General features: G+C 35.0%; 2 protein-coding genes and 2 non-coding genes across 4 annotated transcripts; 2 read left to right on the forward strand and 2 right to left on the reverse strand.

The window, feature by feature from the left end:
* Nucleotides 1–9,757: 9,757 nt before the first annotated feature.
* On the forward strand, nucleotides 9,758–12,819 carry LOC115702280 (tyrosine-protein phosphatase RLPH2-like). Its single transcript, XM_061111653.1, has 4 exons — nucleotides 9,758–11,284; nucleotides 11,382–11,449; nucleotides 12,005–12,184; nucleotides 12,516–12,819. Exons 1-4 carry the CDS (start codon nucleotides 10,768–10,770, stop codon nucleotides 12,687–12,689), a joined length of 939 nt encoding a protein of 312 aa, XP_060967636.1. The 5' UTR covers nucleotides 9,758–10,767; the 3' UTR covers nucleotides 12,690–12,819.
* A 17,788-nt stretch (nucleotides 12,820–30,607) lies between these two features.
* On the reverse strand, nucleotides 30,608–30,714 carry LOC115711817 (small nucleolar RNA R71). The gene has a single exon (XR_004010687.2). It is a non-coding gene; the product is annotated as a small nucleolar RNA R71 (small nucleolar RNA).
* A 12,280-nt stretch (nucleotides 30,715–42,994) lies between these two features.
* On the forward strand, nucleotides 42,995–43,101 carry LOC133036416 (small nucleolar RNA R71). The gene has a single exon (XR_009687073.1). It is a non-coding gene; the product is annotated as a small nucleolar RNA R71 (small nucleolar RNA).
* A 27,414-nt stretch (nucleotides 43,102–70,515) lies between these two features.
* LOC133035910 (ethylene-responsive transcription factor ABI4-like) lies at nucleotides 70,516–71,016 on the reverse strand. Its single transcript, XM_061112352.1, has one exon. The coding sequence runs from the start codon at nucleotides 71,014–71,016 to the stop codon at nucleotides 70,516–70,518; it is 501 nt and encodes a 166-aa protein (XP_060968335.1).
* Between the last annotated feature and the right edge of the window lie 1,073 nt (nucleotides 71,017–72,089).

The raw sequence follows: 72,089 nt of genomic DNA on the forward strand, positions 1-72,089 counted from the left end.
TTGGTGATTTTGTAATTTAGGGGCTGTTAAGGTTTGATGTGTTTAGGATTCGAATTCTAGGGTTAGTTTGAGTTGATTGAAGTTCCTAGCAGCTGATTTTATTGCTTGATGTTGGTTTTAAGCAAGCTTGAGTTTTGAAACTCAAGCTTTGAGCTTTAATGGCATAAATTGAATTATTGGTTTGTTCTGTGATTTGTTGATTGGAAATGGATGTTTATACATTGTATAGGTATACTGGAGAGTTTGGTAAAGTTTGGGATTGAATTGAATCAAGGGGGATGATTTTTGGTTCCCAGCAGTAGAACCGAAATTCCGGTTCTGGGTGGTCTGTACCAACCGGTCGACCAGTTGGTGACCCAGAACCGGGATGCCGGTTGGGAACCGGTCTGCCTGTTAGGGGATTTTCTAGAATCCTAGTTTTGGCCAATTTTGAGATATTTAGGGTATTGTCATGAGGTTTATCGATAGGGAAACTTTTAGTTTCAAGTTTTAAATCCCGGAAAGTGATTTAGCGAGTCACTCATCTGTATTACTATTATTGTGATTAGGGCATCCATCTAGCACGTGAATTCCGTTCAGGTCGGCCAGCACACTTGAATTCGGAAAACAGGTAAGAACTGTGTATAACGCATGATGTGATTATCTGAATGTGTGTATATGTGTTTATATATGCATGCTTGAATTATGTTAAACACTACCAACACTTGTATGAATAAGTTATAGAGTGCATTGGTACAGTGATTGTTGTGATTATGAGTACGATACAGTGATACCAACACAAGCATGGAAAATGCTAAGGTGTGTGGTACATCACTCAGTGTTACTCAGTGATCGGGATAAACCCTACCAACACTCGTACAGTGAGGTACGATGTGTATGTGGTATAGTGGTTGTACCCTGGTAATGAACGTTCATACTCATTTGTTAAGCTCTGTAAATAGGTGTATGGGCGCCTATTTACAGGTCGGAAATTATATGGTATGTTATATGCATTTCTTACTGAGTCTGTTGACTCACAATTTCTGCTTCCATGTGTAGGTAAAGGAAAGGCGAAGGCTGAACAGGAATGAACCTGAGCTCGGTGAGATTGTACATGTCAAGCGGCGCGACCTGGAGTGTTCGGTCTCGGGACATCTGGGTGTTATATTTTGAAAGTCGCTGTGCGACCTGTGAATTATGTATTTTGAAATGTAAAGTTTAAAAAGTAAATTTTACGAAGTTTGAAATCGGGATCCCGGGGTTTGTAAATATTATATTATATTACAAAGTTTAATATCTAAAGCAAAAGTTTTAATTTGACACGTTTTTCGAGAAATTTCTTTGATTAGCAAAGATTGCACCATAATTGAAAAAGCACTGTAGCGTGCCTTAGCATTAGGGCGTTACAGTTTCAATCATTGAAGTTGTTTTGGATTATAAGAGGAGTTTTGATGTTTTCATGTTATATAATTACACATTGCAAACTACAATATTATTTATCATAATAGGATAGAAGAAATTATATGTTCACTATAATTATATGAATTAATAGGGATGAATTATATGTTTGGACCAAATTTTAGATTAATGATTTATACATAATTAATTAGAATAATGATTGATCATATATTTTATTTATTGAAAAAACCAATAAATTAAACAACTATTTGTACAAAATAATAGATCTATAAGGATTTGAAAAGGAAGAACAATACATATATTTTTTCATAACATATATATTTAATAAATTTTTTTAATAATATAACATATATCAATAACAATTGATGTATACATATAATATTTTTCTTTCTCACATATTATAGTAGAAAACATATGTTATTAATATTAAGAATAAATAGTAGCGTACTCAAAATTTTAAGTTTATAAAGATAAATAATAATTCATGTATATATATAATATTCCTCCTTTTCATATACTATCATATTATTAGGACACGTATTTTTAGATCATTGGGTCTAGACAGAAACATTTTTAAATTTTATTTTAATAAATTCAAAATGGAGTCTAACGAAAATTGAGGAAAATTACAATTTTATACATTTGATGTATACATATAATATTTCTCTTTCTCACATATTATATTATAGTAGAGAACATATGTTATTAAGGGTAAATAGCAGCGTACTTAAAGTTTTAAGTTTATAAAAATAAATAATAATTCATGTATACATATAATATTCCTCCTTTTCATATGCTCTCATATTATTAGGGCACGTATTTTTAGATCATTGGGTCTTGACAGAAACATTTTCAAATTTTATTTTAATAAATTCAAAATGGAGTCGAACAAAAATTGAGAAAAATTACTATTTTATACGTTAAATACTTATGCCGTTAAAAAATAAATATTAGATTTGTACTGCTTACAAACTTAAAATTTTAAATACATATAACGTTATTCATCTTTTTATTAATTGTAGTTTAGCAAAAGATCTATATTTATATAAAGCTTAGGTATAAGACGGCGACATAAAATCATAAAATTGTTTTAAATACATTTATCTATTCTTTCTTTAATTCTCTCATTTTTAAATTTTTTTATTAAGTTTATAAATATTAATTGATTAATTAATTAAAAAAATAAATAATTTAAAACAAAAATATCACTGATAACAATAATTTAGCCACACAATTTTTACATTTACGTACATTCTATTCAGACACAAACAATTCTTGTTTATCAGTTTTGTTGGTCACGACCTTTAAAATGTACACTATTTTTTTTATATAAAACTATATGAAAAATCAGTACGATTAAAATTTGATACAATTTATTACTTAATATCATTAAATAAAAATTATAATTTATATCAAATAATATTTTTTTGAATTAAATATATCATATATAATTTATAATTGGTTAAAAATAGTGGAAATTGGAGAAAACTATATTTTATATTTACCATATAACCAATTTTAAAAGAACTACTTCTTAATTATTATTTTATTGAATTAGTACCATGAGTTAAATAAACGATGTATTGAATTATATATGAATTGTTTATCTTAAGCTCATGGTAGTATAGTAAATACAATAAATTTCATAAAAATAAATAACAAAAATAAGAATTAATATTATTTTTGACGTGTTTGTCAAGAATATTTTGAAAGAATGTTTGAAGTACTATTCTTAATTTAATTATTTGATAAAACATACTAATTAATAATAAAAAAAAAATGAAAACTAACCTCTATAACAAAATTCAACGAAAACACAATACTATAATATATAAATATACTAATTTAAACCATATTTTCTACAGTATTACGATCTGACTTTGTAGAAACATCTGTACAAGTAACAATGTACACATTATTCACACGAAGACGACAAACTGAACATATTTTTTTTGATTCGAGTCCAATCATTAATGCAAGATAAGTGAAACAAATGTTTACACTTTTTCATGTCAACAACCACTTTATTATCTTCCAATAATCGTTCCAAACATATAACACATTCATCATCTTTGAGATTATCTCTTCTAACGTTATGTTTTCTAAAAAAACAGAACAGATTGATAATGCAAGATTGTTTCGCATGATCAACGACTATTATTGGTGGTTCTTCATCATCGCGGCGATGATCAACATTCATGCACATGCACACAAAAGCAAAACACACGGGTATTAGCTTGCCTATAACTAATAAAAGCGTAAGTATTATGTTCGCCGTATCAATCTCCATGTTAATTTTGTTGAACTCGATCGATGTTAAATAACAATAGTGTAAGATGATACTTAACTAAAAGAAACTCCAAAATTTTGTAAACTTAATTGTGTTGATGATGTAAATATATAGCCGGTGATATATTTATATATATTTCATTCCTAATGTTAATAAATTGATAATATGAGATTATTTCGCATGATCAATAACTATTATGAGAGGTTCTCCATCATCATGGGAATGATCATATAATTAATAAAGATGTAACAGCCTCCATATTAATGCTTAACTAATATAAACTCAAGTATGTAAATTTTGTAAACTAATAAGTACGTAATTAAAGTATTCTAAATTTCTAAAAGAATATTAAATAATTTAAATCAAAGTAATAGGTGTGGTGTATGATTATCCTTAATTAAAAGATTTAAGTTTTATAAGTTATAGTTAGTTGTTATTACAAATTGTAATCAATGTGGGAGTATTACTATTGTCACTATATATAACAACCATATTCACGTAATTATAATACGGCTAATAATTGTGCATCATTATATAGTAAGATCTTGACTTTTTAATTTTCATACTATGCTTTAAGGGCCCGTTTGGTATGCAGGATTGGACTGGATTGGACTGAAAAGATTGGATTGGACTGGACTGGACAAGATTGGATTATGCTGAAAGTAATCCTACGTTTGGTTTAAGAATAGACTGGACTATTTTATTTGTTTTCTTTTAGAAAAAGAAAAACTTAAATTAAAATAAAAATATATAATAATAAATTAAAATTAAAATATATAATAATAAATAATTTGTAGCAAAAAAATAAAAATAAAAAATAAATTAATTAGAAAATAAAATAAAATAATGTATCCTATATAATTAAATATATAATAAAATATTTTATTATATTTTTTATTTAATAAATAATTAAAATAGTAAAATAAAAATACTTGAATAATATAAAATTGTTTATCTTAACACTAATTTAACATAAATATTAATTTTTTAAAATATTTATATAAACTTTCCAATAATTTAAAAATAATATATAATTTTATTGTCATACTATTTTTCTTAGAATCAATTTAAGTAACTATTGTTTAATTAATAATATTTTAAAATTTTGAAAACTTATGTATAATAATTCAAAATTATACATTTTCACTAATTTTAATAAATAATTTTTTTTAAAAATTTATAAATAAATGTGTGATAATTATTTCATTTAAATTCTTTTTAAATTTAAAATATATTAATAAAATTAAAATTAAAAAAATGATAAAAAAAATCTCACCTGCATGGGATTATTTATCCCACCCTGCTGGATGGGATAAATAATCACAAACATATGAGGTTAGCTGGATTAGTTATCCAGACTTCTAACATGCCCAAACACTGGATTGGATAAATTAGTTTGTCTAATCCAATTCACTCCTGCGTACAGTTTTTGCTTAAGACACCCTCACATATTGTGAAAAACTATAAATGATTACATAAGAAAAATAACTTCAAGTCTCCAAAAGAACAAGTCATCACACTATATTTTGCATCAAAAACTCAAAAACATGCCAATTGTCAATCAAAAATGCCTATTGGGAGGAATAATCTATCAAGATTGGGAGCAAGATGTAGTTTGGAAGTGGATCTACCAAATTAATTAATGCTACTTTCATCTTAATCACACTCACTACAAAAAATCTTACTTAGTCATAACAAAACTTGTAACTAAAAGTAAAATTGTTGTGACTAATTATAAATCATCATTCTTATGTTGTGACTAAAATGTCTGTGGCTAAAAGTATTAGTCACAAAAATCACAATTTGTTGTGACTAAATGTATTTTTAGACACAATACGTGTTGTAACTAAAACTAAATTAGTGACAACTTGTATCTAAATACTATGTTTTAGTCACAAGTAATTTTTTGTTGTGACTAAAAGTCACATTTAGTCACAAAAAATTTATGTTGTGACTAAAAAATTATCACTAAAGGTTCCCATTTTTTTGTAGTGACTGAAGACCCTCTACATTTCTTTGCTCGATTTTGCTTTGCTATGTCCATGGCCAGCCTTTAGGTGATGCAGGCAATGCGTGCGCTTTAGACCCTAAGAGCCTCAAAATTATGAAAAACAATTTATTAATATATAGATAAAATATTTAATAATAAGAGAATATATTAAAATAGTATTTAGCATAGTGGTGTAGAGTGTTATTTTAAGGGATATTGGCGGCTAAACTACCTGAACTTTACGGTTTGTAATACTTAACCACAAAAACTGAATTTTTGGTGGCTAAACTACCTAAACCTTGATTCCGTTTTGCTCTGCACACTTTCGTCTAAAAATCACAGTTAAGTGCCACGACGGACTGTCCACGTGTACAAACTTGTACACGTGACAAATTTTTAGTGGTCCACGTAATATTAGTTTTAAAATATAATTATAAATATTTAAAAAATTAAAAATAAAAAAAAAATTATGTTTTTTTCTTTTTTATTTTTTTTAATTTAAAAAAATTAATTTTTTTTTTACTTTTTTTTTTCTTTTTCTTCTTCTTTCTTATTCTTCTTCTTTCTTCTTTCCTCTTCTTTTTCTGCAGAAACCCTCCCAGCCCAATAAACAAACCCTATTCCTTTAAAGAAAAAATTGACAAACTCTAATTCTCAGTTCTGTTCAACAAGATAAGGGATAACTGAACTCTAATTCCTTTAAATGTCCACTACTATTGTTTTTTATTTTATTATTCTTCTTTCTTTTTAGTATGAAATTTCTTGAGAAGTATTCATAAGATTGCTCTGATTTAAATACATTTATGATGACAGTTGTCTCCAACAACATCACATTTTGAGGCTTGTCAATTTGTAGTAGAGGACCATAAAGCACAGTTGTACTTACAGATTGTTCAATGACTTGAAGGTTTAGCCTCTAATACACTTGACTCAGATATCAATTTATGTAATTTTTTTTGTAAATTTAATTGTCTAATATGCTGATTTCTCTTTCATTTTGTTAGATCCTTGGTATAAACTATTCTTCTCTCTCTCTCTCTCTCTCTCTCTCTCTCTCTCTCTCTCTCTCTCTCTCTCTCTCTCTCTCTCTCTCTCTCTCTCTCTCTCTCTCTCTCTCTCTTGTATGGTTGCACAAAGATTTATTTTGCTGTAATATATTTACTAATTTCATTTTGTTACTTTTAATGCTTTTCGATCATATTATTTCATTTTTCTCCTCTTAGAAAATATTTGAAAACTTTTAATATATCACTAGAGTTTTGACTTGTAAGTATATCTGTACTTTTCGGGTGCAGAGATCATATATTGGTACATATATTCCAACTTCAGTAGTTGGCATCCGACTCAAAAGTATTTTAAAAAGTAGTTTCCAATTCAAGGACTTTACATCACTTAATTTTTGATGCTCTAACACGAGACCATGCTCATCAGGTATGTTATGAAGCAATTTTGTCCCACAAAACAACATCACCATTTGCCTCAATTATAAATTTTTGGTGTACATATTTCTATTTCTATTCAGTGGTTTTTTTCTTTATTACTATCTCTCTTTGGTTATCAATTCCTAATTACTAACTCTGTTTGGTTATCAATTCCCAATTACTATTTGATTTTGCGCTTCATTTTTTTGATGTCAATTTGGTTATTTAGTTGGATCTATAGATAAATAAATATAGGAAAAAATATATGTGTTCATATATATATTTATTTGCCACTATTTTTGAAGCTTAAACGTAGAAATTTGAGTGAAGATGTTTATTTGTCGGTTAATGAACATGTTGGTAGTGTCTAAGCTGTAACTGAGGGAAATGGTTAGATGAGAATACCAAACATGTTTATGATTTGCCAAATTCTTAACCAGACCGAAGCTATTTGAACTTCAAGCAATAGTTTGTGTGCTAGACCCCAGAGTTTTTATTTTCCTTTCTAATATTACGTGGCACTTAGAAAAAGGGATAAGTTGACTCATTTGATTTTTGAAAACATGTTGAGGTTATGAATAATTAGCATAAAATTTAGTATACGTGCCTCGCACGTAGCTTTTTGCTAATTTATCTATACATACGAATATAAGAATGGTGGAAAAGAGTAAATGGAATATTAAATGTATGAATAAAAATATCATATTTTCTATAAGAACTAATATATGACACAATATTAATTTAAAATAAAATAATTCCAATTGACTAAATAATGAAAATATCTTAAATATATCTATTTATATTTATTTCCAAAAAAGGTATCTACATATATTTATTTATGCCTTAAAATGCTCTAAACAACTTTATTTTTATTCTAAAATAAAATTTAACTATAATAATTTATTAATGTTCAATAATATCTATGAAATTCAATATTGTACAAAAGTATATCCATAATTAAATTATATTATAATATATTTTTTTTTTTAAAAAAAATATCTTATTATAATATTCATTTTACAAAAATCTTATTTTAATATTTTAATTTATTTTCAAAACAATGGGAAAAAACGGAAGAACAATACATATATTTTTTCATAACATATATATTTAATAACTTTTTTTTAAATAATATGGTGCCGTTTGGTAACACTTTTGTTTTTTAATTTTATAATCACAAAATGAAAGTAAAATTTTTTTTTTAAATTTTTTTTTTGAAAAATAAAAATACGTTCTGTAACAACTTTTGTTTTTCAATTTTAAAAACAGAAAACAAAAGTGTGTTCTGTAAAATTCATTTTTATTTTTATTTTTGATTTTATTTAAGTCGGGTCTAGGTCTGGGGTGGGATTCGGATTCAAGTTAAAAGTCGGGCTGTGGGGAGGGGATTTGGGTCCGAGTCTGGTCGTAATCCAAAAGATTGATTAAGAAAAAAAAAACTGTTTAAAAAAATATTGAAAGTAATTTTTTTTGTTTTTAAAATTTTGATTTCTAATTATAAAATTGAAAAGTAAAAACAGTTTTATAGAACATGTTTTTGAAAAAAAATTTCACTTTTCTACTTTTAAAAACAGAAAACTGATTAAAAAAGTGTTACCAAACGCCACCATAACATATATCAATAACAATTGTTGTATACGTATAATAATTTTTTTTTCTCACATATTATAGTAGAGAACATATGTTATTAAGAGTAAATAGCAGCGTACTCAAAGTTTTAAGTTTATAAAGATAAATAATAATTAATGTATACATATAATATTTCTTCTTTTCATATAGGGCACACATTTTTAGATCATTGAGTCTAGACAGAAACATTTTCAAATTTTGTTTTACTAAATTCAAAATGGAGTCTAACGAAAATTGAGAAAAGTTATAATTTTATACAATGAATACTTATGATGCTAAAAATAAATGTTAGATTTGTACTGCTTTCAAACTTAAAACTTTAAATATATATACTTATGACGTTATTTATCTGATTATTAATTGTAGTTTAGCAAAAGATCTATACATATATAAAAAGCTTAGGTATAAGACCGCGACATAACATCATAAAATTGTTTTAAATACATTTATCTATTCTTTCTTTAATTCTCTAATTTTAAATTTTTTTATTAAGTTTATAAATATTAATTGATTAATTAATTAAAAAAAATTAAAAATAAATAATTAAAAACAAAAATATCACTGATAACAATAACTTAGCCACATAATTTTCACATTTACGTACATTCTATTCAGCCACAAACAATTCTTGTTTATCGGCTTTGTTGGTCACGACCTTCAAATGTACACTATTTTTTTTGACATAAAATTATATGAAAAATCAGTACAATTAAAATTTGATACAATTTATTACTTAATATCATTAAATAAAAATTTTAATTTATATCATATATAATTTAAAATTGGTTAAACATGGTGGAAATTGGAGAAAACTATATTTAATATTTACCATAACTAATTTTAAAAGAACTACTTCTTAACAATTATTTTATTGAATTAGTAACATGAGTTAAATAAATGATGTATTAATTATATATGAATTGTTTATCTTAAGCTCATGTAGTAAATACAATAAATTTCATAAAACTAAATAACAACAATAAGAATTAATATTATTTTTGACGTGTTTGTCAAGAATATTTTGAAAGAATGCTTGAAGTACTATTCTTAATTTAATTATTTGAGAAAACATACTAATTAATAATAAAAAAAAAATGAAAACTAACCTCTATAGCAAAATTCAACTAAAACACAATACTATAATATATAAATATACTAATTTAAACCATATTTTCTACAGTATCACGATCTGACTTTGTAGAAACATCTGTACAAGTAACAATGTAGACAGTATTCACACGAAGACGGCAGACTGGACATATTTTATTGATTCGAGTCCAGTCATTAATGCAAGATAAGTGAAACAGATGTTTACACTTCTTCATCTCAACAACCACTTTATTATCTTCCAATAATGGTTCCAAACATATAACACATTCATCATCTTTGAAATTATCTCTTCTAACGTTATGTTTCCTAAAAAAACATAACAGATTGATAATGCAAGATTGTTTTGCATGATCAACGACTATTATTGGAGGTTCTTCATCATCGCGGCGATGATCAACCTTCATGCACATACACACAAAAGCAAAACACACGGGTATTAGCATGCCTATAATTAATAAAAGCGTAAGTATTATGTTCGACGTAGTAATTATGTCCATGTTAATTTTGTTGAACTCGATCGATGTTAAATAACAATAGTGTAAGATGATACTTAACTAAAAGAAACTCCAAAATTTTGTAAACTTAATTGTGTTGATGATGTAAGTCTATAGCGAATGATATATTTATAGGTATATTTTATTCCTAATGTTAATAGTATTAGTATAGAGTATCTTAAATTTCTATATGTATTATAAATCTGCAATAAAAAAGATAAAAATAAATGATATACATTTAAATGAAGATTTTTTTAAAAGATTATTAATTTATGGAGTACTGAATAATGCAGTTAACACGTAATTTTTTTTTTTTTAAATTATTAACAGAAGTAATTAATTATAAAAAATAATTTCTAACAAATCTAAATTTCAAAAAAAAAAAAGATAGAAGCAAAACTTAATACGATGTAGTTTTAATAAAAGCAATCAAAAATGGCAGAACCAACCAAACCAAGGTTGGTTTGTTGCATAGGCGATATCCATGGCTTCCCCACCAAGCTCCAAAATCTCTGGTCCAATCTCGAGTCCTCAATCGGCACAGCTGACTTTAACACAGCCCTTATCATCTTCTTGGGCGATTACTGCGACCGCGGCCCCAACACCCGCGAGGTCATTGATTTTCTCATCTCACTTCCTTCTAAGTACCCACATCAGACCCACGTCTTCCTCTCCGGAAACCACGATTTCGCCTTCGCTGCTTTCCTCGGCCTAGTCCCTCAGCCGCCCGACGGCTCGGAGTTCGCCGAGGCTTGGAAGGAGTACGAAGAAAATGAGGAGAGAGAAGGGTGGTACAAAGGAGAAGGGTATGAAAATATGCATTTGCAGGGAAGGAGATGGTCTGGGAAAATCAAGGCCAAGTTCAACGTAGCCAAAGGGATGGACTATAAAGGATCCATTTATGACGCTGCCCCAACTTTTGAATCTTATGGTGTTCCTCATGGCTCTGCTGGTAATCAAATTTCAACTTTTTTATTTATACACATTCATATTTGCGAATCTGTTTGTGAAATTTTTGAATTGAAACGAATGTAATATTTGGTGGGCAGATTTGGTTCGGGCAGTTCCTGATGAGCACAAGAAATTTCTTGCTGACATGGTTTGGGTTCATGAAGAGGTAAAATGGATTCTTGAGTTTCTATTTTAACCTCTTAGACACTTTTTGATTGTCTTTTTTCTTTCTTTTTTGAAATCAGTTCATGTAGTGTTATCTGAAAAATTCAATACCGGTTAAAATAAAGAAAACACACTTTAAAATCATAAAAAAAGGTATAAAAGAAGCAATGCCATGTTTGATCGAGTGGAATAAGAATAAGAATGTTATAGTCATTCCATTACACCTTTTGGTTCAATAGTTGACCAATTAATTCTTTAGGAATACAATTGTAAGTTCAATTCCTCTGGTAATTATGGTAACCTTTCTTCTTTTTTCTTTTGCCTTTCATAATATTACATAAAAATATATAAAGAATTTAAAAGTAATGACATATTTGTCAATAGCAACTATTATGCAACCACTGATTCTAAGTTTCAATCAAACAATAGATTTCCTTCACCTTCATATTCCCATTCTAAAATGTGTACTTTAGCTAATTTTCCATCTGTGAACTGTGATAAGAAAATTGTCCACTTATTTTTCCCATTCTTTTCTTTATAATGTGCATGCTTTCAGGATGATGTGTGTATTGAGACTGGAGATGGAATCAAACACTGTAAATTGATAGCAGTACATGCTGGTTTGGTGAGCAATCAAGATGTTAAAGAACAGTTGAAGTTTTTAAAAGCCAAAGATACCCGAGTGCCTAAGGTTGATAGTCTGAGTGGGAGAAAAAATGTGTGGGATATGCCAAAGGTACTGACTTTTTTTATCATGATCCAATGATGTGTGAACAATTAGTTTAGCTATGAATTTATGATAATGATGCCTAATGGTAATAATATATAAATACCAGAATATTCTGAAATGTACACTATCATAGAAAAAAAGAATTGGGTTACAATTTACTCATGTGCCAAAAACAGAAAAAGTTTGCACCGGTAACTCGAAAACAGGATTCCTACCATAGAAGCCTTGTGGCTGTTCTTTTGGCATATAATTCCCATTCATATGATTTACATTAGCGTTCTTCTAAGTCATTCAACTGAAGTTTAGACTTTTGTGTCTATTTGTCTCTCTTTCATAGGAACTAAGTGAGACTCCGACCATTGTGGTAAGTGGTCACCATGGAAAGCTTCACATTGAAGGTCTGAGGCTGGTTATCGATGAAGGTGGCGGCTACGAGCATAAGCCAGTGGCTGCAATTGTTCTCCCCTCAATGAAAATAGTACGTGATACAGATGATTCTCTTGCAACATAAGCTCAAGTTTTATGGTCTGTTGTCATAATGATGTATCTGAAATGAATTACACATGCAATCTAGCCCCAACTTCCTCTTTATCATTTGTGTAAACGACTCAGTTTGTGTTTATATATTATTTGGTTGTGCACATGATTATTATATATTATTTTAAAAAATTCAAATAAAATAATAATAATAATAATAATAATAATAATAATAATAAATTATATTTAATGTTAATTTTACATAAAATCAAAATAATTATTCGTGTAAAAAAATATATGTATTAAAAAAAGGCCAAATTGGTGTTTTGTCAATCAATATTGCACTAATACTTTTGATGCCCCTCATGTTCAACACATAGAGTACTCTCAGTCTGATCACCATGCCATTGCAGCCACCATCAAGCCAATAGCAATACCTTTTCAACAAAATTGAAGACGTACAAGATTCAAATTTGAAAAGCTTTGGTTGTCTCACCCTTAAAGCAAGGGTATCATAGCTCAAAGTTGGCTCCCTATAACTTCTAATGATCATATTGGTGTTGTGGTTCAAAATATAGAATCTTGTGTTATGAATCTACAACAATGGCATATTAGCAAGTATGGATAGATGCTAAAGGATTCACTCACGAAGAAGGAATTGACTATACGGAGACTTTTTCTCCTGTATCAAAGAAAGATTCCCTCAAAGTCATCTTGGCATTAGTTGCTCATTTTGATTTAGAGCTGGAGCAGATGGATGTAAAAACTGCTTTTCTAAATGATGATCTAGAGAAGGAGGTATACATGAAACAACCAGAAGGATTCTCCTCTAGTGAAGGTCAGGATTTGGTATGCAAGCTTAAGAAGTCCATCTATGGATTAAAACAAGCATCCTGCCAATGGTATTTAAAATTTCATGATGTCATCTCTTCCTTTGGATTTGAAGAGAATGTCATGGATCAATGCATAAACTTGAAGGAAAGTGGGAGTAAGATTTGTTTTCTTAGTGGACAATATTCTTCTTGCATCCAATGATAAAGGGTTGCTACGTGAAGTAAAACAATTTCTTTCAAAGAACTTTGAGATGAAAGACATGGGTGAAGCATCCTATGTCATAGCCATTAAGATTCATAGAGATAGATACCGAGGTATCTTAGGTTTATCTCAAGAAGCCTACATCAACAGAGTTTTAGAAAGATTTCATATGAGAGATTGTTCACCGAGCGTTGCTCCAATTGTGAAGGGTGATAAATTGAATTTGGGCCAGTGTCCAAAGAATGATTTTGAAAGAGAAGAAATGAAGAACATTCCTTATGCTTCTGCTGTCGGAAGCCTAATGTATGCTCAGGTGTGCACAAGACCCGACATTGCTTATTCTGTCGGAGTGTTAGGAAGATTTCAGAGTAACTCGTGGATAGACCACTGGAAAGCTGCGAAAAAGGTAATGAGGTATCTTCCGGGTACTAAGGATTACAAACTGATGTTTAAACGAACTGACAATCTAGAAGTAGTTGGCTACTCAGACTCAGATTTCGCTGGTTGTACTGATTCACGTAAATCTACATCTGGTTACGTGTTTATGTTTGCTGATGGAGCTGTGTCTTGGAGGAGTAACAAAAAAACTTTGACTGCTACTTCTAATATGGAGGCTGAGTTTATTTCTTATTTTGAGGCTACATCACATGGTGTATGGCTAAAGAGTTTCATTTCAGGCCTTAGAGTGGTTGATTCCATTGCAAGGCCGTTGAAGATGTTCTGTGACAATTCAGCTGCTATTTTCATGGCTAAGAAAAATAAAAGTCGAAGTCGAAGCAAGCACATCGACATTAAGTACTTAGCTATTAGAGAATGTGTTAAAGAAAATAAAGTGGTCATTCAACACATTAGCACTAAATTGATGATTGCTGACCCTATGACAGAAGGCTTGCCACCTCATAAATTCAAGGATCATGTAGAGAACATGGGACTTGGTTCCCTTATGTAATTTGTACAAATAAAGTTTGTAACGCCCTAATGCTAAGGCACGCTACAGTGTTTTTTCCAATTACAGTGCTGTCTTTGCTAATCAAAGAATTTTCTTAAAAAACGTGTCAAATTAAAACTTTTATATTAATTAATAAACTTTATAATATACAAAACTAGTTACAAGTTCTGGGATCCCGTTTTCAAACTTTTTAAACATAATACTCCAAAATACATAATATCTACGTCGCACAGCAACTACAAAATATAACCCCAGATATCCCGAGATCGAACACTCTGGGTCGTGCTGCCTCGACATGTATAATCCCATCCTAGCCAGGCTCACTCATGCTCAGCTTTCGCGTTTCCTTTACCTACACATGGAAGCAGAATTGTGAGTCAACAGACTCAGTAAGAAAATCATATAACATATCATATAATTCCGACTTCTATCTAGGCATCCATACACCTATTTACAAGGCTCAACAGATGAGTAAGAACGTTCCATACTAGGGTACAACCATTATACCACATACACTACGTACCACAGTGTATGCGTGTTGGTAGGGTTTGTTTCGTACCCTGAGTACCACTGAGTGATATACCACACACCCTTAGCACTTCCCCGTACTTGTGTTGGTATCACTGTACTGTACTCATAAACAATATTCACTATATCGATGCACTCTGTACCATAACTGTACAAGTATTGACAGTGTACTTAATATTTAAAGCATGCATAACACATAACATATACATACACTCAGATATTAATATCACACATTATATACAGTTCTTACCTTTTTCCAGATTCAAGTGTGCTGGCCGACCTGAATGGAAAGTCTGGTGCGAAATGGATGCCCTAATCACATAATTAAATCGGGTAAATGACACGATCGAAACCCTAATCGTGGGAAACCCGAACCTAAAACTCTAGGTTCTGCTATATTCTCTAGGGATTATACTAACTCAAGAAATACGGTAACACCCAACTACGACACTGAAATGGACGAGAATTGAGAAAATGGAGTATTCGGGGATTTTGCTTTAAACCAGCTAGCTGGTTCATACTATTAAAATAATTTATGAACAATACGCAAGTGCATGTAATCAAGTAGTAAACTCACACAGGTGAGGTCGAACCACAGGGAATTGGATTGAATACCACTAGACTAAATTTATGATTCTATTTGGCAAACCAATATTTTTCAAGATTAGAACAGAATAAAAATTCAAGAAGCTTAAGTAGACAAATAGAAATTAATCAAAATGACAAGATAGGGAAGAGAATCCTGTTGATATGTTTACCCAACTGTTAATGTCTAAATACTATCCCATTTCCTGTTGTGAATGACAGATTATACACATAAACCTAGCTCTTCTCAGATCTTCTAGGTTCTAAATCACATGCTCTCTAATTAATCTCTTAGTTAGAATCACATGAAATCAACATTAAGCAATAATCTAAATTGTCACATAAGTCATGCAAATACTTTCGTTTCACATAAACCTAGATTATCCAAATTTTAGCATTCTCATTTCTCACTTTTCAAATTTCGAATTGAGATCATAGAACATGCTAAAGGTGATCAAGCTTAAACATGGAAATAACACAAATAAGGATAATTTCACAACCAACATGAACAGGAATGGCAAATGACATTTTAAACAACATTCATCATCTTCCCTAAATGGGAGTTTAACTCATATTCAAATCCATAACCATTCCAAAATAAAATTCAACATAATGAAATTAGAAAGGAAGGAAGAAAGAAACTGTTGGTGGAATGAATCTGGGTCTCCACTTTGCTCCTCCAGCAACTCTTGACAGCTTTCTAGGTCTAAAAATCGCTTCCCCCTGGCCTCTATTCCCAGTTTTCTTTTTATCTCTCGTTCCAAGATTCAAAAGACAAATTTACCCTCACTTGTACGGAATCTCACCGCGGCCATGGGTTCCCTCGCCGCGGCGAGTGCTGACTTGGTCGCGGCGGTGGAGTAGCTCGCTGGGGCTACTGACTCCAGCTCGAAAGCAACCTCTCTGCCAAATCTTAGCCGTCGCCGTAAATAAATCCTCCGCGGCCATAAGTGAACCAAATCTTGATTTCTGTGTTTTTCTTGGCTCAACTTGTCTTTTGTTGCACTTTTGAAGCCTTGAACATCCAACAGTTGCAGGAAACCTGAAAACATAGAAAACAAGCGTAATTCTGTCCAAAATTATCGAAAAACGACTCGAATTGTGACATGATACATAGGCTAAAAGTAGCCTAACAAATTCCCCCAAACTGAACCTTTAATTGCCCTCGAGTAAAACTAAAACTTAAAACTGAAATAAAAATAAAATGACGCAATCAGATAACTGAGCCTCCAAATAGTTGAACTAACATACCACCTGTGCAACTTCAATCAAATGAATAACTAGAATTTCAATTCAATCACTCTAGGAATTAACTTGGATGCACAAGTTAGAAACAATCAATTCATATAGAAACAAAACACCTCTTTGGAAACTTATATCACAACCAATCTACACTTTCCAACATTCTGCCAACCAATGTTCAATATGCTTGCATGACATACCTCTCTCCACTAATGTCAACAACCCTTGCTCGGAATCAAAGGGTCTTTTTTGGTTGAAATGTGACAGCCTAGGTAAAAAAGGGTAGATGAAAAGTCATTTAGGCTACATTATACCATAAGCAGAACATACCAATCAAACACCCTCAATTATCCATATTTTTATCCCAAAGAAACTGGTAAGAGATTGCAAACTTCTTTTTTTTTTTTATGTGCCTACCACCATTTTTCCCTTTTCTTTGTTTTTTTTTTTCAAGAAGAATTATCAGATTTATTACTTTATTTTTTTTTCTTCTTTTTTTTTCTTTTCTATCGATGGTAAGACACTTCCCATAATTTTTCAATCTCTTCCAAAATATTACCCACTCAACACACTTCATCCCCCCCCCCCCCCCAAACTTAATTAAAAGCATATGGCATAATAAGGTACATTGAGAATGAAAGTAATTAAAGACAACACATTAGGCTCAATTAAGTGGGTAAAATTTTGAAACAGGCTAAAGCTCAACTTTGGGTATACTAATGACAAAATTTTACAGGTAAGCTTGAAAGGCTCAATCGGTCCAAAGAAAATTTCCTAAATCATTTTCCAAGCAACAAACATCAAGGATTTCGCTTCAAGAGAGTAATCGCACAAGTTCTATTCCATGTCAAGCAAACATTCCACAAACCCATGTAGAATAAAAGTGATACTATCCAAAAATCAATGCTTCACATCTATATGAAAAAAATTGTAACAAAATAATGTTTACAAGCCATCCAATTCAATTCAAAGAATTTATGAATCAAGCACACGGTTTAAATCTCAATCTATTGCACGAATAAACAACAGTAGTTCAAACAATATTTCGGCTCAGTTATCAACACATGAATCTAAAACAAAAACTAAACTAAACTAAAAAAAAAACATAAACTGAAAAATTTAAATCCCTCCCCCCAAACTAGAGATGCACATTGTCCCCAATATGAGATAAAATTTAGGAGAGAGAGACTTACATGAGCCCCATCAGAAGAGATTTGGTGGAGGCGGCTGGTCATAAGGATAAAAATGGGGTGGATTTGCCAAGTAATTAGGCTCGTCAATCCCAACATTCATCATTGTGATCAGCGAATTCAACTGTTGCACTTGGTTCTCGTCAAATACACTCCTCTGCACCATATAACTCTGCATGTGAATGTTTTGCTGAATAAGATAATTAAGCTGGTCATGCGTGTACTGCATGGCTGGGTCAAGAGGGCTAGCAAGATAGAATACATCTCTTCTTTAGCCACTCTTCTCCTTATTATCTGATCGGCGCAGTGCTTGTAAAGAATTGGCCCTTTCCAATAGTAATGTTTTACCTCTGAAAAGAACTTTTTCAATTGTTGACGAGACATCTCCGGAGGAGTCACATTGGCAGCAAAGAAATTGACACAATCAACAAACAAGGGTACCATCAATGTAATATCCGGAATTAAGAAATGGATTAGCAAAACCCTAACTAGATAATTACATATAATGGAGGAATTATATTATTATATAGTTCAATATATGTGATTTTATATGAATTTTAATATATTAAAGACCCCGTCGGTGAGCCAGGGCCATTTTGGTAATTATGATCCGAGAAGGGTAAAATGATGAAATTAATTCAATTACGTGCTTAATAGAACTATATTATTATATAGTATGCATGTGTTGTCTTTTCAAGTGTGTTCTGACAGGTTAGCGCGGTATAGTCACAACCGGGAATTTCGGGCCGAACTGGGTTCGGGCCCGAAATGTAAATTGCATTGATTATTTGGCATTTTATTTGATAAAGGATAATCTGAAATTTATTTGAAATTAATTGAGTATTGAATGACTATTTTACCCTTGTGAGGGTGTATGTGGGTATTTAAGCCCTAAGGGTATTTTGGTCATTTCACCCCTAATTATTATGTTTGATTAAAATTGATTTTTGATGAAATGAAATGTAATTTTCTGGTTTTGCTTTCCTCTTAGCCGACCCCCTCTCTCTCCCAAACCCTCTTGTTATTTCAAGCTGAATTTGAAGAAAATTGGTGTGAATTGGAGCTAATTTTTGGAGCTTGATTGTGGGGATTATTCTTGCTTTGTCTTGAGGTAGTCTCTACAGTTTTTAATTGAGTTTCTATTTGATTTTCCTTGCTGAGTTTTATGGTTTAATAGCATGTATAGTTGATATGTTCTTGTGTATGCATGTTGTTAAGTTTGGTGTTTAATCTTGGTGAAATTGCATGATTTGGTTGGGACTTATGTTTGTTGAGCTTGGAGTAAGATTTTAGGGTATTTTCTAGGTTGAAAATACATTTTTATTTGGTCTTGAGCTGCTGGAAAATATTGGAAAGATGTTGGTTTGAAGCTCAAGTTTAGAGCTTGAAGTTTTGGAGTTTAAGGCATGATTTTGATTATTGTGCAATCTGAAATTATGGGTTTATTGTTTGATTTTGATGCATAAATATGTGTTTTAGACCCTATAATATTTGCTATCTGTTGTAAGTGGATTAATTGTGAATTTGGTTGCGAAAAGCAAGCTTGAGTTCATTGGTGCTTTAATGGCACTTTTTGATTTTTACTGCAATTGTTGTGTTTAAATTGTGGAATATGTTTATTATGACATATATTGATGCTCTGAAAAGTTTGGGAATGTTTGGGGATGATCTGAGTGAGTTTTGGGGGTTTAAAGATTGAGAAATTTCGTGTTCTCTGCCCAGACAACCGGAATTCCGGTTGGTTCACAGCTGCTCTATCCGGAATTCCGGTTGGTTCAGGGCTGCTCTATCCGGAATTCCGGTTGGAGTTCATCGGGAAATACTGAATTTTGTTTTGGCCATAACTTTTGACTCGGGACTCCGTTTGGGACGTTCTTTATACCGTTGGAAAGCTCTTTTTGAGCTCTATGTGATTATCTGTATTTGAAATGCCATGAATTTATTTTATGAATGTGAAATCAGGGGTTAACCCTATTTGTGAAATCCCGGATTGTGTGTGACTAGGATTACTGGCACCTGGTCAGGAGCACCCTGGGATTTGGAATCTCTACTATTGTGGGACATCAGGTAAGACAGTAATTAGCACGTAGAGTATGCGCAGTGGCGCTTATATTGAGAATGATATGCATGAATGTTTAGTAATCGGGATTAGGGTTATTACCCTCATAGGAACGGTCTAATAGCCTAGGGTTATTACCCTAGTGATATATGTGTATAAATGTCGTGCCATGTTAATTGAAATGATATTTAGGGATTATGCGCTCAAGGCATAATCAGGTTGGACTCGGTACTCATAACCCAGATGAACCACTTCTAAGGCCTTAATGTATTTAGACGTGTGAGAGCAACACGTGGGTCTACGTCACGTAGATTTAATTAGATGTGTGAGCGCAACACATAGGTCTACGCCACGTAGACATAAATGGGCATGATGAAATAATGATCAGGTCTGTGCTATACAGACATATGTAAATGAGCATAATATATTTGATATGATTTATACTGTCTTGCTGGGCTTGGCTCACGGGTGCTCTACTGTGCAGGAAAGGGTAAGGCATTAGCTGATCAGCCATGAGTTTCAAGAGCAGGGAAAAGAATGTACATCTTCATGCCACTTCAGACCAAGCGGGTTATGGGTCTAACAGTGTTGACTTTGTATTCTGTTTTGGCGCTGAGGTCGGCTAGTAAGAAAGAACTTGTAATAAGTTTGTAAATATTTTTAGGATCCCAACTATTTTGAAAAGTTTAAATATATTACAAGTTTATTTTCAGTCTGTTTAATATAAAAGTTTAAATTCTGCGCTATTTTAATTAGTAATCCCGATTAGGGGATTAGGGTTTCATAAGCATTTTGGGTAGTGTGCCTAATTATTTAGGGCGTTCCAATTTGGTATCAGAGCGCCAAGGTTTTTAAACTTCCTGTAGACCGGCCGAACATGTACATTCGTCGTCAGAGATAAGCTCGACTCATGGTGCAGTAAGTATTGAGAGTAAATACTAGACTGTATGTGTGATCATCTGTTTATCGCTTTTCATTTTAGGCAGTATGCAAGCATCTAGAGTATGTACGTGTTATGTGATGCCATGCTATAGATGCTAATTGTTTATGTAAATATGTATGAGGTAAATAGATGTGTTAGGGTTTAAGGCAATAAGTGCGTAAGTGTGGTATTGGTGCTTAACTCGCTGGGGTTGTTGATTATAGGGGTACTAGTAATGGACCCTCCGCAATCATCCAGACCACAGGGCGAGCAAGTAGAGCCCGGGGCTACCCGAACGGATCCACCAGCACCGCCTCCACCTCCACAAAATCCAGGGGATAATGCGGAGGCTGTTAATGCTAATCCTCCTGCTGACTGGCAGCAGATGTTTCATGAAATGCGAAGTGTCATACTTCGTCAAGAGGAAGAGTTGCAACGTTTAAGGCAACAAGCTGCCCCAGTTAATCAAGGGTTACCACCAGCTCCTGTGCCAGTGGTGGGTAACCAAGGGTATATTATGCCACACCGGGACTCTGTGTTCGAGCAGTTTGTGAAGTTGCAACCTCTGACTTTTCTGGGAGGCATTGATATTATTAAGACTGATTAATGGATGAGCACTGTTACCCGTATCCTTGATAATATGGGGATGACGGGATTTGAGAGGGTGAATTGTGCGGCCTTTATGTTTCAAGATCATGCCCGCGTCTGGTGGGACATAGTGAATCAGACTCGAGATGTCAGTGTGATGACATGGGAAGAGTTCAAGAAACTGTTTGAAGAAAAGTTTTATAACGTTGTAGTGAGGACTTCACACCAAGAAGATTTTGTGAAGTTGACTCAGGGGAAAATTTCTGTGGCCGAATATACTCTGGAATTCGATAGGCTATCTAAATTTGCTGGTGATCTGGTGCCTACAGATTTCACCAGAAAACTAAAGTATGTTCGAGGACTGAATGCTACGATCAGTCGAGACTTGAAGATTACCACATCACATGACACTCTATATAAGAGAGTGGTAGACTTGGCCTTAATTGTTGAGGAGGCCGAGCAAAAAGTAATGAAGGAGCAGGCTGCAAAGGATGCCGCCATGGCATCAAACCCTCCTGCTGGTGGTAATGTCAGTAAGGGGACCGACAGTGTCAACCCTGAGCACAAACGGAAGGCTAAGGCTTCCGGAGCTTCAGGGGGAAATAGAAAGTTTCGGGAAAACAGAGGTGGCCGTCAGGGTCGCAGGTCCTCATTCCGATCACATCCAGAATGTCCTAAATGCAAGAAGCATCATCCTAGTGAGTGCCGAGCCAAGGCATGTTTCCAGTGTGGCATGGTGGGCCACTTTATCAGAGACTGTCCCAAAGCCAAGAGAGAAGAGCCTAAGAAGAATGTTGCTCAGAACCCGGGGCAACTTATTACTATAACTCAGGAAGACGCTGATGCTAGTCCGTCAGTTGTGACAGGTCAGTTGTCTATTAATGGTTGTGCATATACTGTATTATTTGATTCAGAAGCTACTCATTCATATGTATCGAGTGGAGTGATAGAAAGTTTACATAAGCCATGTGATATTTATGCTTCGGGGTTTGGAACCCTGTTACCCTCGGGAGACCTAATAGTGTCCACAAGGTGGATTCGGTCATTGTCTTTTTGGATTGACGGTTGTGAGTTGACCGCCAATCTAATTGAGTTGCAATTATCTGATTTTGACATAATCTTGGGAATGGATTTTCTGTCTAAGTATGGAGCGATGATTTACTGCAAACGAAAGATGGTAGTGTTTGAGCCCGACAGTGCTAACCCAGCGGTGTTCGTGGGTAAAGTTCAAGGGGCACGCATACCGAGAATATCACTGTTGAAAGCTAAAGACCTGATGGGTAGGGGTTGTCTAGGGTTCATAGTTACTGCAGTGGACACTAGCCAACCTGTGACATCAGGGCTTGAGGATATGAGATTGGTATGCGAGTTCCTTGATGTCTTTCCAGAAGATTTGCCGGGATTGCCACCTGTCCGGGAAATTGAATTTGTTATTGAATTGGCTCCGGGAGTGGATCCAGTGTCTAAGGCACCGTACCAAATGGCTCCAGCTGAGTTGAAGGAATTGAAGATACAATTGCAAGAGTTACTGAATCTAGGATTCATCAGACCGAGCTACTCACCTTGGGGTGCTCCGGTTTTGTTTGTGAAGAAGAAAGACGGAACCCTGCGAATGTGTATTGACTACCGGGAGTTAAACAAGCTTACCATTAAAAACAAGTATCCTTTACCTCGAATTGATGATCTGTTTGATCAATTGAAGGGGAAGACGGTCTTTTCCAAGATCATCTTCGCTCAGGCTATCATCAGCTGAGAATTCGAGAGGAAGATATCCCAAAAACTGTGTTTCGTACTCGGTATGGACACTATGAATTTCTTGTGATGTCTGTTGGACTCACTAATGCCCCGGTGACATTCATGGATTTGATGAACCGGGTGTTTAAGGATTACCTGGATAGGTTCGTGATTGTGTTTATCGATGATATTTTGGTGTACTCTGAGACAGAAGAAGAGCATGAGTTGCATCTCAAAGCGGTTTTGCAAAGATTACGAGATCACAAGCTTTATGCTAAGTTCAAAAAGTGTGAATTCTTGTTATCCCGTGTCTCATTTCTGGGGCACATAGTGGATAAAGATGGGATCATGGTGGATCCGGTCAAAATTGAAGCTGTTCGGGATTGGCCAGTACCGAAGTCAGCTACAGAGGTCAGAAGTTTTCTGGGTTTGGCTGGTTATTATTGTCGGTTCGTTGAGGGTTTTTCAAAGATTGTTGTACCCTTAACGGAGCTGACCCGAAAGAACTAGAAGTTTGTTTGGACTGATCGGTGTGAGAAAAGTTTCTTGGAGTTAAAGCAACGCTTGATTACCGCTCCCGTACTAACTCTTCCTTCAGATAAGGAAAAGTTTATGGTATATTGTGATGCCTCGAGACAGGGTCTCGGCTGTGTGCTTATGCAGGCTGGGAGGGTAATAGCTTATGCTTCTCGGCAGTTAAAGGAGTACGAGCAGAGGTACCCTACTCACGATTTTGAACTTGCAGCAGTGGTATTTGCGCTAAAGATTTGGCGGCATTACCTTTATGGCGAGAAATGTGAGATATACACTGATCATAAAAGTCTGAAATACTTCTTCACCCAGAAGGACTTGAATATGAGACAAAGGCGTTGGCTAGAATTGGTGAAGGATTATGATTGTGAGATCCTTTATCACCCTGGTAAAGCCAACGTGGTTGCTGATGCCCTGAGTAGAAAAGGTCAGAGTCCGTTGAATTCTATGAAGCAAATCTCCCAACAGCTGGCAAATGAAATGACTCGAGCTTAGATTGAGTTGGTTGTGGGGCAATTGGGTAATATTACCCTGCAATCCACTCTTCTAGAGAGAATTAAAGAAGCACAAAAGCAAGATTCAGAATTGATAAAAACCCGAGCTAGGGTTTCGGCTGGGAAGGCTAGTGATTTCTTAGTAGATGAAACGGGAATGTTGAGATTTAGGAATCGAATTTGTGTGCCCATGGATGAGAACATCAAGAAAGAGATCATGGATGAGTCTCACACGACTCCTTATTCAGTTCATCCAGGGTCGACAAAGATGTATCAAGACTTGAAAGCCATGTTTTGGTGGCCAGGCATGAAGAATGACATCGCTGAGTATGTTGCTAAGTGCCTTACGTGTCAGCAAGTGAAAGCTGAGCACCAGCGACCTGCAGGGTTGCTGCAACCACTGAAAATACCAGAATGGAAATGGAAAGATATAGCTATGGACTTTGTGGTAGGTATGCCTAGAACTACGGGACAATTGGACTCTGTGTGGGTCATAGTGGATAGGTTTACAAAGTCTGCTCACTTTTTACCTGTTCGGACGAATTTCTCCATTGACCAGTATGCTGAGTTGTATGTCAGAAATTTTTTTCGTCTGCATGGTGTCCCAAAGTCCATTGTATCGATTCGAAGTTTACATCGAGATTCTGGGAAAGTCTGCATCGAGCTATGGGAACTCAGTTAAAGTTCAGCACAGCTTTTCATCCTCAGACGGATGGGCAATCCGAGAGGACCATTCAGGTTTTAGAGGACATGCTACGGGCATGTGTGCTTGACTTGAAGGGATCATGGGTAAAGTACCTTTCCCTGATCGAGTTTTCTTATAATAACAGTTATCAGGCAACAATCGGGATGGCTCCTTATGAACTTTTATATGGAAGAAAATGTACATCACCTATTCACTGGGACGAAGTGGGTGAAAGAAAGTTCTTGGGTCCTGAAGCTGTTCAGAAAACAAGTGAGGCATTTGATAAGATTAGAGCGCGAATGCTCGCGGCTCAGAGTAGGCAGAAGAGTTATGCTGATCCAAAGCGTCGAGATATTGATTTTCAGGTCGGGGACATGGTATTTCTCCGAATATCTCCGATGAAAGGCATAAAACGCTTTGGGAAGAAAGGAAAGCTTAGCCCGAGGTTCATTGGACCTTTTGAAATCCTTGAGAGGATAGGGCAAGTAGCGTACAGGTTGGCTATGCCCCCAGCGCTGGCAGCTGTACATAATGTGTTTCATGTTTCAATGCTTCGAAAATCTGTCTCAGACTCGTCTCATGTTCTGAGTTATGAAGCATTGGAACTTTAGTCGGACTTGTCATACGAGGAACAACCAGTGCAGATACCTGATAGAAGAGAAAAAGTCTTGAGAAGAAAGACAGTGGCACTGGTGAAAGTACTGTGGAGGAACAGTAAAGTAGAAGAGGCAACCTGGGAACTGGAGACGGATATGCAGCAGAAATATCCGGAGTTGTTCAGGTAAATTTCGGGACGAAATTTCTATAAGGAGGGGGTAATTGTAATACCCATAATTAAGAAAAGGATTAGCAAAACCCTAACCAGATAATTATGTATAATGGAGGAATTATATTATTATATAGTTCAATATATGTGATTTTATATGAATTTTAATATATTAAAGACCTCGTTGGTGAGCCAGGGGCATTTTGGTAATTATGACCTAAGAATGGTAAAATGATGAAATTAATTCAATTACGTGCTTAATAGAACTATATTATTATATAGTATGCCTGTGTTGTCTTTTCAGGTGTGTTCTGACAGGTTAACGCGGTATAGTCACAACCGGGAATTTCGGGCCGCACTGGGTTCGGGCCCGAAATGTAAATTAGATTGATTATTTGACATTTTATTTGATAAAGGATAATCTGAAATTTATTTGAAATTAATTGAGTATTGAATGACTATTTTATCCTTGTGAGGGTGTATGTGGGTATTTATGCCCTAAAGGCATTTTGATCATTTCACCCTTAATTATTATGTTTGATTAAAATTGATATTTGATGAAATGAAATGTAATTTTCTGGTTTTGCTTTCCTCTTAGCCGACCCCCTCTCTCTCCCAAACCCTCTTGTTATTTCACGTTGAATTTGAAGAAAATTCGTGTGAATTAGAGCTAATTTTTGGAGCTTGATTGTGGGGATTATTCTTGCTTAGTCTTGAGGTAGTCTCTACAGTTTTTAAATGAGTTTCTAATTGATTTTCCTTGCTGAATTTTATGGTTTAATAGCATGTATAGTTGATGTGTTCTTGTGTATGCATGTTGTTAAGTTTGGTGTTTAATCTTGGTGAAATTGCATGATTTGGTTGGGACTTATGTTTGTTGAGCTTGGAGTAAGATTTTAGGGTATTTTCTAGGTTGAAAATACATGTTTTATTTGGTCTTGAGCTGCTGGAAAATATTGGAAAGATGTTGGTTTGAAGCTCAAGTTTAGAGCTTGAAGTTTTGGAGTTTAAGGCATGATTTTGATTATTGTGCAATTTGAAATTATGGATTTATTGTTGGATTTTGATGCATAAATATGTGTTTTACACCCTATAATATTTGCTAGCTGCTGTAAGTGGATTAATTGTGAATTTTGTTGCGAAAAGCAAGCTTGAGTTCATTGGTGCTTTAATGGCACTTTTTGATTTTTAGTGCAATTGTTGTGTTTCAGTTGTGGAATATGTTTATTATGACATATATTGATGCTCTGGAAAGTTTGGGAATGTTTGGGGATGATTTGAGTGAGTTTTGGGGGTTTAAAGATTGAGAAATTTCGTGTTCTCTGCCCAGACAACCGGAATTCCGGTTGGTTCAGGGTTGCTCCATCCGGAATTCCGGTTGGAGTTCATCGGGAAATGCTGAATTTTATTTTGACCATAACTGTTGACTCGGGACTCCGTTTGGCACATTCTCTATACCGTTGGAAAGATCTTTTCGAGCTCTACGTGATTATCTGTATTTGAAATGCCATGATTTTATTTTTTGAAAGTGAAATCAGGGGTTAACCCTATTTGTGAAAATCCCGGATTGTGTGTGACTAAGATTACCGGCACCTGGTCAGGAGCACCTGGGGATTTGGAATCTCTACTATTGCGGGAAATCAGGTAAGACAGTAATTAGCACGTAGAGTATGCGCAGTGGTGCTTATATTGAGAATGATATGCATGAATGTTTAGTAACCGGGATTAGGGTTATTACCCTAATAGGAGCGGTCTAATAGCCTAGGGTTATTACCCTAGTGATATATGTGTATAAATGCCATGCCATGTTAATTGAAATGAGATTTAGGGATTATGCGCTCAAGGCATAATCAGGTTGGACTCGGTACTCATAACCGAGATGAACCACTTCTAAGGCCTTAATGTATTTAGACGTGTGAGAGCAACACGTGGGTCTACGTCACGTAGATTTAATTAGATGTGTGAGCGCAACACATAGGTCTACGCCACATAGACATAAATGGCCATGATGAAATAGTGATCAGGTCTGTACTATACAGACATATGTAAATGAGCATAATATATTTGATATGATTTATACTGTCTTGTTGGGCTTTGCTCACGGGTGCTCTACTGTGCAGGAAAGGGTAAGGCATTAGCTGATCAGCCATGAGTTTCAGGAGCAGGGTGAAGAATGTACATGTTCATGCCACTACAGACCAAGCGGGTTATGGGTCTAACAGTGTTGACTTTTGTATTCTGTTTTGCCGCTTAGGTCGGCTAGTAAAATAGAACTTGTAATAAGTTTGTAAATATTTTTGGGATCCCAACTATTTTGAAAACTTTAAATATATTACAAGTTTATTTTCAGTCTATTTAATATAAAAGTTTAAATTCTGCGCTATTTTAATTAGTAATCTCGATTAGGGGATTCGGGTTTCATAAGCATTTTGGGTAGCGTGCCTAATTTTTTAGGGCGTTACAATAAAGCTCTCCCTCAAACTAAAGAGTTGTTCATCAGGAAACTCTTCATTTATTTGCACCTCTTTTGCATTTTGGCTTTATTCTATTTCGAGTCTTGAAAGATGATCAACAACTAGATTCTCGGTCCCCTTCTTGTCTTTTATTTCAATGTCAAACTCTTGGAGTAGAAGCACCCACCGAATCAACCTTGGTTTTGCATCCTTCTTGGTCATGACGTACTTAATTGTTGAGTGGTTGTTAGGTTATAATTAACATATATTTCGGGTCTTTAAAGTTAGCATTATCTCGTCTATTGGTGTTTTTTGGAGCAGTTTTACGCTTGATTTTCATTATTTCAGGTTCCCGGGGTGTTAAAGTTCGAATTCAGTCAAATGGCGAAAAACTGGGACAAACTTGGAAAAATTTGGAAAATTCGGTTCTTGAAGCATCAGTAGTCGCGACCTCCAGAGAGCCAGGTCGCGACCCTTTTTCCTGGTCGCGACCCTGGTCGCGACTTCGTAAGTTAGGCAGAAACTCGGTTTTTCGAGTTTTGCCTGTAGTCGCGACCAGCTTAAATGCTAGTCGCGACTATGTACGGAAATCGCAGATTTGACCTAATTTTGATTTTTCACTCAATTGGAGGCTCACCACTTATCCCTATATAAGGAATACGACATTGAAGGTCAAAAGGAAGCAAAAACAGACCTAATAGTGGAGGCAAAGTGGAGAGGAAGCTATCTTGAAGACCCGGAGCGATACCACCTTCTAGTTTCTTTCTTTTACCCTTTTTATTCATCTTTATGTTTGTTTTTATTTCTGAATTAATCATGGATGTTTTTAGAGTTATTATGAACTAAATTTCCCAATAAGGGAGGATGATGAATGTTGTTTAAGTTTATGCCTAGTTAATAAATAATTGCCATTCCTTCATCTTATGTGTGAATACTATCTTTATTTGTGTTTAATTTCATGTGCAAGCTTGATCACCTTTTACATGCTCTATGATCCTAATTCGAAATCTGAAAAGTGAGAATTAGGAATGCTAAAATTTGGATAGTCTAGGTTTTGATGTAAAACGAAAGTATTTACATAGCCTAGTGACTAATAGATTATTGCTTAATGCTGATTTTGTGTTGATCTAATTAAGAAGTTAATTAGAGAACATATTATTTAGAACCTAAAAGATCTGAAAAGAGTTAGGTTAATTTATAATCTGTCTTTCACATTGAGATAAGGATAGCAATTAGGCATTAACATAGGTAACTTATCAACAGGATTCACTTCCCTAATCTCTCATCTTGATTAATCTTCGTTTATTTTCTCTTTAATTTCTGAGTTATTTACTTTTAAAATTGCAACTTATTATTTTACCAAATAGAATCATAATTATAATTTAGTAGTACTTAATCCAATTCCCTGTGGTTCGACCTCACTTGCGTGAGATACTACTTGATACGTACACTTGCGTAATAAACAGAATTTTCCTAACAAGTTTTTGGCGCCGTTGCCGGGGAATTGTTTAAAGATTGATATTACACAAAATTATACTAACTTCTACTTTGGTATATTTTCTCTTGCTGATTTTTCTGACCTTTTTCTTGCAATATTTTCTTGATCTATTTCAGGAATCATAAGTGTATGCGCCGTCAAGGACAAGCAGTGATATTACCAGTTGATCCCGAAATCGAGAAAACTTGTAGGAGAAACCGAAAGAACAAGAGGCAAGAGGGAGTTTCAGCAATTGCTGAAACTTCAGACATCATGGCTGCCAATGCTGCAAACAATGGAGGCAACAACAGTAACAATGGTGGCGCAGTAGAAGATCAAGCTAATGGCTGCAGCTTGAGAGATTACATTCTCCCTACTCTGACGGGAGTGCAGTCATGTATCAGGCCACCGGCAGTGGATGCAAACAACTTTGAGATCAAACCTGCCATACTTCAGATGGTGCAGTCTTCAGTTCAGTTTGGTGGCCTCCCTTCTGAAGATCCTAATCTGCATCTTTCTAACTTCATGGAACTCTGTGAAACCTTTAAAGTTAATGGAGTTAGTGATGATGCTATTCGACTGAGACTGTTCCCATTCTCTCTTAGAGAGCGAGCCAAGAGTTGGCTAAACTCCTTGCCACCCAACTCTATTGCCACCTGGAATGATCTGGCAACGAAATTCTTGTCAAAGTTCTTTCCTCCAGCCAAGTCTGCAAAGCTGAGAGGAGAAATTAATAACTTCTGCCAACAAGATAATGAATCTCTCCATGAGGCTTGGGAGAGGTTTAAAGATCTGATCAGAAAGTGCCTTCACCATGGTATAGAGAAGTGGATGCTGGTCCACAACTTCTACAATGGGTTGGTAGGAAATACAAGAACTTTAATAGATGCTGCAGCTGGAGGAGCCTTTATGAGGAAGAGTGCTAATGAGGCTTATGATCTATTAGAGGAGATGGCTCTAAACAATCAACAGTGGCCAACTGAGAGGAGTCAATCAAAGAAGGTAGCTGGTGTGTTAAAGGTCGATGCAATCACCAAGTTGACAGCACAGGTTGAGGCATTGACAAAGATAATTGCAGGGCAAGCTAAACAAGCCCAAGTTGTGTGTGAGTTATGTGGGGGAAGCCATCATTTTTCAGAATGCCAAGCTGATGTGGATGATTTGCCAATGGATGAAGCTAAAGCCATTGGAAACTATTCACAGAACAACAACAACAATTATGGGTTCAACCAGGGTAACAACCGAAGAAACAGTGGGTTCTATCAGCAACGAAATCAGAACCAGAACCAGAATCAGAATCAACAATTTAATCAGCAACAAACCTCTGGTGGAAATTCTAGTTTGCAAACAGATTTACTGCTTCAATTCATGACTGAAACTAGATCTTCAATCAAAGACCTGCAGACACAGATGGGCCAACTAGCAACTCAAGTAGCAACCCGTCCTCAAGGGAATTTGCCTAGCACAACTGAAGTAAACCCCAAGGAAAACTGCAAGGCAATTACCCTGAGAAGCGGTAAAAATTATGATGGTCCTGAATTGCCACAACTAGTGAATGGAGAAAAGGAGAATAAAGAGCAACCGTTGTCGACCCCAACACCCACTCCAACGAAGGCTACTGATAGTCAACCACAGCCACAGCAGTCTCCACCAATTAATATAGATCACCATGTGAAAATACCCTATCCTCAAAGGCTCAGAAAGTCAAGTCTAGACAACCAGTTCACCAAATTCCTGGAAGTGTTCAAAAGACTTCACATTAACATTCCCTTTGCTGAAGCTTTAGAGCAGATGCCAAGTTATGTGAAGTTTATGAAGGAAATCCTGTCAAAGAAGAGAAAGATGGAGGACTATGAGACAGTGGCTCTAACTGAAGAGTGCAGTGCCATCCTACAGAAGAAACTCCCTCCTAAACTCAGAGATCCAGCGAGTTTCACTATTCCTTGTACTATAGGAAAAATTGAGGGAATAAATGCACTTTGTGACTTGGGAGCTAGCATTAACTTGATGCCTCTATCGGTGTTTAAAAGACTGCAGTTGGGTGAAGCAAAGCCAACAACAGTAACTCTCCAATTGGCGGACCGATCACTAGCCCATCCTAGAGGAGTCATTGAGGATGTGTTAGTTAAGGTTGATAAGTTCATCTTTCCAGCTGATTTCATCGTCTTGGATATGGAAGAAGATAGCAATGTCCCAATTATTCTTGGGAGACCATTCTTGGCAACTGGCCAAGCCTTAATCGATGTTCAGAAAGGTGAATTAAAGCTGAGAGTCCAAGGAGAAGAAGTGGTCTTTAATGTGCTAAAGGCTATGACGTACCCAAAGGCAAGTGATAACTGCTTCTTTATTGATTTGATTGATGAAATGGTGAGTGAGAAAAAGCTGCTAGATGATCCTCTTGAACTAAGTCTAACTGAAGATGAATTGACGGAGCAAGAAGGACAAGAGGTCATGGGGTATGTGAAGTGGCTCGACTCCTATGGGCCTTTGAACAGAAGATACTTTGAGGAATTGGGAGCGGTTCCAAAAGAGCTGAAGCCATCTACTGAAAAGCCCCCAGAACTTGAATTGAAGGTGCTTCCTAGTCACTTGAGGTATGAGTTTTTGGGTCAAGATAAAAAGCTGCCGATTATTGTTTCGGCTTCTCTCTCGATGTGGAAACCGATAGACTTTTGAGGGTACTTCGGGCTCACAACAAGGCAATCGCTTGGACACTAGGAGATGTTAAAGGAATCGATCCTTCAACGGTGATGCATCGAATTCTCATGGAAGACAACGCCAAACCAACTATTGATGCTCAAAGAAGACTCAATCCACCCATGAAAGAAGTAGTCAGAAAAGAAGTAGTTAAGTGGTTGGATGCTGGAGTTGCTTATCCTATTTCAGATAGTAAGTGGGTTAGCCCGGTGCAAGTGGTCCCGAAGAAAGGTGGAATGACGGTAATCAAGAATGAAAAGAATGAGTTGATTCCTACAAGAACGATCATAGGTTGGAGGATCTGCATCGATTACGGGAAACTCAACAAAGCAACAAGAAAAGATCACTTCCCTTTGCCCTTCATCGATCAAATGCTAGACGGATTAGCGGGGCAAGAGTATTCTTGTTTTCTTGATGGATATTCTGGGTACCACCGGATAGCTATAGCACTCGAAGATCGGAGAAGACTACTTTCACATGTCCTTATGGTACCTTTGCTTTCAGAAGAATGCCCTTCGGCTTGTGCAACGCCCCTGCCACTTTTCAAAGGTGTATGATGGCTATCTTTTCAGATTTGATTGAATCTTGTATTGAAATTTTTATGGATGATTTCTCAGTGTTTGGTTCTTCCTTTGATCATTGTTTGGAAAATCTGGAAAAAGTACTAACAAGGTGCGAGAAGTCTAACTTGGTGTTAAACGGGAGAAGTGTCACTTTATGGTAACAGAAGGAATTGTTCTTGGGCACAAAATTTCAAAAGCAGGAATTGAGGTGGATAAGGCAAAGGTCTCAACAATAGAAAATTTGCCACCTCCAGTTTCTGTAAAAGGAGTGAGGAGTTTCCTGGGACATGCTGGCTTCTACCGCAGATTTATCAAGGACTTCTCTAAAATCTCAAAACCTTTATCGAGCTTACTTGTAAATGGAGTTCCATTTGAGTTCGGAGAAGATTGTTTAAAAGCTTTCAAGATTTTAAAGGAGAAATTGATTACAGCACCGATAGTAACTTCACCAAATTGGGAACTGCCGTTTGAGTTGATGTGTGATGCTAGTGACTATGCCATTGGAGCGGTTCTGGGTCAAAGAGTTGACAGAGTATTCCACACAATCTACTATGCTAGTAGAACTCTGAATGACGCTCAATTAAACTACGCCACTACAGAGAAAGAAATGCTGGCAATAGTGTTTTCTTGTGACAAATTTCGACCCTACCTAATTGGAAATAAGGTAATTGTTTACACAGATCATTCAGCAATCAAATACCTTATGACCAAGAAGGATGCAAAACCAAGACTGATTCGGTGGGTACTTTTACTTCAAGAGTTCGACTTAGAGATAAAAGATAAAAAGGGCACCGAGAACACAGTATGAGACCATTTGTCAAGATTAGAGCTGCAAGAGAGTCAGAATACAAAGGAGGTACAAATAAATGAGCAATTTCCTGATGAACAACTCTTTAGTGTGAGGGAAAACCTGATGGTACCTTGGTACGCTGACTATGTTAATTTCTTGGCTGCAAAAATAACTCCACCCGAGCTTTCGCGTCAACAATTGAAGAAATTCTTTTCTGAGGTGAAACATTACTATTGGGAAGAACCAATCCTCTACAAGCACTGCGCCGATCAGATCATAAGGAGATGTGTTCCTGAAGAGGAGATGTATTCTATCCTAAATCACTGTCATGCTTTACCATGTGGGGGACATTTTAGTGGAAATAGAACAGCTGCAAAGGTGTTGCAAAGTGGATTCTTTTGGCCAACGCTATTCAAGGATGCTACTACTTTTGTAAAGGCATGTGATCGTTGTCAACGAACAGGTAATATCTCAAGAAGAAACGAGATGCCTTTAACAGGAATTTTAGAAGTTGAATTGTTTGATGTATGGGGAATAGACTTTATGGGTCCTTTTCCTTCATCCTTTAGCAATCAGTACATTCTTTTGGCTGTTGATTATGTGTCTAAATGGGTCGAAGCTTCAGCTACACCTCAGAATGATGGAAAGACAGTTCTCCGCTTCTTACGAAAGAACATTTTTACTCGGTTTGGTACTCCTCGGGCAATAGTAAGCGATGAAGGGAGCCATTTCTGTAACAAGCAATTTGAAGCACTCCTCTCAAGATATGGTGTTCGACATCGAACTGCTTTACCATACCATCCCCAAAGTAATGGCCAAGCTGAAATCTCTAACCGAGAGATTAAGATGATTCTGGAGAAAACAGTGCAAAGATCAAGGAAAGATTGGTCAAGGAAGTTGGATGACGCACTGTGGGCATACAAAACAGCTTTCAAAACACCGATTGGCATGTCCCCATATCGGTTGGTGTTTGGAAAGGCTTGTCATTTACCGGTGGAGTTAGAGCATAAAGCTTTTTGGGCTATGACGACTCTTAACATGGAACTAAAAGCTGCAGGGGAGAAAAGATCACATGTACGGTCGAATGAGTTAGATGAGTTTCGGAACGAAGCCTATGAAAACGCCAAGATATACAAAGAGAGAACTAAAAAGTGGCACGATCAAGGTCTAATACGGAAAGAGTTTCACCCAGGACAGCAAGTGCTACTCTTCAATTCAAGGCTGAAACTGTTTCCTGGAAAGCTGAAATCAAGATGGTCGGGGCCATTTACGGTGGTCAAGGTGTTCCCTTATGGAGCGGTGGAGTTAAAAGGTGAAAGTCCAACAACTTTCAAAGTCAATGGACAAAGGTTAAAGCTCTACTTGGGAGGTCAGTTTGACCAAGCCAAGTCCGCCATGATCCTGGCGCCACTTTGAAGTCCAAGGCTCAGCGTCTAGCTGCATGACGATAAACACAGCGCTTCTGGGAGGCAGCCCAAGTATTATTTTGTTTTGATTGTTTTGTTAGTATTTTCAATTTTTAGTTTAGTACCAGACATTATTTCTTTTTAATTGAATCGTGAAAAGCCTGAAAAAAAAAATTATTTTTTCGACCTGAAGCCCAGAAGTCGCGACTAGCATTAAGCCTAGTCGCGACCTATTTCTCAAGTCGCGACCTCAGTCGCGACTTGCTGATTTCCAGAAACACCTAAATTTTCCTCGTTAGCAAGTCGCGACTAGCCTTTGGCCAGGTCGCGACTTGCTGACCAAAAATTCTATAAATTCACACTTTCCCCCTCATTCAACCCTACACAAACCAAATTCAAATTTCAAATCCTCTCAGCCGACCCTACCCTATTTTCCTCTCAAAAATTCAATTTTTCATCTTCAAACTTCAATCTTTTCATCTTTTCTCAAATTTCTTAAACCCAATCCAATCAAAAAACCCAATTTCACTCAATAATCTACACATATCATCAAAACCCACACCAAAGAATACCCAAAACCAAAAATCACCATTGTTGTCAACCTCAAACTCAAGCTTTCAAGAACATTCAACAATGGAGGTGGAGTAAAGCGTTTTCGGGTTGTAAGAATCACTTTCTTCATTCTTTCAAGAATTTGATTAATTATTTTAAATTTTGAGTGATATAATTGTGTGTGGTGTAAAATTGATGATATTGGGTTTATTATTATTGTATTATGGTATTAAGTGGTTAGGAACATTGATTGAGTGAATTTTGTATTTTTGGGATAGAGGAAATTTAAGGGGAGGTGCTGCCCAATTTTTCTTAGAAAAAAAAAAAAAGTTTCAGAAAAAAAAAAGTAATTTCGAAAAGAAAAAAGAAAAAAATGGCACCAAAGAGGACAAGGAATGTTGAAGAAGGTTCATCTTCGAACCCACCACCAACGGGTTTTGATAGAACCCGCTTTGGTAGTATCCAGGCTCACAATCGCTTCGTAAGGTTGAAGAATAGAGCCTATATTGAAGATAGGGGTATTGAATTCCCTGAAAATCCATTGAGGCGCCAACCTCGGTTTGAGACAATCAGAGCGCAAATTGAAAGAATGAAGTGGGGAAGTTTTGTGGATACTCGGGGTCGGGCTAATGTTACTATGGCCTGTGAATTCCTTGCAAATTGGCCCGACCGTCGAAATGGGGAAGTAAAGGTTCGTGGAAAGAAGGTTCCCGCCACTGCTGACGCATTCAATGTGATGTTCTCTGTCCCAGATTACACTAGGGAGGAGCAACGCCTCCGAATTATTGAGGAGGAAGAACAATTTGATATGGTGGATGTCGCGGAGACAGTGGGATTTCCTGGGTTGAGGTTCCATGACAATGATGGTACCGAGGGGTCGCCCAATATTCTGTACCGGTGTGAGATTAACCCGGTGGCAAAAACATGGCTGTACTTTGTGAGTGCTCGGTTAGTGCCTAACAAGCATTTTTCCGATGTCCAAATGGATCGCCTTAAATATGTGTATGCCATAATGAAAGGGTACAACATTAACATTGGACAAGTCATACGGCAGAGCATTGACCAAATCGTGCAAGGAGCCACGGGAGGTTGTTTCGGTTTGGCAGGGGTTATCACAGAACTCTGTGGGGCATATGAAGTTCCCCAGTTAGAGTTTGACAACACGGTGTTGCCACTTCGTAAGATGGACATCGCCTTTGTCAACAGGCTGAAAGAGCCACACCCCTATGGGCAGCCACCACCTGATGCACCGCAAGGGCGTAGGCGGCAACGTGAGCCTAGTGTTGAAGAGGAAGAAGAGGAGCAAACACTTCAATTGCCTGGGCCCATCGATCCCACAACAAAATACACTCATGCACAGCTGAGTTACATAATTCAGCAGAACAACCACATGCAACAATACATGGTGCAGAGGAGTATCTATGATGAGGGACAAGTTCAGCAACTCAACTCTCTCATCAACAGAATGAACATTGGGATTGATGACCCAAACTACTTGGCACAACCTCCTCGGTTCTATCCCTATGACCAGCCGCCACCACCCAACCCTTTCTGAAAGGGTCTCAGGTAAGTTTCTTCTCTCTGCATTTTACTGTATACATTGGGGACAATGTAATATTTAGTTTGGGGGGAGAGGCTTAAGAAAAAAAAAATTTTTAATTCTGCACTTTAATTTCTGCATGTTAATTTTCTGTTTTAGTTGTTGTTTTAGTTAAGGAATGGCAATAAGCTTGATGATAGTTGTATACTGCTGATGAGTGTGATGTGATCTGAAACTGCAAAATAACTGTGTGCTTGATTTTGTTAACTCTTTGGATTAGTTTGGATGCTTAGAAACCTGTGTCTTTCTGCAAATACTCAAGTTGTGAAAATTGTTATAACTGTTTTACTATGGTTTGTGGTAAGATTGACAGGATAGCTTAGAACTTGCATGTTTATTCTTTTGAGGCGAAATCCTTGATAGTGTTCAATTGGATTATGACTTAGGCATTTGTTGGATAGTTTGAGCCTTTCAAGCCTACCATAATGTGTATCCCTAGTTACCCTTTTGAGCCTTAACCTGTTGAGTTTTCACCCACTGATTTGAAATTTTGCAACCACACTATTACTCTTTGTTTTCACCATGATTATCCATGATATCATAAGCTATATGATTAGTTTGGGGGAAAAGAAACATTTAGTGTGACGAAATAGTGAGAGGGAGAAAATTTTTTGTAAGATTGAGAAGAAAGAAAAAAAATTGTGTAATTCAATGTCACTGAAAAAAAATATACTTGAAAAAAAAAGAGGAGAAAAATAAACAAATAAAGTATATGATTTCAGTGATGTTGGAAAATAGTAAATATATCCTCTCTCAATCTTGGTAGATGTGGGAACGCTATGGGGTATTGAGAAAAAAAGTAAGAAGCTTGTGGGTTCTGTTTGTGTGCTTATGATATCTTGAGCCAAAATTATCTGTTGCCTATCCCTGAATATCTGAGCCATATCACCTAAACCTTGAAAAGACCTAATGATTCCAAAGAAAACTATCAACATTAGTGGAGAAAGGTAAACATGCAAGCTTATGAGCTATCGAGTTGTGGAACTAATGGAAAGAGTAAAACTTTTATAACAAAGTTTCATATTTGAGTAGATTGTTGCAGTTGTACATAGTGTTATTAATTGAGCATCCGAGTTAATTGTTAGAGTTAGTAAGATCAAAATTCTAGTTTATGCAAGGAAGGAAACAGAGCATGAGTCAGCAGTGTAGTGATTATCTGATAGAGTAGTTAGTTTTTTTTATCTTACTCGGGGGCGAGTAAGAATCTAGTTTGGGGGAATTTGTTAGGTTATAATTAACATATATTTCGGGTCTTTAAAGTTAGCATTATCTCGTCTATTGGTGTTTTTTGGAGCAGTTTTACGCTTGATTTTCATTATTTCAGGTTCCCGGGGTGTTAAAGTTCGAATTCAGTCAAATGGCGAAAAACTGGGACAAACTTGGAAAAATTTGGAAAATTCGGTTCTTGAAGCATCAGTAGTCGCGACCTCCAGAGAGCCAGGTCGCGACCCTTTTTCCTGGTCGCGACCCTGGTCGCGACTTCGTAAGTTGGCGAAACTCGGTTTTCGAGTTTTGCCTGTAGTCGCGACCAGCTTAAATGCTAGTCGCGACTATGTACGGAAATCGCAGATTTGACCTAATTTTGATTTTTCACTCAATTGGAGGCTCACCACTTATCCCTATATAAGGAATACGACATTGAAGGTCAAAAGGAAGCAAAAACAGAACTAATAGTGGAGGCAAAGTGGAGAGGAAGCTATCTTGAAGACCCGGAGCGATACCACCTTCTAGTTTCTTTCTTTTACCCTTTTTATTCATCTTTATGTTTGTTTTTATTTCTGAATTAATCATGGATGTTTTTAGAGTTATTATGAACTAAATTTCCCAATAAGGGAGGATGATGAATGTTGTTTAAGTTTATGCCTAGTTAATAAATAATTGCCATTCCTTCATCTTATGTGTGAATACTATCTTTATTTGTGTTTAATTTCATGTGCAAGCTTGATCACCTTTTACATGCTCTATGATCCTAATTCGAAATCTGAAAAAGTGAGAATTAGGAATGCTAAAATTTGGATAGTCTAGGTTTTGATGTAAAACGAAAGTATTTACATAGCCTAGTGACTAATAGATTATTGCTTAATGCTGATTTTGTGTTGATCTAATTAAGAAGTTAATTAGAGAACATATTATTTAGAACCTAAAAGATCTGAAAAGAGTTAGGTTAATTTATAATCTGTCTTTCACATTGAGATATGGATAGCAATTAGGCATTAACATAGGTAACTTATCAACAGGATTCACTTCCCTAATCTCTCATCTTGATTAATCTTCGTTTATTTTCTCTTTAATTTCTGAGTTATTTACTTTTAAAATTGCAACTTATTATTTTACCAAATAGAATCATAATTATAATTTAGTAGTACTTAATCCAATTCCCTGTGGTTCGACCTCACTTGCGTGAGATACTACTTGATACGTACACTTGCGTAATAAACAGAATTTTCCTAACAGTGGTCCGTATAAACTATTACCTTATTCCCAATCAGATATGGCCGAAATTTATCACAAGCAAACACAATGGCCAGCATTTCTTTCTCCGTGGTGGCATAATTCAGCTGAGCATCATTCAGGGTTCTACTAGCATAGTAGATGGTGTGAAACACCCTGTCAACTCGTTGGCCCAAAACTGCTCCAATTGTGTAGTCACTTGCATCACACATCAACTCAAATGGTAACTCCCAATTTGGTGAAGTGACTATGGGCGCGGATATCAATTTCTCCTTAAGAATTGTGAAAGCCTTCAAACATGCTTTCCCAAACTCAAAAGGAACCCCATTAACAAGCAGATTGGACAGCGGTTTTGAGATCTTCGAAAAGTCTTTGATGAATCGTCGGTAGAATCCAGCATGGCCAAGAAAACTCCTAACTCCTTTTACAGAAATAGGATGCCTGCCTTTGAAATCTTATGCCCCAGAACTATCCCCTCTTTTACCATGAAGTGGCACTTTTCCCAATTAAGAACCAAGTTTGATTCCTCACATCTGATTAGCACTTTCTCCAAGTTCTCCAAACAATGATCAAAAGAAGAACCGAAAACTGAGAAATCATCCATAAAAATCTCTATACATGTTTCAATCAAGTTTGAGAAGATAGTCATCATACACCTCTAAAATGTTGTAGGAGCATTACATAGTCCAAAGGGCATTCTCCTGAAAGTAAAAGTGCCATATGGACATGTAAATGTCGTCTTCTCCTGATCTTCAAGTGTTATGGCTATTTGATGATTCCCAGAATAGCCATCCAAGAAGCAGTATTACTCTTGCCTAGCCAGCCGGTCTAACATCTGATCAATGAAGGGCAAAAGAAAATGGTCCTTCCTGGTTGCCTTGTTGAGCTTCCTGTAGTCAATGCAGATTCTCCAACCAGTCACCGTTCTTGTGGGGATTAATTCGTTCTTCTCATTCTTTATCACTGTCATCCCCCTTTCTTTGGTATTACTTGCACCAGGCTAACCCATTTGCTATCTGAAATTGGGTAAGTCACTCTAGCATCTAACCACTTGACCACCTCCTTTCTGACAACCTCTTTCATTGGTGGATTAAGTCTTCGTTGTGCATCAATAGTTGGTTTAGCGTCCTCTTGCATAAAAATTCGATGCATAACTGTTGAGGTACTGATTCCTTTAATATCATCCAATGTCCACCCAATGGCCTTATTGTGTGCACGGAGTACTCTAAGCAACCTGTCAGTTTCCACATCAGAAAGTGAAGCTGACACTATCACTGGAAGATTCTTGCCTTCTCCCAAGAATTCATACCGTAGATGGTTAGGAAGCACCTTTAGTTCTAACTCTGGTTGTTTTTTTGTAGATGGCACAAGCTCTTTTGGCACAACCCCCAATTCTTCATAATACTTCCTATTCAATGGCCCATAAGAGTCAAGCCATTTAGCATACTCAATTGCCTCCATTCCTTCTTGCTCAGTTAATTCTTGCTCAGTTAAGCTCAATTCTAAAGGATTTTCTATCAACTTTTTCTTCTCCACAATGGTATCAATAAGATCAACAAAGAAACAATTATCACTTGCCTTTGGAAAAGTCATCGCCTTAAGTACATTGAAGACTACTTCTTCCCCTTACACCCGCAGCTTCAATTCACCCTTCTGGACATCAATCAATGCTTGACCAGTTGCCGAGAATGGTCTCCCAAGAATAATTGGGACATTGCTATCTTCCTCCATATCCAGAACAATAAAGTCAACTGGGAATATGAACTTGTCAATTTTTACTAATACATCCTCAATGACTCCCCTTGGATGAGCTAGTGATCGATCAGCTAGTTGCAAGGTAACTGTAGTTGGCTTTGCCTCACCCAACTAAAATCTTCTAAACACTGACAGAGGCATTAAGTTAATGCAGGCTCCTAAGTCACACAATTCATTTATCCCTTTTATTCACCCGATGGTGCAAGGAATGGTGAAACTCCCAGGATCTCTGAGTTTGGGAGGAAGTTTCTTCTGCGGTATGGCACTACAACCCTCGGTCAATGCCACTGTCTCATAGTCTTCTATTTTTCTCTTCTTTGACAAGATCTCCTTCATAAACTTCACATAGCTATGCATTTGTTCCAAGGCTTCAGCAAAAGGAATGTTGATGTGTAACCTTTTAAAGACCTCTAGAAATTTCAAAAACTGCTTGTCAAGATTAGTCTTTCGGAGTCTCTATGGATACGGGACCTTCACATGGTGATCTATACTGATTGGTGGAGATGCTTATTTTGGTGTAGGACTCTCAGTAGTCTTCTTTTTTGTTGATACCGGTGGCGGGAGATCCTGAGTCTCTTCTTCCACTGGTTGTCCCCCATCAGGCCCTTCATACTTCTTCTCACTTCTCAAGGTAATTGCCTTGCATTTTTCTTTTGGATTGACCTCTGTTGTACTAGGCAAGTTCCCTTGAGGGTGGGTTGCTATCTGAGTTGCCAACTGCCCCATCTGAGTTTGTAAGGCTTTAATGGATGATCTAGTCTCTGTCATAAACTGTAGCAATAAATCTGTCTGAAGACTAGAACTCCCACTAGAGCCTTGTTGCTGTGATTGTTATTGGATCTGCGTTTGGTTTTGATTTCTACTATTCCTTCGACCTCCTCCTTGATTAAACCCATAGTTGTTGTTTTGAGAGTAATTCCCAATAGCTTTAGCTTCATCCATTGGCAAACTATTCACATCTATCGGGCAGCCCTCATACGGATGAGGGCCTCCACAGAGCTCACAAACAACTTGAGCCTGTTTTGCCTGCACAGCTATCAACTTTGTCAGGGCCTCTACCTGGGCTGTCAGTTTTGTTATGGCATCAACCTCATGCATACCAGCCACCTTCTTTGCCTGACTTCTCTCAGTTGGCCACTGTTGATTATTCAGGGCATCTCTTCTAGCAATTCATGGGCTTCATTTGCACTTTTCCTCATAAATGCTCCACCATCCGTGGGATCTATAAGTGTTCTAGTATTACCAACAAGCCCATTGTAAAAGTTGTGGACCAGCATCCACTTCTTAATACCATGATGAGGACACTTCCTGATGAGATCCTTGAACCTCTCCTAAGCTTCATGGAGAGATTCACTATCCTGCTGACAGAAATTATTAATTTCTCCTCGCAGCTTAGCAGACTTTGCTGGAGGAAAGAACTTAGACAGAAACTTCGTTGCCAAATCTGTCCATGTTGCTATAGAATTCGGTGGTAAGGAGATCAACCAACTCTTGGCTCGCTCTCTCAGCGAGAATGGAAAAAGTCTCAAACGAATGGCATCATCACTAACCCCATTGACTTTAAAAGTCTGACATAACTCCATGAAGTTTGATAAGTGCAGATTGGGGTCTTCAGAGGGAAGTCCACCAAACTGGACTGAAGACTGCACCATTTGGAGTATTGCAGGCTTAATTTTGAAGTTGTTGGCATCTGCGGCGGGCGGCATGATGCAAGACTGAACCCCTGTAAGAGTTGGGAGAATATAATCTCTTAGACTGCGGCCATTTGCTTGATCCTTAACGGAACCTCCATTATTACCGTTGTTGCCTCCATTGTTACCACCATTAGCATTCTCAGCCATGATTTCTTATGTTTCAGTAGTTGATGAAACTCTCTCTTGCCTCTTGTTCCTTCTGTTTCTTCTGCAAGTCTTCTCAATTTCAGGATCAACCGGTAATATGACACCTTGTCCTTGACGTCGCATACACCTTCAACTCCTGAAATGGACAAAGACAAAATTGAAAGAAACATGTTAGCAATTAACAAGAAAGATAAACCAAGGTAGAATTTAATATAATCTTATGCAATATCAATCTTTAGACAATTCCCCGGCAACAGCACCAAAAACTTGTTACGAAAATTTATGAACAATACGCAAGTGCACGTAATCAAGTAGTAAACTCACACAGGTGAGGTCGAACCACAGGGAATTGGATTGAATACCACTAGACTAAATTTATGATTCTATTTGGCAAACCAATATTTTTCAAGATTAGAACAGAATAAAAATTGAAGAAGCTTAAGTAGACAAATAGAAATAAATCAAAATGAGAAGATATGGCAGAGAATCCTATTGATATGTTTACCCAATTGTTAATGTCTAATTACTATCCCATTTCCTGTTGTGAATGACAGATTATACACATTAACCTAGCTCTTCTCAGATCTTCTAGGTTCTAAATCACACGCTCTCTAATTAATCTCTTAGTTAGAATCACATGAAATCAACATTAAGCAATAATCTAAATTATCACATAAGTCATGCAAATACTTTCATCTCACATAAACCTAGATTATCCAAATTTTAGCATTCTCAATTCTCACTTTTCAGATTTCGAATTGAGATCATAGAACATGCTTAAGGTGATCAAGCTTAAACATGGAAATAACACAAATAAGGATAATTTCACAACGAACATGAACAGGAATGGCAAATGACATTATTTAGGGTAAACTTTAAACAACATTCATCATCTTCCCTAAATGGGAGTTTAACTCATATTCAAATCCATAACCATTCCAAAATAATATTCAACATAAAGAAATTAAAAAGGACAGAAGAAAGAAACTGTTGGTGGAATGAATCTGGGTCTCCACTTTGCTCCTCCAGCTGCTCTTGACTGCTTTATAAGTCTAAAAATCACTGCCCCTGGCCTCTATTCGCAGTTTTCTTTTTATCTCTCGTTCCAGGATTCAAAAGACGAATTTACCCTCACCGCGGTGAGTGCTGACTTGGCCGCAGCGGTGGAGTAGCTCGCCGCGGCTACTGACCCCAGCTCGAAAGCAACCTCTCTACGAAATCTTAGTCGCGGCCATAAATAAATCCCTCGCGGCCATAAGTGAACCGAATCTTGATTTCTACGTTTTTCTTGGCTCAACTTGTCTTTTGTTGCACTTTTGAAGCCTTGAACGTCCAACAACTAGGGGAAACTTGAAAACATAGAAAACAAGCGTAATTCTGTCAAAAACATCAAAAAATGACTCAAATTGTGACCTGATACATAGGCTAAAAATAGCCTAACCCATACTAGTTCACCCCAAATTCTCCATTCTTTGCTCAAAACTCCACCAAATGCAACCATACTTTCCAGAACACCTATACAATGCATAACCAACATATTCCAGCCAATAATTCACATAAAAACTTAGTGAATCAAATTATGCAATTAGAGATCAAAGCTTTGAACTCAAAGCTCAAACTTGCACAAAACCAAATCCATACACTAAAACCAGCTGGAAGAAGCTTAAACCAACTCAAATGAACCTTAAAATTCTAACCCTAACAACCATCAATTCACAAAATCACATTCTCAAACTAAAGAAAAAGCTTCAAAATACATATTCATGGGTTCTAGGGTTTTACCTTTGCTTAGATTCACAAAGACCTTGCATAATACTCAGAAAACACCAGCTTGAAGATGAACTTCCCCCTAGTTTTTGCCCCAGCCGAAAGAGAGAAAGAGAGAGAGAGTTCTATGTTTTTGGTTTTCCTTAATTCCTTTATTTTGCTTCAAATGAAAAGAGATTAATTAACTAATATATTGCTGAAAATATTAACAAGCCTAGGTGTCAAAAATCTAGGCAGCCACCTATCCCAAACCTTTGACAATTACCAAAATGCCCATGACTTAAAACTAAGGTATTTCTCAAAACTAGGGGTAAAATGGTCAAATTCCATAACCCCGCTCAATCCCGATATTTATTTTCTCCAAAATATTTCCCACTAAGTAATAAGGTTCTAAACTTACCCATGTGATCAAACTAGCCATCCATCGCATTTTCCTTTGTCGCCGAGCAAAAATTACAAATATAATATATTTCACATATAAGTCAAATAATACCCCTAGAGTTTAATAAAATCTCCGAAATTGAGAAATTATAACTCTAATGCTCATTCCTAATATGGGGGTCCACAAATAATTAAATTCATAAATAATCATAAAAAATAACAGAAATTAGTGCTAATTGTCTTTACTAATCCAAAATACTAAAGCGGTCATTACAATTATCCCCCCGTTAAAAGGATTTTGTCCTAGAAATATAATCTGAATAGCTCTGGATCTTGAGTCCTCATGTCAGACTCTAATTTCCAGGTGGCTTCCTCCACCTTGCTGTTTCTCCAGAGCACCTTGACCAAGGCAATGGTCTTGTTCCGAAGAACCTTTTCTTTCCTATCAAGGATCTGAACAGGTTGTTCTTCATAAGATAAGTGTGATTTTAGTTCAAGAGCTTCATAACTCAAGATATGAGTCGGGTCTGAAACATATTTCCTCAACATTGAAATATGGAATACATCATGAAAAGCTGACAGTTGTGGTGGTAAAGCTAGCCGATACGCTACCTGCCCGACCTTCTCAAGTATCTGAAATGGCCCAATGAACCTAGGGCTCAACTCCCTTCATCCCGAAGCGCCTAATACCCTTCATTGGTGAAACTCGCAGGAAAACATGTTCCCCTGCCTGAAATGTGACATTTCTACGCTTCGGATCAGCATAACTTTTCTGCTTGCTTTGGGAGGCAAGCATCTGAGCCTTGATCTTATCAATAGCCTCATTGGTCCTCTGAACTAATTCTGGACCGAAGTACTTCCTTTCTCCAGTTTCGTCCCAATGAATAGGGGAACGACATTTCCTACCATATAACAAATCATAAGGAGCCATCCCTATTGTACTCTGGTAGCTATTGTTATAGGAGAATTCAATTAGAGGCAAGTACTTACTCCATGAACCCTCAAAGTCCATGACACAGGCTCGTAACAAATCTTCAAGTATCTAAATTGTTCTTTCTGATTGACCATCAGTCTGAGGGTGAAAGGTTGTGCTAAACTTCAGCTTGGTACCCATAGCCTTCTGAAGACTCACCCAAAACTTCGATGTAAACTTTGGATCCACGTCTAAAACAATAGATTTAAGGGCTCCATGGAGACGAACTATCTCCTTTATATATAGTTCATCGTATTGGCCCACTGAATATGTAACTTTCACTGGCAGAAAGTGAGCTGATTTTGTAAATCTATCCACTATGACCCATACTGAATCATACATTCATGTGGTTTTAGGCAAACCAGTTACAAATTCCATTGCAATGTCCTCCCACTTCCACTCTGGAAGGACTAAAGGCTGCAATAACCCTGCCGACATTTGATGTTCAGCTTTGATTTGCTGGCAGGTTAAACATTTGGACACGTAGTCCACCACATCTCTTTTCATATCGTACCACCAGAAGTAGGGTTTTAAATCCTAAAACATCTTGGTGGTTCCCGGATGCAGTGAATAAGGTGTGGTGTGAGCTTCATCAAGTATTTCTTTCTTAAGCTCATCAACACTAGGAACACAAACTTGAGCTTTATATAATAAAATTCCATTATTTAAGACTGAAAAGTCTTTAGGCCGACTAGCCATCACTTCATCTCAAACCTTGACTAGATTGGGATCTTCTAATTGTGCCTTTCTGATTCTTTCTAATAGATGAGATTGAAGTGTCAAATTATGCAACTTTCCAACTACAAACTCAACCCTGCACTAACCATTTCAGAAGCTAGTTGAGGGGCTATCAAAACCGTGGTGCAAACTTGCCCGAGACCTCTTCTACTCAATGCATCTACCATAACATTGGCTTTCTTGGGATGATACAGAATCTCACAATCACAGTCCCTAACCAGTTCTAGCCACCTTCTCTGTCTCATGTTCAAATCTTTCTAGGTGAAAAAGTACTTGAGACTCTTATGATCAGTATAAATCTCGCATTTTTTACCGTAAAGATAATGTCACCATATCTTTAGAGCAAAAACCACAGCGACAAGCTCTAGGTCATGAGTTGGGTAGCGTTGCTCATAATCTTTCAGTTGACGAGAGGCATAATGTAATACCCAAAATTATGAGAAAGGATTAGCAAAACCCTAACTAGATAATTATGTATAATTGAGGAATTATATTATTATATAGTTCAATATATGTGAAATTATATGAATTTTAATATGTTAAGACCCCGTTGGTGAGCCAGGGGCATTTTGGTAATTATGACCCGAGAAGGGTAAAATGGTGAAATTAATTTAATTACGTGCTTAATAGAACTATATTATTATATAGTATTGTCTTTTCAGCTGTGTTCTGACAGGTTGGCGCGGTAAAGTCACAACCGGGAATTTCGGACCGAACCGGGTTTGGGCCCGAAATGTAAATTGGATTGATTATTTGGCATTTTTATTTGATATGTGAAATCTAAAATTTATTTGGGAATTAATTGGGTGTTATGTGAGAATGACATTTTTTTTTACCCTTGCTTGATGCTTATGATTTATTATGGCCCTAGGGACATTATTGTCATTTTGACCCTTTGTATTATCTACAACAAAAAGAAATTTTTAAATAAAGTAAATGCATTTTTTTCAGTTTGTTTCTCAGCCCCCATACCGATTCCCCTCTCTCTCTTCATCCATCTTTATCAACTTGTGAATTTGTTGAGAAATAGCTTGGGTTCAAGCTTTGTTTGTGGGAATTCTTTGGAGTTTGAATTGTTGAAGATTTGGAGGTAGTTTTCTTACTGTTTTAATTTGAAATTGCTGTTGAAATGGAAGTGGATAAATAGGTCTTCGAGTTTTGAATGTTCTTGAGATGCATGTATGTTGATATTAGTGTAATTTTTGATACTTTATGCTTGATTGTGTTGAAGATTGATGTAAGATGCTTTATGTTATGTTTTGAGAGGTTTTAGGGTTGGAATTTAATGTTCAAATTCTGGGAATTTACTTTGAAGTTGTGGGTTTTGGCTTTGAAGATTTTAATGTTTGAAGTGTCAAAACTTTTGAGATTTTGTGCTATGTATGGTTGTGTAGCATGCTTTGTGTATGATTATGAATTGGTTATTTTGAGCATATATTCTGTGGAACTAATGCCTAGAAACAGCTTGGTTTAGCATGAATTTTTATTGTGTATGACTTAGGTGAAGTTAGTTTTGAATTTGGGCATTTTTAGGCCTTAAAAATGGGATTTTTAGGTGTTCTGAACCCAGTCACCGCGACGGGATTTGGTCGTCGCGACTAGGTTTGGCAGTGAGAAAATATGTTTTTCCTGATTTTGTTTTGGCCATAACCTTTGACTCGGGACTCCGTTTGGGACGTTCTTTATACCGTTGGAAAGCTCTTTTTGAGCTCTATGTGATTATCTGTGATTTGGATGCCAGTTTTATATTTTTGTGAAAGTGGATTTAGGGATTAACCCTATTTGTGTAAATCTCGGTATTGTGACTAGGATTACCGACACCTGGTCAGAAGCACCCGGGGATTTGGAATCTCTACTATTGCGGGACATCAGGTAAGATAGTGATTAGCACGTAGAGTATGCGCAGTGGTGCTTATATTGAGAATGATATGCAAGAATGTTTAGTAACCGGGATTAGGGTTATTACCCTAATAGGAATGGTCTAATAGCCTAGGGTTATTACCCTAGTGATATATGTGTATAATGCCATGCCATGTTAATTGAAATGAGATTTAAGGATTATGCGCTCAAGGCATAATCAGGTTGGACTCGGTACTCATAACCGAGATGAACCATTTCTAAGGCCTTAATGTATTTAGACGTGTGAGAGCAACACGTGGGTCTACGTCATGTAGATTTAAATAGATGTGTGAGCGCAACACATAGGTCTACGCCACGTAGACATAAATGGGAATGTTGGCATAATAATCAGGTTTGTGTCATACAGCCGTATGTGAATGGCATATCTATTAAATAGTATCATGAGCATATTATATTTGTTGTGATTTATACTGTCTTGCTGGGCTTGGCTCACGGGTGCTCTACTGTGCAGGAAAGGGTAAGTTAGTGGCTGATCAACCATGAGTTTGAGGAGCAAGACGAAGAATGTACATGTTCAAGCATATTAGACCAAGCGGGTTAAGGGTCTATCAGTGATGAACTTTTGAATTCTATTTTGCCGTTTAGGTCGGCTAGAAAGAAATGACTTGTAATAGCGTTTGAAAATATTTTTGGGATCCCAACTATTTTAAAAGTTTAAATATATTACAAGTTTATTTTCATTCTGTTTAATATAAAAGTTTAAATTCTGCGCTATTTTGATTAGTAATTCCGATTAAGGGGATTAGGGTTTCATAAGTATTTTGGGTAGCGTGCCTAATTATTTAGGGCGTTACACATAAGCTATTACTCTGTCAGCTTGCATCAGAACACATCCCAGACCCTGTCTAGATGCATCACAATAAACAATAAATTTCTCTTGATCTGATGGTAATGCTAACACTGGAGCTGTTATCAAACGCTGCTTCAACTCCTAAAAACTTGCTTCACATTTATCTGACCACAAAAATCGCTAATTTTTCTTAGTTAACTCGGTCAGTGGCATAAAGATTTTAGAAAATCCCTCGACAAAACTTCGATAATACCCTGCTAAATCGAGAAAACTTCGAATTTCTGTTACTGATTTCGACCTCGGCCAATGCTTCACCAACTCAATCTTACTTGGATCAACCATAATCCCATACTTCCCAACAATGATCCCTAGAAAAGACACCTCTAACAACCAGAATTCACACTTTTTGAATTTTACATACAAGTTGAGATTCCTAAGTCACTACAATACCATTCAAAGATGATGCTCGTGCTCCTCTTCCGATTGAGAGTATACAAGGATGTCGTCGATAAACACTATGACACAATTATCGAGGAAGTCCTTGAATACTCTATTCATGAGATCCATCAAGGCCGCAGGAGCATTAGTCAATCCGAATGACATTACCAGAAACTCATAGTGCCCATATCTGGTTCGGAACGCAGTCTTTGGTATATCTTCTTCCTGTGTTCTGAGTTGATGATAACCAGATCGTAGGTCGATCTTCGAAAACACTGTCTTTCCTTGAAGTTGATCTAACAAATTGTCAATTCTGGGTAATGGGTATTTATTCTTAATCGTCAACTTGTTTAGTTCTCGATAATCAATACACATTCTGAGGGAACTATCTTTCTTTTTCACAAACAGAACTGGAGCTCCCCAGGGCGATACACTGGGTCGGGTAAACCCAATATCAAGCATCCCCTGAAGTTGTAACTTAAGCTCCTTGAGTTTTGCCGGAGCCATCGTATATGGAGCTTTAGAAACATGTTCGGCTCCAGGTGCCAGATCAATCACAAAATCTATTTCTCGTTGCGGCGGCAATCCCGGCAACTCCTCAGGAAACACGTTGAGAAAATCTTTAACCACTCTGCCAAATTGTAATGCCCTAAATAATTAGGCACGCTACCAAAAAAAAGCTATGAAACCCTAATCCCCTAATCGGGATTACTAATCAAAATAGCGCAGAATTTAAACTTTTATATTAAACAGAATGAAAACAAACTTGTAATATATTTAAACTTTCGAAATAGTTGGGATCCCAAAAATATTTACAAACTTATTACAAGTCTTTTCTTTCTAGCCGACCTAAGCAGAAAAACAGAATTCAAAGTTCAACACTGATAGACCGAACCCGCTTGGTCTGATATGGCCCGGACATGTACATTCTTCGCCCAGCTCCTGCACTCATGGTTGATCAGCGTAAGTCCTACTCTTTCCTGCACAGTAGAGCACCCGTGAGCCAAGCCCAGCAAGACAGTATAAAACATATCAATAATATGCTCATCATATAATATAAACAACAATGCCATTCAAATTTGTATGTGTGACACAAACCTGCCTATTGCGCTCACATGCATATTTATGTCTACGTGGTGTAGACCTACGTGTTGCGCTCACACGTCTATTTATGTCTACGTGGCGTAGACCCACGTGTTGCTCTCACACGTCTATTTACAATAAGGCCTTAGATCAGTTCATCTCGATTCTTGTTACCGAGTCCAACCTAGTTATGCCTTGAATGCATAACCCTTAATCTCAACATATATATATTTATCACATAATTAATGGTGCCACTGCACTATTTGTCTATTTGCTATAGACTTGCGTGTTACGCTCACACGCCTATATATGTCTATGTGGCATAGACCTACGTGTTGCTCTCACACGTCTATATATGTCTATGTGGCATAGACCTACGTGTTACGCTCACATGTCTATTTACAATAAGACCTTAGTAAGGTTTATCTCGGTTATAATTACCGAGTCTAACCTGGTTATGCCTTGCTCGCATAACTCTATTCATATATATTTACAAAATCCATACATTACGTTCTTTCAGTGGTTTATCCTGATAATATATACCTAGTCTAACCAAGTTATGTCTTATACACATAACTCTTGATATATATACCTAGCATAGCATTTACACATTAATAATTACTAGGGTAATAACCCTAGGCCATTAAACCGCTCACTTTAGGGTAATAACCCTAATCTCGGTTTCTAATTATCACCAATATAATATTCAATATAAGCACCACCGTGCATATCTCTACATGCAACTACTGTCTTACTTGTTGTCCCGCAAAGGTAGAGATTCCAAATCCCCGGGTGCTTCTGACCAGGTGTCGGTAATCCTAGTCACACAATCTGGGATTTTCACAAATAGGTTTAACCCCTGATTTCACATTTATAAAATATATTCATGGCATTCAAAATACAGATAATCACATAGAGCTCAAAAATAGCTTTCCAACGGTATAAAGAACGTCCCAAACGGAGTCCCGAGTCAAAAGTTATGGCCAAAATAAAATTCAGCATTTCCCGATGAACTCCAACCAGAATTCTGGTTGGAGCAGCCCTGAACCAACCGAAATTCCGGTTGTCTGGGCAGAGAACACGAAATTTCTCAATCTTCAAACCCCCAAAACTCACTCAAATCATCCCCAAACACTACCAAACTTTCAAGAGCATCATTATATGTCATAATAAACATATTCCACAACTTAAACACAACAATTTCACTAAAAATCAAAAAGTGCCATTAAAGCACCAAGCTTGAGTTCCATGAACTCAAGCTTGCTTTTCACAACCAAATTCTCAATCAATTCACTTACAGCAGCTAGCAAATATCAAAGGGTCAAAAACACCTATCTCATGCATCAAATCCAACAATAAACTCCATAATTTCAGATTGTAAAATCAACTCAACATCATGCTTAAATTCCAAAACCTCAAGCTCTTGAACTTGAGCTTTAATTCCAACAAACCAAAATACTTCAACAGCAACCACCATAAAACATATTGAATTTAAGACATAAGGAAAAAACCCTAGAATTCTATCAAGAGCTCAATTAACTTTCCCCACCAAGAATTCAAGCAAAACATAATCAAATCAACCAAAGAACATTACTTCATGCAACAAATACTTATCATCATCATTACCATCATATTCATGCATTTTCAACACTAAAATTCAGCAAGCAAAATGAGAATCAAAGTTATGAAGACTACCTCAACTTCCAATTCAAAGCTTAGCACAATTAATCCTTAAGCATCAAGCTCCAAAACAAGCCAAAAATCAAGCTTTTCTTCTCAAAAATCAAGTTTGAAGAAGAAGAGGGTTAGAGAGGATGAGAGGGTCGGGTGAGAGAAAGAAAAGACCAGAATAATTCATTCATTTCATCAAAATTCACTTCTTTTACTAATTATCAAATAAAGGTCAAAATGACCATTTTGCCCTCATGGCTTAAATTCATACATACACCCTCACAAGGGTAATTTTGCCATTTCATTTATAAATAATTCACAATTAATTTTAGATTATCACTCATCAAATAAAATGCCAATTTACATTTCGGGCCCGAACCCGGTTCGGCCCAAAATTCCCGGTTGTGACTATACCGCGCTAACCTGTCAGAACACACCTGAAAAGACAACACAGGCATACTATATAATAATATAATTCTATTAAGCACGTAATTAAATTAATTTCAACAATTTACCCTTCTCAGTTCATGATTACAAAAATACCCCTAGCTCACCAACGAGGTCTTTAATATATAAAAATTCATATAAAATTACATATATTGAACTATATAATAATATAATTCCTCCATTATACATAATTATCTAGTTAGGGTTTTGCTAATCTATTTCTTAATTCCGGGTATTACACTACCTCAGGCCCAAATGTTTTAGGTCTGTTGGAGTCAATGACCACTGCTAAAAATCCTACACATCCACTGTGTAGTAGATCTCTAGCCCTAAGCATAGAAATAACTGGGATCCGAGACCCCTGAACCGATCCAACATAAACAAATAGATCTTCACCTTCTGGCTGAAAAGTCACCATTTTTCGCTTACAATCTATGCTGGTCGAATACTTGGATAGAAAATCCATCCCAAGTATGATGTCAAACTCTGTTATTTCCAGTTCTATAAGGTCAGTACTCAACTCACTATCATCAATCCTAACCGGCATAGACCTAATGCGCCTATTGGAGATAACCAACTCCCCGCTAGGCATTAGGGTTCCAAACCCTCTTTCAATAATATCACAAGGCCTACCCAAAAGATCAATTACTCTCGTAGCCACATTTGAACGTGTAGCTCTCGAATCAAATAATACAGTATACAAGGAGTTGTTGACAAGAAGCTGACCTGTCAAAACAGAAGGACTGGCTGCAGCATCAGCTTGAGTGATACCAAACACCCGAGCAGGTACAGGTTTTACCTCTGCTTTCGGTTCTTTCTTCTTTGCCTGAGGGCAATCTTTCTTAAAATGCCCCACCATGCCACACAAAAAGCATGTCTTCCGGTTACACTCTCCCGGATGAAGTTTCTGGCAACGTGGGCACTCAGGGTAAGAGTAACCCTGGCGTCCACCTCTGCCTTGGTTCCCATGGAACCGCTTGCTTTGCCCCGAACCACCAGATGCCGGGGTAATTTTCCTTTTCTGATCTGTGGTGGAATCACCACCATCCCTACCATAGGTAGGAGTAGGAGAAGTGGGGGTTCCACCAACATTCGGAGTCACTCGGGGCTCTTGAAGGAATTTCACAGCACCCTCGGCTCTCAAAGCTTTTTCAACCATTTCAGCATAAGTGGTTGCTTCATTGGTAGTGATCACCAGATCATGCCTAATCTTCACATTCAAACCGGCCAGGTACTTTTCTTTCTTGCTGAAGTCAGTTGGCACGATACCCATCGCAAGCTTGGCCAATCGATCAAACTTTGTAGTATATTCTGTAATTGACATCCCCTCCGTTTTTACTAGTTCAGTAAACTCTTTCCGTTTAGCACTGCGGACGGCTTCATTATAATATCTGGAGTTGAATAACTTTGGAATTCTTCCCAGGTCATAATAGTGACGTCCCGAGTCAGGGTTATCAACTCCCACCACACGAGGGTGTCCTCCTAGAACTGAAATGTGGCGCAGGTCACCTGATCATTTCCAACCAACCCCATAAAATTCAGAATTCGTTCAATTACTGTGAGCCACTACTCAGCCTTCATCACATCAGGACCTCCCAGAAACACTGGAGGTGCTTGCTTGCGAAACCTTTCGTATAACAGCTCCATACGCTTGCAAGCAACAGGTTGTTCTGCTGGCACCGCTGAAGCTGCAACGGCCTGAGCTTGCTAAGGAGGCACAGCAGGAAGACCCTGCTGCCTTAACCTCTGAATTTCTTCATCTTGTTGACGGATTCGATCTTCCATTTCTGCAAACCTCTGCTCCCAATCCGGAGGAGCTTGTGGTGGATTTACAGGACGACCACCCTAAGCTATTCCACGGCCTCGACCGCGACAATGGGGATTCTGGGGAATCTAGTTTCCTTCACCGCCTCCGGTCTCAACCATATTACCCTGACTTCTTGTATTTCGCTGGCGTCCATTTTGTAGGACTTAGCCTGCGAACCCATAAGCCAGACAATTTAGACAGGTATCATAAAACTTAATACCGCTTTTATGGACTTAAAGGCAACACACTTAAAATTAATAATTAAATATAATCTAATATGCTTCCTAACTTGCTTTAATAATCATTTAAAATACTAATCAAGTACGGGCTTTACTGAACCGTGAACCGAGCTTTCTCTAATGAAGATTGTACATGTCTTGGCAAGCTTCGGTAGATAAACCTGGCAGCTCTGATATCAAAATTGTAAGGCCCTAATGCTAAGGCACGCTACAGTGTTTTTTTTCAATTACAGTGCTGTCTTCGCTAATCAAAGAATTTTCTTGAAAAATGTGTCAAATTAAAACTTTTATGTTAATTAATAAACTTTATAATATACAAAACTATTTACAAGTTCCGGGATCCCGTTTTCAAACTTTTTAAATATAATACTCCAAAATACATAATATTCAGGTCGCACAACGACTACAAAATATAACCTCAGATGTCCCGAGACCGAACACTCCAGGTCGCGCTGCCTCGACATGTAGAATCCCATCCTAGCCAGGCTCACTCCTGCTTATCTTTCGCCTTTCCTTTACCTACACATGGAAGCAGAACTGTGAGTCAACAGACTCAGTAAGAAAAGCATATAACATATCATATAATTTCGACTTGTATCTAGGCGCCCATACACCTATTTACAAGGCTCAACAAATGAGTAAGAACTTTCCATACTAAGGTACAACCACTATACCACATACACTACGTACCACAGTGTATGAGTGTTGGTAGGGTTTGTTTCCTACCCTGAGTACCACTGAGTGATATACCACACACCCTCAGCACTTCCCCGTACTTGGGTTGGTATCACTGTACTGTACTCATAAACAATATTCACTATACCGATGCACTCTGTACCATAACTGTACAAGTGTTGGTGGTTTACTTCATATTTCAAGCATGCATATACACATAACATATTCATAAACTCAGATATTAATATCACACATTATATGCAGTTCTTACCTTCTTTCCAGATTCAAGTGCGCTGGCCGACCTGAACGGAAAGTCTGGTGCGAAATGGATGCCCTAATCACATAATGAAATTGGGTAAGTGACATGATCAAAATCCTAATCCCGTGAAACCCGAACCTATAACTCTAGGTTCTGCTATATTCTCTAGCGATTATACTAACTCAGGAAATAGGGTAACACCCAACTATGACACTGAAATGGATGAGAATTGAGAAAATGGAGCATTCGAGAATCCTGCCAAAACCGACTAGCCAGTTTTACAGGTACTGCTAAAACCGGCTAGCCGGTTCATACCAGTTCACCCCGAATTCTCCATTCTTTGCTCAAAACTCCACCAAATGCAACCATACTTTCCAAAACACCTATATAATGCATAACCAACATATTCCAGCGAATAATTCACATAAAAACTCAGTGAATCAAATTATGCCATTAGAGATCAAAGCTTTGAACTCAAAGCTCAAACTTGTACAAAACCAAATCCATACACTAAAACCAGCTGCAAGAAGCTTAAACCAACTCAAATGAACCTTAAAATTCTAACCCTAACAACCATCAATTCACAAAATCACATACTCAAACTAAAGAAAAAGCTTCAAAATACATATTCATGGGTTCTAGGGTTTTATCTTTGCTTAGATTCATAAAGACCTTGCTTAATACTCAGAAAACACCAGCTTGAAGATGAACTTCCCCCTGGTTTTTGCCCCAGCCGAAAGAGAGAAAGGGAGAGAGTTCTATGTTTTTGGTTTTCCTTAATTCCTTTATTTTCCTTCAAATGAAAAGAGATTAATTAACTAATCTCTTGCTGAAAATATTAAGAAGCCTAGGTGTCAAAAATCTAGGCAGCCACCTATCCCAAACCTTAGACAATTACCAAAATGCCCATGACTTAAAACTAAGGTATTTCTCAAAACTAGGGGTAAAATGGTCAAATTCCATAACCTCGCTCAATCCCGATATTTATTTTCTCCAAAATATTTCCCACTAAGAAATAGGTTCTAAACTAACCCATGTGATCAAACTAGCCATCCATTGCATTTTCCGTTGTCACCGAGCAAAAATTACAAAAATAATATATTTCACATATAAGTCAAATAATACCCCTACAGTTTAATAAAATTTTCGGAATTGAGAAATTGTAACTCTAATGCTCATTCCTAATATGGGGGTCATTATAAAAAATAACAAAAATTAGTGCTAATTGCCTTTAATAATCCGAAATACTAAAGCGGTCATTACAAAGTTATTATCAATGAAACTCTTATTTTGATTTTTCTCATATTTATGTGCATCTTAATTTTACATTTGAGAAAAATTTCAGAGGACCTGAATAAACATAAGGTTTAGGATTTATTCACTTAAGTACATTGCCACATAAAGTACATTGTTATATAGTAACTGTATTGTAATACATGAAAGATAATGCTCGACTCATAATGAGGACATGTCGATATGATTCGTATGTTTATTATATAATGAGAAACGTTGGGTTTGAATGTTTTAGTGCAAATGCTGACCAAGTGGGAGAATATAAGAATATTTTATTTTTGGGAAATATATTTCTATTTAAGGAAATAAATTTCTATTTAAGAACATAAAATAAATAATTAATTTTTTGATAAATGAATATTTTATATTCATTGAATCTGGACAAAATCAATTATGTAATATTCTATATATGGTCAGATTTCTATATTCATTACTCGATTTGATTTCTTAAATTAATTGTCAAAATATTTGGACAATTAATGTGTCACAGATACTGATGGAGTATCTCACCTATAAATATAGGGTCTCGGTCCTCGATCTCCTCACTCATTCTAGTTATTCAACAAATTCCATCTAAAGAGAATTGAGAGAGCGAGGAAGCCCGAACTCCAATACTGAAGCTATCGCCGGGATTGAAGTTCAAAGATCAATGGCTGGAGGTATTTTTGATCTTTCATTGCATATGTTTACGATATGTTTATAGTTTATTTTCCGCATTACATATCGTATATATATGTTGTATTTCATATACTATATTATAATCTAACACCATAATCAATTTTAAAGAAATTACTTCTTAATTATTATTTTATTAAATTAGTAACGTGTGTTAAATAAACAAATGTACTAAATTACATATGGATGGTTTATCTTAAGCTCATGGTATAATAATTACGACAAATATAATAAAAATAAATAACTAAAATAAGAACCTTATGAATAGTATAATGAGTTTAATTGTATTATTTTGACTTGTGTTTGCCAAGAAAATATACTAATTAATAATCCAAAAATTGAAAACAAGCATCTACACATTTGTAGAGAGTTCTATTAAAGCACAATACTATAAACAAGCATCTATTTGAAAACAAGCAAAATCCAATCAAAACACAACACTATAATATATACATATGCTAATTTAAATTACATTTTCTACAATATCACAATCAATTGACTTTATAGAGAATTCTATACAAGTGACAACATACATATTATGCACACGAAGACAACAAACAAGACATATTTTCTTGATTCGAGTCCAATCATTAATGTAAAATAAGTGAAATACATGTTTACACTGCTTCAGTTTAACAACCACTTTATTGATTTTGAATAATCATTCAAGACAGATAGCACATTCATCATCTTTAAGATTATTTCTTGTACTATTATGTTTCCTAAAAAAATATAATAGATTGATAATATGAGATTACTTCGCATGATCAATATATATTATGAGAGGTTCTCCATCATCATGGCGATGATCATATAACTAATAAAGATGTAAGTATTATATGCTTGTCGTAACAACCTCCATATATTAAAGATTAAAGTATCCTAAGTTTCTAAAAGCATATTAATTAAATTTAAATCATTATTAATATTAATTGTACGACACATATCTAATTAATGAAGTAATAGGTGTAATGTATGATAATGCTTAATTAAAAGATTTAAGTTTTATAAGTGATAGTTTGTTGTTATTACAAATTGTAATCAATGTGAGAGTATTCTATTGTCAGTAACAACCATATTCACGTAATTATACGGCTAATAATTTTGTATCATTGTATAGTAAGATCTTGACTTTTTAATTTTCATACTATACTTTAAAAGTTTTTGCTTGTGACACCCTCACATATTCTGAAATACTATGAATAATTACATAAGAAAAATAACTTCAAGTCTCCAAAAGAACAAGTCATCACACTATATTTTGCATCAAAAACTCAGAAACAGGCCAATTCTCCATCAAAAATGCCTATTGGGAGGAACAATCTATCAAGTTTTGGGAGCAAGATGTAGTTTAGAAGTAGATCTAGTAAAATTAATTAATGATCTTTTTATCTTAATCACACTCATTACAAAAAATCTTACTCAGTTATAATAAAACTTGTAAAAAAAAGTAAAATTGTTGTAACAAATTATAAATCAGCATTCTTATGTTGTGACTAAAATGTCTGTGGCTAAAAGTATTAGTCACAAAAATCACAATTTGTTGTGACTAAATGTATTTTTAGCCGCAATACGCGTTGTGACTAAAACTAAATTAGTGACAACTTGTATCTAATTACTGACAACTTCTATCTAAATACTATGTTTTAGTCACAAATAATTTTTTGTTGTGACTAAAAATCACATTTAGTCACAAAAAAATTATATTGTGACTAAGAAATTATCACTAAAGGTACTCGTTTTTTTTAAGTGACTGAAGACCCTCTACATTTCTTTGCTCGTAGTCGCTTTGCTATGTCCATGGCTAGCCTTTAGGTGATGCATGCAATGCGTGCGCTTTGGGCCCCCGAACCCTAAGAGCCTTAAAATTATGAAAAAAAAAACTATTAATATATAGATAAAATATTAAATAATAAGAGAATATATTAAAATAGTATATAGCATAGTGGTGTAGAGTGTAATTTTAAAATAAGAAGGCCATAAGATTAATTCCCAACTTCTACTTTTTAATCTTTTTTTAAGAAATTTTAAATATGTACTTATAGAGAATTGAAACTTTAAATTTTTAAGAACTTTAAAAAGTATTACCATTACATTAAAGTATTAGAATTAATATTTTAATAATGATTAAAATATTTATATAGGGCCTGAAATTTAATTTTGTTTTAGGTCCCATATACTTTAGGACAAGCCCTAGGTATGTCCATCTGATTTGAATCCCCCTTTCCTCGGATGATTGATCTTATACCAGTAGACAATCTTGATATTATTACTAATTTTAGTACTGGTTTAGATAAAGAAAGTATAATTGAGCTTTTGCTTTGCTTTGTTTCAATCATTAAAGTTGTTTTGGATTATAACAGGAGTTTTGATGTTTTCATGTTATATAATTACACATTGCAAACTACAATATTATTCATCATAATAGGATAGAAGAAATTATATGTTCACTATAATTATATGAATTAGTAGGGATGAATTATATGTTTGGACAAAATTTTAGATTAATGATTTATACATAGAATAATGATTCATCATATATTTTATTTATTGAAAAACCAATAAATTAAACAACTATTTGTACAAAATAATAGATCTATAAGGATTTGAAAAGGAAGAACAATACATATATTTTTTCATAACATATATATTTAATATTTTTTTTTAATAATATAACATATATCAATAACAATTGATGTATACATATAATATTTTTCTTTCTCAGATATTATAGTAGAAAATATATGTTATTAAGAATAAATAGTAGCGTACTCAAAAATTTAAGTTTATAAAGATAAATAATAATTCATGTATATATATAATATTCCTCCTTTTCATATACTATCATATTATTAGGGCACGTATTTTTAGATCATTGGATCTAGACAGAAATATTTTTAAATTTTATTTTAGTAAATTCAAAATGGAGTCTAACGAAAATTGAGAAACATTACAATTTTATACATTTGATGTATACATATAATATTTCTCTTTCTCACATATTATAGTAGAGAACATATGTTATTAAGGGTAAATAGCAGCGTACTCAAAGTTTTAAGTTTATAAAGATAAATAATAATTCATGTATACATATAATATTCCTCCTTTTCATATAATCTCATATTATTAGGGCACGTATTTTTAAATCATTGGGTCTTGGCAGAAACATTTTCAAATTTTATTTTAATAAATTCAAAATGGAGTCTAACGAAAATTGAGAAAAATTACTATTTTCTACGTTAAATACTTATGCCGTTAAAAATAAATATTAGATTTGTACTGCTTACAAACTTAAAACTTTAAATACTTATAACGTTATTCATCTTTTTATTAATTGTAGTTTAGCAAAAGATCTATATTTATATAAAGCTTAGGTAAAAGAGGGCGACATAACATCATAAAATTGTTTTAAATACATTTATCTATTCTTTCTTTAATTCTCTCATTTTTAAATTTTTTTTATTAAGTTTATAAATATTAATTGATTAATTAATTAAAAAAATAAATAATTTAAGAAAAAATATCACTGATAACAATAATTTAGCCACATAATTTTCACATTTACGTACATTCTATTCAGACACAAACAATTCTTGTTTAACATTTTTGTTGGTCACGACCTTTAAAATGTACACTATTTTTTATATAAAATTATATTGAAAATCAGTACAATTAAAATTTGATACAATTTATTACTTAATATCATTAAATAAAAATTATAATTTATATCAAATAATATTTTTTTTTTGAATTAAATATATCATATATAATTTATAATTGGTTAAAACTAGTGGAAATTGGAGAAAACTATATTTTATATTTACCATATAACCAATTTTAAAAGAACTACTTCTTAACTATTATTTCATTGAATTAGTAACATGAGTTAAATAAACGATATATTGAATTATATATGAATTGTTTATCTTAAGCTCATGGTGGTATAGTAAATACAATAAATTTCATAAAAATAAATAAAAAAAATAAGAATTAATATTATTTTTGACGTTTGTCAAGAATATTTTGAAAGAATGTTTGAAGTACTATTCTTAATTTAATTATTTGATAAAACATACTAATTAATAATAAAAAAAAATGAAAACTAAGCTCTATAACAAAATTCAACTAAAACACAATACTATAATATATAAATATATTAATTTAAACCATATTTTCTACACGATGTGACTTTGTAGAAACATCTCTACAAGTAACAATGTACACATTATTCACACGAAGACGACAAACTGGACATATTTTTTTTATTCGAGTCCAATCATTAATGCAAGATAAGTGAAACAAATGTTTACAGTTCTTCATCTCAACAACCACTTTATTATCTTCCAATAATCGTTCCAAACATATAACACATTCATCATCTTTGAAATTATCTCTTCTAACGTTATGTTTTCTAAAAAAACATAATAGATTGATAATGCAAGATTGTTTCGCATGATCAACGATTATTATTGGTGGTTCTTCATCATCGCGGCGATGATCAACATTCATGCACATGCACACAAAAGCAAAACACACGGGTATTAGCTTGCCTATAACTAATAAAAGTGTAAGTATTATGTTTGTCGTATCAATCTCCATGTTAATTTTGTTGAACTCGATCGATGTTAAATAACAATAGTGTAAGATGATACTTAACTAAAAGAAACTCCAAAATTTTGTAAACTTAATTGTGTTGATGATGTAAATATATAGCCGGTGATATATTTATATATATTTCATTCCTAATGTTAATAAATTGATAATATGAGATTATTTCGCATGATTAATAACTATTATGAGAGGTTCTCCATCATCATGCACTATAAGAAAACCCACTTTTGTCGGCGCATTTTTGCGCCGGTAAAAGTACATTTGCCGGCGCACAACTGCGCCGGTAAAGCTTATCTGGGAAGCTTGGTCGGTAAAACTTCCTTTTACCAGCGAGAATCACGCCGGTAAAAAATAAGCACCGATGTTCAAAAAGGCCCTTATTCGCTATGAACCTACTTTGATTAAGTTTTGCCGGCGCAATAGTGCGCCGGCAAAACTATTGGCTCCAATTTGACGGTTGGCGCCAATAGTTTTTGGCCACTTACTGCGCCGGTAAAAGTATTAATTTTTATTTTTTTTAAAAATTAATTAATTATATTTAATTAATTACAATATTAATTAATTAATTTTTTTTAATAATTATAATATTATATTAACAAAAAAACCAACATAATTTACATTAAAAGATAAACCAACATTAATTATATTATGTTCTACTAAAATCAGTATATAAACAAAATATTAAATGTTCGAACCAGATAATAAAAAAAGTACAGTTCTATAGGCGGGTAATGTCGTCATCGTTGTTTCTCTGAGTCTCGGGAGGCTGCGATCACGATCTAGCACCAGGAGCAGCCGACGATCCAGCACCAGGAGTGGGCAATGGTGGAAGATCCATGGGAGGCAAGTTGAAACCCGGCACAGCTCGAGAAAGATACTCAAACTGATCTTGGAATCGTCTGAGGTAGAGTTGTTGTGTCTCATACTGCTGCCTCGTATGTTGAGTTGTCTGCTCCGCTTCCTCCACTTTTTTCTGTAAAGCCTCGTACTGTTCCATTGTAACAGTCAGTGGGGCTGAAGGATGCGTGGCAGGTGCTCTTTTGGCCCCAACTCCCTTCAGTCTGGGGAGATGGCCAAAGCCTCTAAGATGTCGAGATCGTTCCCCGAGTACTTGCGTTATAACAGGTAAGTCTCGGGGGTACTGTGCAGGATCGACAGCAGGCTCATCGGGCTCATCTTCAGTGGGCGCTGGTTGAGTTGCCGTTATTTCAACCATTTACTCCTAAAACAAACAAATAAGTTAAATGATTAATTTTAATACAAAATAAATTGAAAGAAATAAATAAAAATTGAATTAAAATGTAAACTTACGTAAGCTTGTTGCGCGTACTCGTTGCGCCAATTGTTGCCTTTATGGTGAAACTTTTGAAAAGTTTCCACCGCAGTTGGCAGTTCTCCTGTGTCGCGGTTAGCCTATTTTTCAGAGAAAATATATTAGTATTGTTATTTTACTAGAAAAATTTAAATGAATGATAGTTAAATATAAACTTACCCCCTCGACAACATGTGAAACAATAGGCTTGGAGCCCCAGCCTCCTAAAAATTTCATCTTACCCCGACTTTCTTTATTTTTCGCTGCTCTCGCCTGAAATTAATAATTTTTCTAACAATTAATTATTTATTATTGACTATATAAATTAAACATTACTAAAATTAGAAATTATAAAAAATGTACCTTTTGTTTGTCTGTACTCCAATAAGCGATGCAGTCACTCCTCACCTCTTGAATACTCCCTCAGGAGGTGACATGTCGGCCCTCTCCTGTCCAAGCTCCTCAATATTTTGTATCCACTTTTTCTTGCAGTCTGCCCTCCAGTCACGTAAACCCTTTGACATCTCGTACTCACCGTAGTCTACGAATGTAGGGTTATCTCGTGGGAGGACAAACTTGGTCTGCAAAAAGTTACACATTAATACATTAATTACAATTTAATAAGAGTATAGTAATTTAGAAATTAAAAAAAAATTATTAAGACATACCTCAAGTCTATCTCAGAGTGCATTGATGTCAGCTCTACTGACATCTTCCCATTTGAATTTATTAATGGGGATAGACATCCGAGTCATCCATTTCGCCATATTGTTGAATTTTTTTCCGTTTTTCCCGACGGGGGTGCCAGTCTCTGCGTGCAGCTCAATCTGTAACTTGGCAGATTGTGTTTTGGAGAGCTCCTCCTCAACATTCTTGCCTTTGTATTTACCTCTGACCCCTTTCTTTTTCGAACTGCTGCCACCTGGTGTAGACATACTACATATACAACACTTTATTATAATTTGGAGAAGCGTATTTAAGAGTCCTTACTGACTCCGCCTCTCCAAACGGGTCTAAGGTATTTCGTGCATGTGTAAAATTTAAAAAAAAATTATCACTATGTGATAATACAAATACAATTGTTAAATCCTATCTTTGGTGTATAACCAAAGAGATCAAGAAAAGATCATACAAATTTAATTTTATGCTATTTTACAATATCTTATCATATACTTTACAATATTTTATGCTCATTTATACTTATTATAACATCACTTTATTACATTTTCACTTTTATTATTTAAATTAAAATTAGAAACTTTTTAAATTTATAATATCACTTTATTATATTTTAAATTATATATTACATTTTTCACTTTTATTATTTGTTTAATCCTATATTATTTAAATTAAAATTACAAACTTCTTAAAATTTATAATATCACTTTATTATATAATTTAAAATTTATAATATCATTTTTTATTTAAATTAAAATTACTAACTTTTTAAAAAAATTTAATACCACTTTATTACATTTTAAATTATATATTACATTCTTTAATTTTTTTTTTCAATCATTTATTAATTTTTAATCATTTTTTATTTAAATTAAAATTACTAACTTATTAAAACTAATAATATCATTTTATTATATTTAAAATTATATATTACATTTTATAATTAAATATTTTCCTAACTATTTATTATTTAAATAGAAAATGTTTTTTTTAATACTTAAAAAAATTATTATTTTACTAACTTTTTAATTACATATTTTCAATTTCAATTTCAATTATATTTCATTTAAACATTCAATTAATTTTACATTTTTTTCTACTAAAATTTTGGCAGCATAACGGCTTAAAAAGTGTAAACCCAAATTTTTTAATACCTATAAATAACACAAATAAATATTTCCATACAATATATACACAAACAAATAATCCACCCATCCAACAGCAGTCAATTTTATCACAGAACCTACTTCTCTAACATGCATATACATATTAACTAAAAACAAACACTGCTACGTATACTAAGCGAAAGCAAAAAAATATACCTAAATCGAGTACAAAAATGACAACTGCATGAAGCTAGCGGTAATCCCGAGCGGTCGAACACTGACCTAATTCCATAAAAAAGTAAAACCAAATTAAAAATTTAATACCTATAAAATTTAAAAAATTTATCACATATCCATTACCCTACACTAACTTACACATATACACACACATACACATACACATACACATACACATACACATACACATACACTCACACACACTCACATACACTTATACACACACATATACATATATATTTATATACATATATACATACACACACACATATATGCATACTTATTTACATACATACATATATATATACATACACCAATATACACATACAAATACATGCATACTTATATATACACACTCATACCCACATACACATACACATACACATAAATACATACACACATACATACATACATACATACATACATACATACATATACATACATATATATACACACCCACATACACAAACACATACACATACATACACATAATCCCACATACACATACATGTATTTATACACATACATACATTTATACCCACATAAATATACATACACATATATACAGAAATACATACATATACTAATACACACATACATACACAAATATATACATATAAACATTAAAAAAAATTAAAATTAAAAAAATTAAAAATACCTTAAATAAATTGGAAGAGGTGGGGCTTGGTGGTCTGCGGTGGTGGCTGGCGTAGCTCGGCCGCCGTCGATGGTGGTGGTGGCCGACGGTGGTGGTGGTGTTGGAGGTGGTGGTGGTGGTTTTTTTGAAGAGAAAAAGAGAGGGATTGAGAGGGATTGAGAGAGGGGGTTAGAAATTGAGAGAGATTGATAGAGAATGAGAGAGAATCAAAGAGAGATTGAGAGAGGGGGGCTAAGAGGTTTTCTCTGAAAACCTGGGCAAAAAAATGAAAAATAGGGGAGAAGAAGGGGGCTTCGTGCTCCTAATTCATATATATACTTTTACCGGCGCATCCAATTCGCCGGTAAAAGTGTTTTTAAAATCTGACCTAAGTAGCCAAAAACGAGCGTTTAAGTAAATACTTTTACCGGCGCACAATTGGCCGATAAAAGTATTTTCACTTATCACATCAAAATCCACACGTTTCTTTTAACACTTTTACCGGCGCAATGGTGCGCCGGTAAAAGTATTCTCACCTACCAAGGAAATCCACGCGGGAAGTTTCCCTCTCTTTTTTTGAGACTTTTACCGGCGCAATTATGCGCCGGTAAAAGTAAACAAGCGCCACAATAAATGAAATGAAAGGCGGCAAACTTCTCGCGCCTGTTGGCACTTCATTTGGTAACTTTTACCGGCGCATATTCAGTATTGCGCCGGTAAAACCTTTACCGGCGCATTTGACGAACTGCGCCGGTAAAAATGTCTTTTCTTGTAGTGATGGGAATTATCATATAACTAATAAAGATGTAACAGCGTGCTAAACTAAAATAAACTCAAGTATGTAAATTTTGTAAACTAATGTGTACGTAATTAAAGTATTCTAAATTTCTAAAATAATATTAATTTAATTTAAATCAAAGTAATAGGTGTGGTGCATGATTATTCTTAATTAAAAGATTTAAGTTTTATAAATTATAGTTAGTTGTTATTACAAATTGTAATCAATGTGGGAGTATTATTATTGTCACTATATATAACAACCATATTCACGTAATTATAATACGGCTAATAATTGTGCATCATTATATAGTAAGATCTTGACTTTTTAATTTTCATACTATGCTTTAAGGGCCCGTTTGGTATGCAGGATTGGACTGGATTGGACTGGATTGGACTGAAAGGATTGGACTGGACTGGACTGGACAAGATTGGATTATGCTGAAAGTAATCCTACATTTGGTTTAAGAATAGACTGGATTATTTTATTTGTTTCCTTTTAGAAAAAGAAAAACTTAAATTAAAATAAAAATATATAATAATAAATTAAAATTAAAATATATAATAATAAATAATTTGTAGCAAAAAAATAAAAATAAAAATTAAATTAATTAGAAAATAAAATAAAATAATGTATCCTATATAATTAAATATATATCATAAATATATAATAAAATATTTTATTATATTTTATTTAATAAATAATTAAAATAGTAAAATAAAAATACTTGAATAATATAAAATTGTTAATCTTAACACTAATTTAATCACTAATTTAACATAAATATTAATTTTTTAAAATATTTATATAAACTTTCCAGTAATTTAAAAATAATATATAATTTTATTGTCATACCATTTTTCTTAGAATCAATTTAAGTAACTATTGCTTAATTAATAATATTTTAAAATTTTGAAAACTTATGTATAATAATTCAAAATTATACATTTTCACTAATTTTAATAAATAAATTTTTAAAAAATTTATAAATAAATGTGTGATAATTATTTTATTTAAATTCTTATTAAATTTAAAATATATTAATAAAATTAAAATTAAAAAAACGATAAAAAAAATCTCACCTGCATGGGATTATTTATCCCACCCTGCTGGATGGGATAAATATTCACGAATATATGAGGTTAGCTGGATTAGTTATCTTGACTTCTAACATGCCCAAACACTGGATTGGATAAATTAGTCTGTTTAATCCAATTCACTCCTGCGTACAGTTTTTGCTTATGACACCCTCACATATTGTGAAAAACTATAAATATTAACATAAGAAAAATAACTTCAAGTTTCCAAAAGAACAAGTCATCACACTATTTTTGCATCAAAAACTCAAAAACATGCCAATTGTCCATCAAAAATGCCTATTGGGAGGAATAATCTATCAAGATTGGGGAGCAAGATGTAGTTTGGAAGTGGATCTACCAAATTAATTAATGCTATTTTCATCTTAATCACACTCACTACAAAAAATCTTACTTAGTCATAACAAAACTTGTAACTAAAAGTAAAATTGTTGTGACTAATTATAATCACCATTCTTATGTTGTGAATAAAATGTCTGTGGCTAAAAGTATTAGTCACAAAAATCACAATTTGTTGTGACTAAATGTATTTTTAGACACAATAGGTGTTGTAACTAAAACTAAATTAGTGACAACTTGTATCTAAATACTATGTTTTAGTCACAAGTAATTTTTTGTTGTGACTAAAAGTCACATTTAGTCACAAAAAATTTATGTTGTGACTAAAAAATTATCATTAAAGGTTCCCGTTTTTTTGTAGTGACTGAAGACCCTCTACATTTCTTTGCTCGGTTTCGCTTTGCTATGTCCATGGCCAGCCTTTAGGTGATGTAGGCAATGCGTGCGCTTTAGACCCTAAGAGCCTCAAAATTATGAAAAACAATTTATTAATATATAGATAAAATATTTAATAATAAGAGAATATATTAAAATAGTATTTAGCATAGTGGTGTAGAGTGTTATTTTAAGGGATATTGGCGGCTAAACTACCTGAACTTTACGGTTTGTAACACTTAACCACAAAAACTGAATTTTTGGCGGCTAAACTACCTAAACCCTGATTCCGTTTCGCTCTGCACACCTTCGTCCAAAAATCACAGTTAAGTGCCACGATGGACTGTCCACGTGTACACACTTGTACACGTGGCAAATTTTTAGTGGTCCACGTAATATTAGTTTTAAAATATAATTATAAATATTTAAAAAATTAAAAAATAAAAAAAAATTATGTTTTTTTCTTTTTTATTGTTTTTAATTTTAAAAAATTAATTTTTTTTTTACTTTTTTTTTTTTTCTTTTTCTTCTTCTTTCTTCTTCTTCTTCTTTCTTCTTTCCTCTTCTTTTTCTGCAGAAACCCTCCCAACCCAATAAACAAACCCTATTCCTTTAAAGAAAAAATCAACAAACTCTAATTCTCAGTTCTGTTCAACATTAATTGGGGTTATTAATTGGGCGAGGGAGCAAAGGAAAAAGGTCTGAGTAGAAGAAGAAGAAGTTGACGAAGAGGTTGAAGAAGAAGAAGATCCTTTATCCGAAGACGACGATTGAGAGGATGAGCCACAGGGCTGGAGATTAAGCTGTGTGTGTGAGCCGTAAAGAATGATGGCAGCTCTGTCGTAGGCACGTGTGACATCTTCGGCGGTAGCGAACGTTCCTAGCCATTTCCTGGTTCGTTTCCTAGGCTCGCGGATCTCGGCTACCCATTTTCCCCAGCTGCGTTGCCTCACTCCTCTGTAACGGAATTTATTATTGTTTGGGCCACCTTTGCCTTTGCTTTTCGTGTGTTCTTTCTTGGCAGTAGCTGTACAAGTAGTATCGCCGGTGGGTACAGCTTCTGCAGTAGTAGTAGTAGTGGTATTAGTGGTGTGGAGATGGGGACCGGGTTGGGATGAGGTTGACGAAGAAGAGGAGTCCATAAGGGTTAGAGTTTGTTGATTTTTTTTGAAGGAATAGAGTTTGTTTATTGGGCTGGGAGGGTTTTTTGATTTTTTGCAGAAAAAAGAAGAAGAAAGAAGAAAGAAGAAGAAAAAGAAAAAAAAAATAAAAAGAAAAAGTAAAAATAAAAATAAAAATTCTGATTTTTTAATTTTTTTTTAAATATTTATAATTATTTTTTAAAACTAATATTACATGGACCACTAAAAAATTTGACACGTGGACAGTCCACCGTGGCACTTAACTGTGATTTTTGGATGGAGGTGTGCAGAGCAAAATGGAACTAGGGTTTAGGTAGTTTAGCCGCCAAAAATTCAGTTTTTGTGGTTAAGTGTTACAAACCGTAAAGTTCAAGTGGTTTAGCCGCCAATATCCCTTAATTTAAAATAAGAAGGCCATGGGATTGATTCCCAACTTCTACTTTTTAATTTTTTTTTTAGAAATTTTAAATATGGAGCATTGAAACCTTAAATTTTTAAGAACTTTAAAAAGTATTACCATTACATTAAAGTATTAGAATTAATATTTTAATAATGATTAAAATATTTATATAGGGCCTTAAAATTTAATTTCGTTTTAAGTCCTATATACTTTATATACTTTAGGACAAGTTAGGTATTTACTAGTTTTAGTACTGGTTTAGAACTTTAGATAAAGAAAGTATAATTGAGTTTTTGCTTTGCTTTGTTTCAATCATTGAAGTTATTTTGGATTATAAGTGGAGTTTTGATGTTTTCATGTTATATAATTACACATTGCAAACTACAATATTATTTATCATAATAGGATATATGTGTTGGAAATTATTTTACCAGGATCTTAGATCTACTCACAAGTATGTTGTTTAAACATCCTAAATATGAACTTTCTAAAACGATAAATTAAACACATATAAAGTTAAGAAAACCTTACATTGATGCAGCGGAATTAATGTCTCCTTCCACTCAATTCTCTAACCCTTGAATCCTTTCTATAGCAGAGTATAATCAAGATCTGAGCCCGAATGCCCTTCTTCTTCAAGTTTGATCCTTCACAGTCTTCCAATCTATGATTG

This window comes from Cannabis sativa, chromosome 3, assembly GCF_029168945.1.
Source record: "Cannabis sativa cultivar Pink pepper isolate KNU-18-1 chromosome 3, ASM2916894v1, whole genome shotgun sequence".
Lineage (NCBI taxonomy): Eukaryota > Viridiplantae > Streptophyta > Magnoliopsida > Rosales > Cannabaceae > Cannabis > Cannabis sativa.

Bases quoted from the DNA above. Each gene is read 5' to 3' on its own strand.
- LOC133035910 (XM_061112352.1), bottom strand. From the start codon at position 71,016: ATGGACTCCTCTTCTTCGTCAACCTCATCCCAACCCGGTCCCCATCTC.
- LOC115702280 (XM_061111653.1), top strand. From the start codon at position 10,768: ATGGCAGAACCAACCAAACCAAGGTTGGTTTGTTGCATAGGCGATATC. The intron at 11,285-11,381 runs GTAATCAAATTT...TTTGGTGGGCAG, and splicing joins TGTTCCTCATGGCTCTGCTG to ATTTGGTTCGGGCAGTTCCT. The intron at 11,450-12,004 runs GTAAAATGGATT...GCATGCTTTCAG, and splicing joins TGGTTTGGGTTCATGAAGAG to GATGATGTGTGTATTGAGAC.